The 72,089-nt window shown below is 40.5% G+C and overlaps 4 protein-coding genes across 10 annotated transcripts in view; 1 reads left to right on the top strand and 3 right to left on the bottom strand.

Moving 5' to 3' along the window:
• Window positions 1-2,482, bottom strand: part of cip2a (cellular inhibitor of PP2A) — a 41,086-nt gene extending 38,604 nt beyond the window's left edge. The window contains exon 1 of the mRNA XM_061964957.1: window positions 2,162-2,482. Within this exon, the coding sequence (XP_061820941.1) occupies window positions 2,162-2,263 (102 nt within the window). The 5' untranslated portion in view covers window positions 2,264-2,482. The remainder of the gene's footprint in view (window positions 1-2,161) is intronic.
• Window positions 2,483-5,844: 3,362 nt separating this feature from the next.
• Window positions 5,845-16,358, top strand: lipib (lipase, member Ib). Its single transcript, XM_061964958.1, has 10 exons — window positions 5,845-5,966; window positions 9,840-10,225; window positions 10,287-10,395; window positions 12,134-12,235; window positions 13,874-13,963; window positions 14,032-14,199; window positions 14,316-14,405; window positions 14,482-14,590; window positions 16,005-16,178; window positions 16,256-16,358. The coding sequence occupies exons 1-10, from the start codon at window positions 5,915-5,917 to the stop codon at window positions 16,338-16,340; spliced, it is 1,365 nt and encodes a 454-aa protein (XP_061820942.1). The 5' UTR covers window positions 5,845-5,914; the 3' UTR covers window positions 16,341-16,358.
• Window positions 16,359-19,064: 2,706 nt separating this feature from the next.
• LOC133609403 (uncharacterized) lies at window positions 19,065-30,646 on the bottom strand. 2 transcript variants are annotated; one of them, XM_061964959.1, is made up of 10 exons: window positions 30,437-30,646; window positions 30,133-30,172; window positions 27,550-28,164; window positions 26,623-27,399; window positions 23,322-23,503; window positions 23,120-23,243; window positions 23,003-23,042; window positions 22,757-22,939; window positions 22,599-22,698; window positions 19,065-19,297 (listed from the first exon to the last, which is right to left on the bottom strand). In XM_061964959.1, exons 2-10 carry the CDS (start codon window positions 30,165-30,167, stop codon window positions 19,284-19,286), a joined length of 2,070 nt encoding a protein of 689 aa, XP_061820943.1. In that variant the 5' UTR covers window positions 30,168-30,172; window positions 30,437-30,646; the 3' UTR covers window positions 19,065-19,283. The 2 variants fall into 2 exon arrangements, with proteins under 2 accessions (XP_061820943.1, XP_061820944.1); XM_061964960.1 differs by having other exon boundaries at window positions 23,322-23,500.
• An 8,376-nt stretch (window positions 30,647-39,022) lies between these two features.
• On the bottom strand, window positions 39,023-70,708 carry LOC133609404 (uncharacterized). Of its 6 annotated transcripts, XM_061964963.1 has the most exons (19): window positions 70,603-70,688; window positions 70,298-70,361; window positions 65,845-65,931; window positions 65,723-65,782; window positions 61,347-61,498; window positions 52,209-52,344; window positions 50,247-50,342; window positions 49,573-49,668; window positions 49,385-49,482; window positions 46,437-46,510; window positions 46,139-46,344; window positions 45,920-46,058; window positions 43,761-43,941; window positions 43,594-43,698; window positions 42,229-42,292; window positions 41,984-42,113; window positions 41,647-41,903; window positions 40,031-40,076; window positions 39,023-39,933 (listed from the first exon to the last, which is right to left on the bottom strand). In XM_061964963.1, the coding sequence occupies exons 1-17, from the start codon at window positions 70,615-70,617 to the stop codon at window positions 41,648-41,650; spliced, it is 1,959 nt and encodes a 652-aa protein (XP_061820947.1). In that variant the 5' UTR covers window positions 70,618-70,688; the 3' UTR covers window positions 39,023-39,933; window positions 40,031-40,076; window position 41,647. The 6 variants fall into 6 exon arrangements, with proteins under 6 accessions (XP_061820947.1, XP_061820950.1, XP_061820945.1 ...); XM_061964966.1 differs by lacking the exon at window positions 40,031-40,076 and having other exon boundaries at window positions 70,680-70,708; XM_061964961.2 differs by lacking the exon at window positions 40,031-40,076 and having other exon boundaries at window positions 70,603-70,686.
• Window positions 70,709-72,089: the final 1,381 nt, after the last annotated feature.

Here is a 72,089-nt window from a genome sequence, read left to right as displayed (position 1 = left end):
CACCATTGCCTATGCACTCGATTATTACCGTATTTTGGGGACTATAAGTCGCAGTTTTTTTCATAGTTTGGCCAGGGGTGCGACTTATACTCAGGAGCGACTTATGTGTGAAATTATTAACACATTACCGTAAAATATCAAATAATATTATTTAGCTCATTTACATAAGAGACTAGACGTATAAGATTTCATGGGATTTAGCGATTAGGAGTGACAGATTGTTTGGTAAACGTATAGCATGTTCTATATGTTATAGTTATTTGAATGACTCTTACCATAATATGTTACGTTAACATACTAGTTGGTTATTTATGCCTCATATAACGTACACTTATTCAGCCTGTTGTTCACTATTCTTTATTTATTTTAAATTGCCTTTCAAATGTCTATTCTTGGTGTTGGCTTTTATCAAATACATTTCCCCAAAAAATGCGACTTATACTCCAGTGCGACTTATATATGTTTTTTTCCCTTCTTTATTATGCATTTTCAACAGGTGCGACTTATACTCCGGTGCGACTTATACTCCGAAAAATACGGTAGATTTTATTAGATCTTTATTAACATATTTGTGTAATACACTATATAATAATGTAATATTTGGCATGATTAGATAACGTTTAAAATATTAGCATTTTTCCCCTGTCAAAATCCAAATACCGTATTTTTCGGAGTATAAATCGCTCCGGAGTATAAGTCGCACCGGCCAAAAATGCATAATAAAGAAGGGGAAAAAAACATATATAAGTCGCACTGGAGTATAAGTCGCATTTTTGGGGGAAATGTATTTGATAAAAGCCAACACCAAGAATAGACATTTGTAAGGCAATTTAAAATAAATAAAGAATAGTGAACAACAGGCTGAATAAGTGTACGTTATATGAGGCATAAATAACCAACTGGTATGTTAACGTAACATATTATGGTAAGAGTCATTCAAATAACTATAACATATAGAACATGCTATACGTTTACCAAACAATCTGTCACTCCTAATCGCTAAATCCCAAGAAATCTTATACGTCTAGTCCAGTGGTTCTTAACTTGGGTTCGATCGAACCCTAGGGATTCGGTGAGTCTGGAGGTCAAAACACACCCGACTCATCGTGTAAATAAAAACTTCTCCCTATCGGCGTATTACGGATACGGCAACAGCAGAAGTCAGACTGATTTGCAGGTGTGTAATTTGTTGTGAGTTTATGCACTGTGTTAGTTTTGTTCTTTGAACAAGGTGATGTTCATGCACGCTTCATTTTGTGCACCAGTAAAAAAACATGGTAACACTTTAGTATGGGGAACATATTCACCATTAATTAGTTGCTTATTAAAATGCAAATTAGTAACATATTGGCTCTTAACTAGTCATTATTAAGTGCTTATTAATGCCTTATTTGGCATGGCCTTATTTTAACCCTAACCCTAACCAAATAACTCTAAATTCTAGTGTCCAAATAATTCTAAATTAAGTCTTTGTTACTTAGAATATGTTCTCCATACTAAAGTGTTACCAAAAACAAAAAACGTTGTCTTGAATTTGAAAAAAAAAAAAACATTTTTTTTTCACTAAAGGGTTCGGTGAATGCGCATATGAAACTGGTGGGGTTCGGTACCTCCAACAAGGTTAAGAACCACTGGTCTAGTCTCTTACGTGAATGAGCTAAATGATATTATTTGATATTTTACGCTAATGTGTTAATCATTTCACACATAAGTTGCTCCTGAGTATAAGCCGCACCCCCGGCCAAACTATGAAAAATACTGCGACTTATAGTCCGAAAAATACGGTAAGTATTTTATTAACACACTTTCCCAGGCTTTTGCAGGCCCCATAAAATGATGTGGTGGGCCAGATCTGGCCCCCGGGCCTTGAGTTTGACACACGTGTAATAAAGTAATATTTATTTAAATGATTCTGATCTAGATGTTATCATATAAAGTTATTTAAAAAAAACGATATTAACGAGACAGATTGTTGAAGGGCTCTCACAATTGATTAACGTGGACCCCGACTTAAACAAGTTGAAAAACTTATTGGGGTGTTACCATTTAGTGGTCAATTGTACGGAATATGTACTGTACTGTGCAATCTACTAATACAAGTTTCAATCAATCAATCAATCAATCAGAAAGGAGCGGTCCTTCACAGTGAGCAAATGTTTACCTCCACTTGTTTGAGGAGCTGTGCAGTGTTGTGAGCGCTCCTGTCGCCTCCATATTGCTGCAAGGCGAGAAGAAGCGACTTTAAACATGTCGTCACGTCCATTCCCAACAACTTCGCCCACCTATGTCGCTATTAATACGTTAAACGTGTCTCAAATGGCCGACGTCAAAGTAAAAAATAAGGTAAAAAAATAAGTCCGTTCAATGTCACATGGGGTGTTTAAAACTCCCGGCGCTATTCGACGACGAGCCCAAATAAAAACAAGAAATATTTATTACAGTTTGCTAGTTTTTCACTGCTTTTGAAAATGCATCTACTTCCGGCAACACGGCGGCGACTTCCTCCCGCGCAGTTTTAAACGGAAAAATGGAACAAACCAAGTCAGAGGGGAAGAGGGGTCAACGGTTGTCGTAATATGTGCTAGTTGACTAAAGGGTCCATAACTGTTAGTTTTAGGACAGTATAGCCATATTTATTTCATACAAAAGTAATATCCTATCTTTTAATCGGTTTTAAGGTGATAGTCATGAGTTTGTTTTATAATACTTGGATGAGTTAAAAAATGAGTTAACCCACTCCCCTTTTTAGATGGACTGAGCGAGGTGACGCCATAAAATGCACGCGCAATAAATGACACTTAAATTAAAATGTCAACTTTTGACCCATAAATAATAGTTTAAAAGATATACTTTATGATTTGTGACTTTAACTTTAGACCTTATTGAGAAAACACGCGTGGAAAAACCGTCTTCCGGTCTGTTCCGCTAAGACGTCTGGGTAATGGAGTTACACAACAATGACCACCACATCGTTAAAAAGTCAATAACATCGTAAAGCATGACGTTGTTTTTATTACCCCACCTTCAAATTATATTAATTTCAATTTCGAGCAAGGACGTCAAGAATATTACCAACTGAAAGTGAAACTATCAACACCGGGGTACGTTTAGTAAGCAGTAATGTTGACATACAACTTATTCGGATTTATTGTGGAGCGCATGTGTTGGGTTCCTGTTTTGTTTTGTTTCATAAAAAACTTTATTTATAAACATACATGGCACTACAGTTTTCAAAAACAGTGCCGATGCAGAATTAAGAGATTTCAATTAGTTTTAATAGCAAGTATGTTAAAGTTAAAGTACCCATGATTGTCACACACACACACTAGGTGTGGCGAAATTATTCTGTGCACTTGACCCATCCCCCTTGATCCCCCCCTGGGAGGTGAGGGGAGCAGTGAGCAGCAGCGGTGGCCACGTCCGGGAATCATTTTTGGTGATTTAACCCCCAATTCCAACCCTTGATGCTGAGTGCCAAGCAGGGAGGTAATGGGTCCCATTTTTATAGTCTTTGGTATGACTTGGCCGGGGTTTGAACTCACAACCTACCGATCTCAGGGCGGACACTCTAATGTTTGGGCTCCTGTCGATGTAAGATAACTCATATGTTGCCATGGGGGCGTGGCCATGTTGCTAAGCAAGAAATAAGAGCAAAACTTTGTCGTTTTTCTGTTCCGGGGAATCAATGCCAGCCAGGAGGAACAAAATTGGCATTTTGGGTTGGTATTTGTCAGTTTTCTAGAAATTAGTGAAGTGCAGGGAGGCGGACGTGCGGCCCGCTGGGGTTTTGGAACTCTTGTTGACGTTTCTGTCTTTGGCATGTATCCTCCTCACGTTCCCTGTCAGTGCATGGATGTGCGGCAAGGTGGTATCGCACCAAAACATGTTTTAAACAGAGTTAGTTAAAATTGATGAATTATTTAAACAAAAACATCCGCTTTGTGTTTCAGGTGGTTCAACATTATGAGCGTGCCGTCATTTTCAGGGTGGGTCGTGTCGTTACCAAACCAGCCAGAGGACCCGGTAGCATTTGTAGCTAAAGGGCAATATCCTATCATTCCGCTTGACCTTTGCCCTGCAGGCGTCTTCTGGTTCATCCCCTGGCTGGACATCACCCACAAAGTAGACCTGAGGATCATGTCAGGGGACGGCGTGGCGCAGTGGAAGAATGGCCGTGCGTGACCCGAGGGTCCCTGGTTCAATCCCCATCTAGTACCAACCTCGTCATGTCCGTTGTGTCCTGAGCAAGACACTTCACCCTTGCTCCTGATGGGTGCTGGTTAGCGCCTTGCATGGCAGCTCCCTCCATCAGTGTGTGAATGTGTGTGTGAATGGGTAAATGTGGAAGTAGTGTCAAAGCGCTTTGAGTACCTTGAAGGTAGAAAAGCACTATACAAGTACAACCCATTTATCATTTATTATTTATTTATTCTCTTTGTGTTTCTTCCCCGCCTTGTTGATTGGGTCTTGTGTCCCCCTTGTCAGCAGCAAACCTTTGTTCCCGCGTGACGAGCTGTGTGTCTCGTCTCCCTGTGTTCCCCTCTTGTTCTCTGGCTGCCCCATTTGGATCTCGACCTCCCCTCGACCTCACGTCTGTCTCACGGATCTCCGAGCTTGTGTTGCCCCCCCTTGGACTTCTGCACCTTTCGCTCAACACTCCCGGTAACACTCTCCAGTTAATTCACACACATTTTGGATTAGTACACACACTTCATTTATTATTTATATATACCGTATTTTTCGGAGTATAAGTCGCACCGGCCGAAAATGCATAATAATGAAGGGAAAAAAACATATAAGTCGCACTGGAGTATAAGTCGCATTTTTGGGGGAAATGTATTTGATAAAAGCCAACAGCAAGAATAGACATTTGAAAGGCAATTTAAAATAAGTAAAGAATAGTGAACAACAGGCTGAATAAGTGTACGTTATATGAGGCATAAATAACCAACTGGTATGTTAACGTAACATATTATGGTAAGAGTCATTCAAATAACTATAACATATAGAACATGCTATACGTTTACCAAACAATCTGTCACTCCTAATCGCTAAATCCCATGAAATCTTATACGTCTAGTCTCTTACGTGAATGAGCTAAATAATATTATTTGATATTTGACGGTAATTTCACACATAAGTCACACAAAAAAACTACGACTTATAGTCCGAAAAATACGGTATAGTGTAAATATATAAATAAATAGAGCTTATACGACGTCACTCCTGTCTGTGCCGTCTGCCTCCTGTACACATAATAGTTTCTTGCCTTTATTTTGAAAAGGACCAGTTTTTTTAAGCGTGTCAGTCGTCAATAAAGCTTCCGTTCAAAACAAGCTCAGACGTGGCTCCTGTGTTCTAATCTTCCACGCTGCTCTGCCATCTTTGCCAAGTCATGTGACTGGAGGGGGGGCGTGGCTTGCACAAATAAGCTCTTAGGCAGAACATTGTGACCCTTCACTGACCAGTTACCTGGCTCTCCACAAGTTTTGCACAAACGCGTCAATCATCAGGAAGAGCTGAAGACTGTTGACTTCCTGGTGCCGTGCGTGCAAACGCTTTGATGAAGTCACAGCAGGCGGCGGGCTAAATTACATGTGTCGCTGCCGGTTCCAGAAGGGCGAGGCCGCGTTTGGAAGCTATTAATAACCCTCACAGCCACTAATCAGGACCACCAGGCCCGTTCTCCTGAGTCCTACTTCCCTATCAGGACTCCAGTTTGGCACTTTTGTGGCCCCACAAGCCACAAAACCCTGGCGTGTCATACCTACATCTACCACCTGGGGCGTGCAGGGCCTCGGGGTGCAAGTGGCTGCCTTCCACTGGGACTTCCCAAGTTAGCTCCTCCCACAAGGATCCTGCCTTGCCTCCCGCCCGGCGCCGCTCGCCGTCACTCCCTGGGAGACTCTGAAGGATGCTGTCCTGCAGACACTTGGGTCTGCTGGCACTCCTGGCGCTCGGCCAAGGTAAGACGCGCCAAGATGACACTTCTCAACTCCTCATCCTCGCTAAAAACACGCAAGATATTATCAGAATGACGTCACAATGTATAGTGTCCCGCCCTCCTGCGTTGATTGACAGCGGTAATCACCTCTCAGGTTGAGGGCGGAGTCCGAGGAGACGGCATGCGGTGTTTTTTATAGCAGTCTGATCCGATTGAGGGCAGTGTCGTAACCGAGGTCCTCCTGTGTCCCATTGAACGTACTTTGCACTGGAACTTTGCCTTTTTGTTCCTTCGTTAGCATATCCACATGTGGAGGAAAACAAGTTTTAAAAAATTCAGTATTATTCAGTCCCCATAGGAATTTCAAAATAATATAACTGTGTGAAGTTGGGTCCTCCCTGAAAAATTGTCCAAATCTTCCCAAACTTGTTCCAATCGTTTGTGCTGAAAAATGTTTTTGTTTGTGCCATTATACAGTTTTTAGGTTATTCCCAAAGTAAATTTTCAGATTAGTGACGCCCTAACTAGTATTTTTTTAAGTTATTAACATTTTAAGATTTATAACCAGCCCCAAATGGAGGAGTTCAAGTACCTGGGAGTCTTGTTCACGAGTGAGGGAAGAGTGGATGGTGAGATCGACAGGCGGATCGGTGCGGCGTCTTCAGTAATGTGGACGCTGTGTCGATCCGTTGTGGTGAAGAAGGAGCTGAGCCGGAAGGCAAAGCTCTCAATTTACCGGTCGATCTACGTTCCCATCCTCACCTATGGTCATGAGCTTTGGGTTATGACTGAAAGGACAAGATCACGGGTACAAGCGGCCGAAATGAGTTTCCTCCGCCGGGTGGCGGGGCTCTCCCTTATAGATAGGGTGAGAAGCTCTGCCATCCGGGGGGAGCTCAAAGTAAAGCCGCTGCTCCTCCACATGGAGAGGAGCCAGATGAGGTGGTTCAGGCATCCGGTCAGGATGTCACCCCAACGCCTCCCTAGGGAGGTGTTTAGGGCACATCCAACCGGTAGAAGGCTACGGGGAAGACCCAGGACACTTTGGGAAGACTGTCTCCCGGCTGGCCTGGGAACGCCTCGGGATTCCCCCGAGAAGAGCTGGACGAAGTGGCTGGGGAGAGGAAAGTCTGGGCTTCCCTGCTTAGGCTGCTGCCCCCGCCACCCGACCTCGGATGAGCGGAAGAAGATGGATGGATGGATGGATGGATGGATAACCAGCCCCTCCACCTTGTCAAAACCTCCCCAAACAATTCCCAGTCGTTTGTGCTGCAACCATTTTTGGTCAAACTATTGTAATATTTGTTGTTTTTATATTTGTACTATCAACACTAAATTGGCCCTAGTGTGTGAATGTGAGTGTGAATGTTGTCTATCTGTGTTGGCCTTGCGATGAGGTGGCGACTTGTCCAGGGTGTACCCCGCCTTCCGCCCGATTGTAGCTGAGATAGGCTCCAGCGCCCCCCGCCACCCCGAAGGGAACAAGCGGTAGAAAATGGATGGATGGATATTGTATTATATCGTAATTAACGTGGTATTAATCACAACTAGACCCTCAACTGTGTCAAAATCTCCAAAAACTTGTGCCAATTATTTGCGTTGTAAACATTTTGGTTTGTGCTATTACGGTTTAAGTTAACATTTTATGTTTTTTATGTTAACGTGTTATTATTCAAAACCATGCCTAAATCCCACCAAACTTGTCCCCATCGATTGTGTTGCAAACATGTTTTGTCTATTATAGATTTGAACATTTTATAGTTTTATGTTATTGTGTGATTAATTAATCATATCGAGACCCCATGCATGTCCAAATGTTCCCAAACTTGTCGCATTCGTTTGTGCCGCCTAAATCTTTGGTCTAACTCAGGGGCCCCGCAGGGAGACTGAATTAATTTTAATTGTCTGACAATTTTGACGCTGTCAATATCTAGTGGCCAACATAGGTAGTACAATTTAATTATACTCTGAACGGAAGTATGCACAGCCTTTACTTATATGACCCAATGCAAACAACCTTCCCCAGGCATGTTGCAAAAAAAAAAAAAGTCCAACTAACACAAAATGTAAACAGACATGGTCTCACATAACACAACCTGCTCACGGAACTTTGTGGACATTATTATCCTTTCTGTCTTGCCTCTGGTGAGGGCGGTCGCATTGTTTGCGCTCCATTCTTCTCCCTGCTTGCTCTCTTTGTTTTGTCTTGTCTACACTTTTTTGAAGCCTCTTTCTTTGTGCTGTCCTCCAAATCTAAACATCAGACATGGACGAATAGAACAGACAAGCGATTGTAATGTCTGCTCGCGGAAAAACAAAAATCCTAATCTACGATTTGACTCCCTTGAATGGCCTTGACGCTGCAACAACAGGAGCAGGCTGTTCTGGCAACATCCCCCGAGGACCCCTCAATGATGGACGCTTTTGAGCTCCCTCCCTCCTCAACGACACCTGGAGTCAAACTTTTGGTTGCATGCAGAACAGCCCCAGGCCTATGGACACTACCTCAACACACCTAAGACAATGGGCGCGCGCACACACACGCACACACACACACACACACACACACACACACACACACACACACACACACACACACACACACACACACACACACACACACACACACACACACACACACACACACACACACCTTCCCGACCGCTTGATTCCCCTTCAGGGTGATGGACAGCTGGCAGCGCTTCATAGCAGCAGTCGAGTTCAGTGATGCATTTGCATCACTGAACTCTGCTAAGCAATGTGGTCTACAGACAACACACAAAGACAAATATATGTTTCAAAGGGCCAATTTGTTTCAGGCCAGAACAAATTGACAAAACTATTTTAAATAGCTGCAACATAACATACATAAGTAACAAACAGCATAACAACATAGCTGTAAACCAAGGAAGGCACACACTACATACACAAAGCCTAACCAGGTGTTTCTTTCTCTCAAGGAATTCTGAAATAAAATAATGTCTGAAGCCCAGAAAACTCTACACATTTCCCCAGGTTTAGTTTAGAGATAAGGAAAGATTGGCCTGGCCCACTAGCATCCCTCTTTATGTTTGTGAACTTTATAGTCTATACATTTAGAGTGATGTGACAATCAAACACTCTAGAAGTCTAAAATGAAAGAGTATATAAGAGAATTGACAGAGTGTGTACTTTCAGTGCTGCAATGGCTCTATCAATGTTGTCCTGGCTAGCAGTGCCTCGTTAAAATCCAGCCGCTGTTGCTTAGGAGGTGAAGTGTGTCTCTCTTTACTAGCTTCGTCGAAGCATGTTGCTTTTGTAGATGTTTCAGCAGATTTGAATTGCTAGGATAGGATCTTTGATCCAAGACACAACTTACATTTAACTAAAATGTTCTTTTCTTTGTGCTCGACAAAAGAAAAGTAGTGAGAATATCTCCATGTTAAGAAACTCGGCTTCGGGCTTCGCCATGTCTTGTTAGTAAACACAGACACGCCCCCTCCCACACACACACATACACACACACAAAGCGCGCCTCATCTCTGTCGCCTCTTCTGCAGCTCTCCAATAAAACACACTCTGATCTTCTCCGTTTCTAGCCGATACTACATAAAAAAATAACGTAAAATAACGCAGCAACGCATCATGTAGTAACGGTAACTGAGTTACTGAATATAAAAAATAACGCGTTAGATTACTAGTTACCGCCGAAAGCAACGGCGTTACAGTAACGCGTTACTTTGTAATGCATTAGTCCCAACACTGGTTATAATGAATTGAAACAGAGTAATTTGACAATTAGCTTTGAGTATGTGCTTTTTCTGCCATAGTGTCTACTTTTAGTTATGTTCGGTATAAAAGGAGTAAAACATCAAGACTATTTGTTTTTGAATTTTTGTTGAAATTCCTGGTCTAGGCTGGGAGGACGCGGGCGACCACTGCGACAACTTCACCGACCTGAACCTGTCCCACTGCTTCATGGGCACCAGCTTGTACGTGCGCCTGCTCCTCTACACGCGCTCCAACCTGGGCTGCGGCCGCGAGCTCCACCACCACCTCTTCCCCTCGCAGCCGCTCTTCAACCTCTCCCGCCCCACCGCCTTCGTCATCCACGGCTACCGCCCCACCGGGGCGCCGCCCATCTGGATCGACCACCTCGTGCGCCTGCTGGTCGAGCAGGAGGACATGAACGTGATCGTGGTGGACTGGAACCGGGGGGCCGCCAACCTCAACTACATAGCCGCCGTGGCCTACACCAGGGACGCGGCCTCCAACCTGACAGGGTTCATCAGGAACATGCAGGTGCGTGCTGACTTGTCAGCGAGGGGGAGCTCGTAGGAGTAAAGACGAAATGTGTCCTCAGGAGGAAGGAGCCTCGCTGAGCTCACTTCACCTCATCGGGGTCAGTTTGGGGGCTCACCTGGCCGGCTATGTTGGCGCCAACCTGAAGGGAAAGATTGGACGGATCACAGGTAACAAAAAAAGAAAAAAAGAAATCGACCAGAAATAATCCACCTGATCAGTGGAGTGTAAGAAAACACTCTGACGAAAATCAGTATTACTCCTCCAGCTGTGCTTTCTGTTTAAGTCCAGACTTCCTGTTTTATTGTTGACAGCTGGCCACAGGTTCATTTGATTTTTTTTAAATAAATATTAAATATTCATATTGTTAAATAAATATTTAAAACATAAAATAATTAAATTAAAAAATACATGTTTCATGAAAAAAATGTAACTAATAATAAATCATGAAATAATAAAACATGAAATAATTTAATCGTGAAATATGTGGTTCATCAAAATAAATAAATAGGGAAAGAAACAATTAAATCATGAATTAAATGGTTCATCAAAATAATTACATATATAATTATATTGTCAAAGAATTACTTAAAAGATAAAATAATTCAATGGTAAAATAAATGTTACATGAAAATAATTAATCTAATAATTAACAATTAAATCATAAAATAATAAAACATGAAATAATTTAATCATGAAATATGTGGTTCATCAAAATAAATAAATAGTGAAATAGTGAAAAAAATAATGAGATCATGAATTAAATGGTTCATGAAAATAATTTAATATATAATTATATTGTCAAAGAATTACTTAAAACAAACTAATTAAATAAAAAAATACATGTTTCATGAAAATAATTAAACTAATGATTAAACCATGAAATAATAAAACATGAAATAATTTAATCGTGAAATATGTGGTTCATCAAAATAAATAAATAGTGAAAAAAAATTATTAAATTATGAATTAAATGGTTCATGAAAATAATTAAATATATAATTATATTGTCAAATAATAACTTAAAAGATAAAATAATTCAATGGTAAAATAAATGTTTCATGAAAATAATTAATCTAATTAACAATTAAATAATAAAACATGAAATAATTTAATCATGAAATATGTGGTTCATCAAAATAAATAGTGAAAAAAATAATTAAATCATGAATTAAATGGTTCATCAAAATAATTAAATATATAATTATATTGTCGAACAATTAAAAGATAGAATAATTCAATCGTAAAATAAATGTTTCATGAAAATAATTAATCTAATAATTAACAATTAAATCATAAAATAATAAAACATGAAATAATTTAATCGTGAAATTTGCGGTTCATGAAAATAATTGAACTAATAATTAACAATTCAAACATAAAATAATAAAACATGAAATAATTCAATAGTGGAATATGTGGTTCATCAAAATAGTGAATACAATTATTAAATCATGAATTAAATGGTTCATGAAAATAATAAAATATATCATTAAATTGCAAAATAATTAAAACATGAAATAATGAAATACATGTTCATGAAAACAGTTAAGTATATCATTAAATTGTAAAAAAAAATCAATAAATAATCAATCATATTTGGAACTAATTATTTACATAGTGAAATAAATCAGTTAAAAATAAATGAATGGCACATTGATTTATTTAATTCCAATTTTTATCAATGAGTGACCCATTTAAGTAATTATTTAAAGATGTATCTATTTCATTCTGACCCTTTAAACTCACGTGACAAACGTTAGAATAATTGAATAGTTTGCATTGTTGTCATGCTAACAGCTGTCAGTGTATTAAATGTGCTACTCGTTTAGTGAAAAGCATTAACTCGTAATTTTGGAAGTAACTTGCGCCAACTCTGTAGGATTATCTCCTCTGTTTGTGGTCCAGGTTTGGACCCGGCAGGGCCCCTCTTCAACAGCGCCACCCCAGACGACAGGCTGGACCCCTCGGACGCCATGTTTGTTGACGTGCTGCACACCGACATGAACTGTGAGTTGTGAACGCACATCTGTTAGCACATGCTAATCACACACAACGAGGGGTGTTCCGATCTTTCTCTTCCGATACGATATTGGAGCCTTGGCTATTGACCGATACCGATGTTAATATGATACAATATCAGCCCAAATCCTCGTGCATCATTTTATTTTGTCGTGTGGAATGTTCTAAAAAAGAATGAAAATACTATTAATACCTATAATAATAATTAGAGAGGTCCGATAGTATCGGCCGATAAATGCTTTAAAATGTAATATCGAAAATTATCGGTATCGGTTTCAAAAAGTCAAATGTATGACTTTTTTAAAACGCCGCTGTGTACACTGACGTACAGAGAAGAACAGAGCGCCAATAAACCTTAAAGGCACTGCCTTTGCGTGCTGGCCCAGTCACATAATATCTACGGCTTCTCACACACATTGCATTCACTTGGTCAACATCCATACAGGTCACACTGAGGGTGGCCGTATAAACAACTTTAACACTGTTACAAATATGCGTCACACTGTGAACCCACACCAAACAAGAATGACAAACACATTTCAGGAGAACATCCGCACCGTAACACAACATAAACACAACAGAACAAATACCCAGAACCCCTTGCAGCACTAACTACCATGAATTGATTAACGTGGACCCCGACTTAAACAAGTTGAAAAACGTATTCGGGTGTTACCATTTAGTGGTCAATTGTACAGAATATGTACTGTACTGTGCAATCTACTAATAAAAGTCTCAATCAATCAATCAACTCTTCCGGGACGCTACAATATACACCCCCCGATATCCCCTACGAAACCCCCCCCCCCCAACCCGGCCCACCTCAACCTCCTCATGCTCTCTCAGGGAAAGCATGTCCCAAATTCCAAGCTGCTGTTTTGAGGCATGTTAAAAAAAAGAATGCACTTTGTGACTTCAATAATAAATATGGCAGTGCCATGTTGGCATTTTTTTTCCATAACTTGAGTGGATTTATTTTGGAAAACCTTGTTACATTGTTTAATGCATCCAGCGGGGCACCACAACAAAATTAGGCATAATAATGTGTTAATTCCACGACAGTATTTATTGGTATCGGTTGATATCGGAATCGGTAATTAAGAGTTGGACAATATCGGCAAAAAAGCCATTATCGGACATCTCTACTAATAATGGTAGGTGTGAAAAGCATAAACCAGATTTATGCTTTTGAAGTTGAATGATGCGGACACATTCGTTACTGGATACTTTCTAATACACTTCTGCCTTGGAGACTTTGTATGTGTGAGTAATATGCAACAATAATATTTGATACTTGTTTATATTGACAAATGTCCTGCAATATTGTTCAATAGAGGACACTTAATACGTACGTCTAGCTTGTGTGCTTAGCTGTTGTGTAGCTGCAAGTAGCCTATACCCTTCTATCGTCACCTTTTGTAAATGACTTGACTAAAATGACTGGAGGAAATTTAGATATTAACTTGCTGTGCAGCTTTGCAGAAATAAACACGCTGCAGGACTGCTTGTATTGGATATTTGACATGCAAGCTGATATCATTCGATACTTGCTCGGATCAGACACCCCTACATAGACAACACTGTTCAGTGTGATTATTTACACACACTCTAATTCATGTGATGCAGCTTTCGGCCTAAGAGGCGCTCACGGTCACATCGACTTCTACGCTAACGGTGGCGCAGATCAACCAGGATGCCCCAAAACCATATTTGCAGGTAAACACTGGCACACTAATTCTTGTTTGGTGTTGACGGAAGCGTGAACCTTCTTCTCCACCCGACAGGAAAGTCTTACTTCGTGTGCGACCACCAGCGTTCTATGCTTTTGTACCTGTGCGCACTCAACCACACCTGCAGCCTGACCGCCTACCCGTGCTCGTCCTATGCCGACTTCCTGGACGGGCGCTGCATGCAGTGCGAGGCCTTTAGGCCCGCCCCCTGCCCCCAGCTCGGTGAGGCCTTGACCGGAAGTATAATCCCAATCAGAATTAGAAGTACTTTATTAATCCCCGAGGGGAAATTAAGAAATGCTTAGTTTCGTACCTTATGGGTTGATCCTTTCCCTCAGGTTATGACATCAGCCAATGGCGAGAAAGCCTCCTGCGTTTGGGGCAGACCAAAGTCTTCTTCAGCACCACGGCCACCCTTCCCTATAGGAGTGAGTCACATGACCTCGACTTGAACTCATATTAAAGTGTCTTTTAAATATAGTTTGTGTTCTACATGTGTGCCAGAGCTCAACTACAGGGTGGACATGGTGACATGGAACCAGTACCTCCGTTGGGGGGTGGTGTACATCCGCCTCCACAGTGGCAGGACCTTCTCGGAGGCCCGGATAGACCAGTGAGTCTCCATTTTGGAATTATCTCCATTTCCTTCTTCTCTCCAGGACTAATGAATGTATCCCAGTTAAATATGGAGAGAAATGTGTCTATTTATGCAACCAAACAAAAAATGTACTTTCAACTCCAAAAAATATTTACAAATGGATTTGAAATGACATTTTTTATCCATTTTCAAACAAAAAAAAAGTAAGGTTGAAAATTATTTTTTTTATTTATATATATATATATTTTTTTTTTTTATTTTTTTTTTAATTTAAATATATATACATACACATATATACAAACATATACATATTTACATACATATACATGCATATGCATATACATACATACATATGCATATATATATATATATACATACATATGCATATACGTGTATATATATATACATACATATGCATATACGTGTATATATATATATATACATACATATGCATATATATACATACATATGCATTTAAAAAAAAATATGTATACATACATATATACATATACATACATATGCATATACGTATATATATATATATATATATACATACATATGCATATATACATACACATACATATATACCTACATATGCATATATATACATATGCATATATATATACATACATATGCATATATATACACGCACACACACATATATATATATATATACACACACGTTTTTTGGTTAAATTTTTTTTATTTTAGTTATAAAATGTTTATGTTGGTTAACATTTTTAATTTTGGTTGAAAATTGTTCGCTATACTTATCTTTTTTTATGGTGGCTATTCGTTTTTGGCTGAAAATCTTTTTTTGTTTGCAAATTGTTAGGTTTACAAATAGTTTTTTATGGTTGCAAATAGTGTTTTTTTGGTTACAAATTGTTTTTGGTTGCAAACTGTTTTTGGTTGCAAATTGCTTTTTGGATTGCAAATCGTTTTTTGAATTGCAAATCGTTTGAGTTGCAAGTCTTTTTTGATCATAAATCATTTTTGGTGCAAATCATTTTAATGGTTATCAATAACTTTTTTGGTTAAAAAACTTTTTTGGTTGCTACTCTTTAGTTGCCCATTTTTTGGCAGCAAATCGTTTTTGACAAAAAAATATTTTCAGGGTTAAAAATCTAATTTGTTGTTTGAAAACATGTCTTTTGGGTTGCAAATGGTTTATTGAAATTATCTTTTTTATGGTTATAAATCTTTTTTTTGGTTGCAAATTGTTATTTTTGTTTACAAATCGTTTTTCTCACAAATCACTTTTTGTTGCAAATCATTTTGCACCTTCAACTTTCGTTTGAAAACAATTTTTTGGGTTGCAAATTTTTTTTTATGGGTTGCATAAAAAGACTTAAGGAACATAACGTAAATGTTGTCATCTTAACAGAAGTGCTGACACTTTTAACTGACATCCCTCCTCCCTCGCCAGTCAGCTCCTGCGCTTCGAGCAGTACACGTCCACGCGTCTCCTGGCCCAGTTCGACGAGGACCTGCCGCACGTGCACAAGATCTCCCTGCGCATCAACACCGGCAACGTGATCGGCCCGCGCTACAAAATCAGACTGCTGCGGATACGACTGACGCCGCTGGAGCACCCGGAAAGGTCGGCACGGCACAGTGTCACTCTTTTATTGTGAAAGGCGGCCAAATGTGAAGCTCACGTTTCGGGTTTTCCTTTAGGCCGCTGATGTGTCGCTTTGACATTATCATGGAGGAGAACACGGAGGTGGCGTTCAGGCCGTTGTCATGCGACTCCCGCCTCTAACTGCACGCCCCTGGCTGCCTTGCCATCCCTCACGAGAGACTTCTATGGAAACAGGAAGTCACGTCACATTGTGGATCACATCAGTGGACCAAACAATCTACACAGTAGGGCTGGGCGATACGGCTGTAAAACAGAATCACGCTATCAGTCAATAATTTATATTTTTAGGACCTATCAAAATTAAGGACCAGGGATATATAAAATGTAAATATTTGTATTTAAAATGTAACTTCCTGCTATTAAGGCAGAAAGAAAATGTCAACACAAGCATGGAAAACAATTTAAACAACATTCTAAAATTACACAGAACACTTAATAACCTCCTAAAACGAAGGTGCAAAAATAAGGAATATGTAAGAAATGCCGAAAGGGGAACATCAACTTTTTTATAATGTTGTCTATCATTCACAATCCTTATGCAAGACAAAAAGAAATAGGATTTTCTTTCTTTTATGCATTCTAACTAGTAAATAAATGCGATCGAAAGTCTGCTTACAATGGAGCCTATTAGAGTCGCCCTATTCTGCGTATAAAGCCCTTAAAAAGCATCTAAACACTTACATGAAGGTTTTATATACATGATGTAAGTATATATGTGATGCAACAGTCAAGCGGTAGAAAATGGATGGATGGATGGGTGGAAATAAGTATTTTCATCAATTTAAGCATACAGCGCATTTATAAAACGCATCACGTTCGCTTTTTTCCGACATCAATGATTATTACTCACTGCAGACCTCACAAAAGCCAACAAACATAAAACATCACTTACAGTGCAATGTCTGCTGTCATTAGATGCCGACTGCTAGTTCATATATTCCTGTTTAGATGAAGAATGACTCTTAATTCTTGCCTTAACTGGCTGTCAAAGTGTCTCAACTTGTCGGAATAAGTCTTCATCCTTGTACTATCCAGATGAGAAGCATGATTTATGATCTACAATAAACTTTCATAATCATGGCGCTGCTATAATAGTTGGTCTGCGTAAGCACTTATAATCACAATATCACTAATATTCAAGTCACAAACTGTTATTGAAGTATTGTTGGCGCTTTTTGGATGTTTGTTTATTGGCTCCATTGTAAGCTGACTTTTATTTACGAGTTAGAATGTACCGGTATTAAAAAAAATACATCCGCTGTCATGATCGTAAACAATTTACAGAATTACAAAAAAGTGCATTTCCACTTTAATAAAGTGTAACAATACAGTGCAAAGTGTGAAAATGTAAACATAGAAAAATCTGAGGGGAACTTTTTCTGCATGTTACGTGCCAAGAAGTTACAACTGTGCTCTAAGGTGGTGTGGGGACGAGCACCTTGCATCATTTACAGACCACATTGGTCTGACTACAACACGTTTAAAAAAAAAATCAAAAAACCACCCCACTGTCGAGGTGACTTCCTGCTTTATCCACAATTTATTCGCTCTCTGCAGCGCTCATTTTTAATTTCACTTCTCACTCCAAGCAAAGAATCCACCGAAAGACAAGATGGTGTGACCAAACTTTATAGTTGATACTGTTACCTGATTGGTGATCACTTCCTGCGTTACATGGTTACCAGAGAGCGAGTGCCTTCATTAATGCCACCAACATTGCTTCGCAACTTCCACTTTCTTCCGACGAAGGAAAAAAAAAAAGTTATCGATGCATTTTCTTACAGATATCCATTACGTGTCTATCATGATTTATATACCGTATTTTTCGGATTATAAGTCGCCGTTTTTTTCATAGTTTGGCCGGGGGTGCAACTTATACTCAGGAGCGATTTATGTGTGAAATTATTAACACGTTACCGTAAAATATCAAATAATATTATTTATCTCATTCACGTAAGAGGCTAGGCGTATATCAGCAATCGTCACACACACGTCAACCAATAAAAATTTGGCGGGGGATGCTACCTGCTACTACTTCCTACGACACGACACCGAGGCAGAAGATTTCATGGGATTTAGCGATTAGGAGTGACAGATTGTTTGGTAAACGTATAGCATGTTCTATATGTTATAGTTATTTGAATGACTCTTACCATAATATGTTACGTTAACATACCAGTTGGTTATTTATGCCTCATATAATGTACACTTATTCAGCCTGTTCACTATTCTTTATTTATTTTAAATTGCCTTTCAAATGTCTATTCTTGGTGTTGGATTTTATCAAATATATTTCCCAAAAAAATGCGACTTATACTCCATTGCGACATATGTTTTTTTCCTTCTTTATTATGCATTTTCGGCCGGTGCGACTTATACTTCGGAGCGACTTATACTCCATAAAATACGGTATATGGATATGGTTTTATCGCCCAGCCCTACTACACAGTCTTAGTTCAATAAGTACACACTGTGCACAGTGGACTCAGTTGCAATAATTACCCAGTTAGTCCCTCCCCTTGATGGCAAATACCAAAGTGAGGCTCCATTGTTGCACACTCAGCATTTTGGGTGAGTTGAGTGCAAGGTCCTCATTCCTTCATTAATGCACTCAGTGTGAAATTAACACAGCCAATGACTTTTTATCTCATGGACATTTGAGTAGAAACAAACGGATCCATTCTTGCCAACTAGTCTGGATTTAGGTTTTCCATCAAATGACCTCACTCAGGTTCTCTTTTGTATTTTGTTGTGCCTTTTGTCATCACTTCCTGTATGTTACTATAACGCGTGCGTGTTCCGAAAATGTTTCATTGTTATCGTTTACAAACACCACACAAAAGCTGAGGTGATTACTTTTGTTTTTATTACTATAACAAGGTTTTAATGTGACGGATCTAAATAAAGTACAGTAGATCTGCAAACGACTTCAGCGTTACCTTGCCACAAATATGAAGGAGCTAGGAAAAGGAAACCAGAACAAAAAGAGACAACCAAGAAAATGTGGTGCTTGTCGTCTTCAGTGGGTGGGCAGGCGGCGTTGAGAGCAATCGGTGGGCGCCATCACCAGCTGGGACCTGCGGGTGGAGGCGACACGAGCACACAGCAGAAAGATGGGGGAAAAAAAAAAATTCAGGTTAAGAGGCGGCGACTAATGCGGATCAGCCCTAGAACGCAACAGCGGCGGAGGATTTTTTTGCCTTGTGGGCGGCAACGGGCGAGTGGAGGAAATGGGATTGGACCAGCTCCACTTTGCAGGTAACCAGTAATGGTTCAAAGGTCAAAGCCTCTGCTAAAGCTGTTACACAACAAAGAAGGAGGCAGAATAAGAATTCTAAAAGCGACTCGCTGAGCCGCACCAATCTGGGTGTGGGATCAAGTAGGACTGATCAAGGGCAGACGGTCCTGCAAGGAGCCACTAGGGGGCAGTAACAACATGTAAGCAGAAATTGCTTATATACTCTGACTTCTTCCCGAAAGTGAAAAACTGTGGTGGTCAACCAAGCCAAGATTGCTGTTGTACAGCAAGCAAGCTGATTATACAAGCGGCCTAGATCTTCCTGCAAAAAGCAGATATGGGCAAAAAATCAAACTGTGCAATGGAATAGATCCCTATATTTGATCTAAAAATGATTTGTCGAGTGATATAAAAGGATTATCCGTTGGTCACGTTCCCAGACATATCCAACTACCTAGTGCTCCAGGCATCATTCTACATGACAAAACAGATGGAAACTTGAAAAAGCATGGAGGTCTACATCTTCTTTGTGTGTGGCTGGGTCAAGGAAATTGCTATCAATACTCTCCCGGATAAATATGCCTTGTTTTTGCTCGGGTAAGCTTGTATTTCATGATTTAACTTCATGTTTGCTGCTGTTGCACGCGCCATTTACTAGTAGCGTGTTTTTCCCCGTCGTTATCAAAATATAATTAAGGTTGTCAACATTGTGTATGTGCTGAAAGATTCATTTCTGAAAACTTCACTCTTTTACATTTTGCTGACATTTGTTTTCTTTTAGACTCACCGGGTTGGTGCTTTTCAAAACACTCGTAGCAAAAATGTGCATAAGAAATAAAAATAATATAAAGATGATACTTGAATGGGAAACACTAAAGGTTGAAGGTACCGTATTTTTCGGACTATAAGTCGCAGTTTTTTTTCATAGTTTGGCCGGGGGGTGCGACTTATACTCAGGAGCGACTTATGTGTGAAATTATTAACACATTACCGTAAAATATCAAATAATATTATTTAGCTCATTCACGTAAGAGACTAGACGTATAAGATTTCATGGGATTTAGCGATAAGGAGTGACAGATTGTTTGGTAAATGTATAGCATGTTCTATATGTTATAGTTATTTGAATGACTCTTACCATAATATGTTACGTTAACATACCAGGCACCTTCTCAGTTGGTTATTTATGCCTCATATAACGTACACTTATTCAGCCTGTTGTTCACTATTCTTCATTTAATTTAAATTGCCTTTCAAATGTCTATTCTTGGTGTTGGCTTTTATCAAATACATTTCCCCCAAATATGCGACTTAGATATGTTTTTTTCCTTCTTAATTATGCATTTTCGGCCGGTGCGACTTATACTCTGGAGTGACTTATACTCCGAAAAATACGGTATATCAAACAAACCTTTAACGGAGTGATCACTGCAAACTCGTGCATTCTTCGACTCTGCTGTCTTGGACTGGAGTGCGTTGTACTTTTCCCGTGTCGTTTTGTAAAATCTCGCACTCTTCCACCATTCTTGATTACTTCTCGAGGAACTCTGAAAAAACGTTTATCCTTTTTGCGATTTTAACGCTTCGTACAGCCGAAAACGACATAAGGATAGGGCATGTTTTTGAGGAAGGCTAAATGGCACCCAGTACCCATTGAGAACAAACACTGGCTTGACCACCACGCATATTTAATGAGCTGGACGTGACGGCATTTAAATTCAAGCAGTAGTGGGGATTAGAAGACGCAAGTGATGAGAAGTTCATTTTCTATCTTCAATAATGGTTTGGAGCAGTGGTCCCCAACCACCGGGCCACGGCCCGATACTGGTCCGTGTATCGATTGGTACCGGGCCGCACAAGAAGTTAAAATAAAATAAAATACATTAAAAAAACGTTTTCTTTTAATTAAATCAACATAAAAAACACAAAATACACTTACAATTAGTGCACCAACCCAAAAAACCTCCCTCCCTCATTTACACTCATTCACACAAAAGGGTTGTTTCTTTCTGTTATTAATATTTCTGGTTCCTACATTATATATCAATATAGATCAATACAGTCTGCAGGGATACAGTCCGTAAGCACACGATTGTATTTTTTTATGACAAAAAAACAACAACAACAAAAAAGGGGTCCGTGGGACAAATTTTCAAGCGTTGACCGTACCGCAGTTACAAAAAGGTTGGGGACCAATGGTTTGGAGTACATGAGAAAGTGGAAGAGAAAAACATATGTCTCGTAGAGTTGTGCGATATAATCGATTTTATTAATAAAAATTTGGGCAATGATAGAGCTGTTCAGGCTGGGATATACTCCAGCATCTTGGTTGGTTTTAGCTCTTCCATTGGTACTGACTTGTGAATTGCAATTCTACTCCAAATCACTAAGAGGCAGTGTCTCCAGAAAGAGCAACCCAACTGTCGTTGACTAGATATTAACCTTCTGGTGAAAACCAAAAGACAACCGCAACATCGCCATCTTTGTTGGCACTGTAACTATCCATCCATCAATCCATCTTCTTCCGCTTATCCGAGGTCGGGTCGCGGGGGCAGCAGCCTAAGCAGGGAAGCCCAGACTTCCCTCTCCCCAGCCACTTCGTCCAGCTCTTCCTGTGGGACCCCGAGGCGTTCCCAGGCCAGCCGGGAGACAGTCTTCCCAACGTGTCCTGGGTCTTCCCCGCGGCCTCCTACCGGTCGGACGTGCCCTAAACACCTCCCTAGGGAGGCGTTCGGGTAACTAATCATTCAGAATCTTCAGTTTACTTTTCATGGACGTTTTACTTATAAACCAGAGGAAAAGACCTTGGTGAAGATGGACTGTGCCACTCCTAAATGGGTCGTGGCAGATATGGCCGATTTTTCAACTTTATCGGACCGTTCGTGTAGATAGAAACATGTTACAACACAAAGTAAGCAGATATTAACAGTAAATTAACAAGGTGTTGCCAAATAATTACTCCACTTCAACTTAAAGTCCATTCCTGACAGTTAATAATAAATACAATAAATAATAAATTCCTTTGCTAAAATAGGAGTTATTTGTTTTTGTAAACAGGCAACTATAGGAGTCTAGCACTAAATCGAGTATAGGCGTTGACTGTAGACTTTAATGTGTTGATTGTTTGAGTATTTAGTTACCTGCGTGGTTGGAGTGGTTCTGGCCCTGCATATGATGATGGTTCTTGAACCTTTGAGGCGGGCCGGAGTTCATTCTGTTAGGTGCTCCTCTCCTGGAACCCTAAAGACAGGTCAAAGGTTGGTGGACCATGTGACAGCCAGTCGGTTTTCAGACTTACCCAGTTGGCGTCCCATCCACAGTCCTGCACTTCCGGAACCATCACGCCATCGCCGCCGAACTGGACCGTGCTGGCCGCGCCTTGCTGGCCGCCTCCCGGTATCGTTATGGTCACGCCGTCCACACGCTCCTGTCGCCGGCGCTCCAGGTCGTGTCTCAGGTCACCCAGGGGGGCGTGCGCGGGCTGGACACACACGGCGGCGTCATGTCTACACGAGTCAGAGAAGACAGAAGGACGGTCGCTTACCTGGGAAAAGAGGTTGTCCTGAAGATCTTTCGGGTTGAAGCTGCAGAAAGAGGACAGCTGACAGTCATAGTGGATGAAATCACAAAAAGTAGGCAGACGTGACGGTCGGCAGCGTACTGTTTGGATGAAAACCTCTGGTCCAACGTCATTTTACCCGCCTCTACGCTATGGACGGGGACGGCTTTTTGGGGCGCGGAGAAGCGTTTGTTCAGCGTGATCCCTTGGCCTTTGAAGTAGAGCTCTGCGGGAAACACAAAAGTAAGTGGATTGGGACTCCTGCTCACGCGATGTAAAGCTGCGCCACGAGACCTGCGCCGACCTTTGACATGGTGCACCAGCGTGATGATTTCCTGCGCGAACTTCGCCATCTTCACGCCGCCGCCCTCCTGGCGGCTCTCGGACGACTCCGCCGAGGAGGGTAGAGAGTCCAGACGCTGACGGCCCACGTTGACCAGGTCTAGCGAGAGCTGGCGGTCTGCGGAGTAACACAGCGTGCTGCTGCTGAAGGGGGGGAGGAAGGGTGAGAGGGGGGGGGGGGAAGCATGGCGGCGTTTTCAAACTCTTAACTTTTAAGAAAAGATTTTGAAGGCGGTTCAGCGCACCGGGTTGCAAAAAAACCCCAAAAACTGTTGTCTGGAGCCGCAAAAGAAAAAACTTAACCGACTTACCGTACATGACCAAAGTCACAACCTCGTGACCCAAGTGCTCCAAGCTTACCCACACACGTTCGTTTATAACAAAGGTTCGTTCACACTTCTTGTTCTTCTGGTTTAACGACATAAGCACACATCTTATTGTCGTCGCAAGCTCGCCTCTGGTTTTCCACCATTTTGCTTCTTGGCAGCTTGATGGCGTTCCCTGCCCAGATTTCTGATGTTCAACAACTTCCACCTTTACTTTCACACTGGGATGTTTCATTCCACCAGACGCTGCAAACAGAACATCCTTGGAGGTATGTGGTGGTGCAAAGTCAGGATCCCTCGCAACAACTTTATCTTGAATTGCTGTGATGTCACTTCCTCTTGTCCCGCCTCTTCTGGTGCGTTCCATCTGTACTGGGAAGTCGGAATTTTCTGAGTTCCTAGTCGGAAGTTTCAAATAGAAGATCATGGTCGAATTTCCAACTTGGAAAGTCGGAGCACTTTCACCAACGCGGTGCGGGTTGGCTTCAAAGATGGCTGCTCAGATCGTAAACAATACAAGCTTCTATAATACCCATTATTAGCACTTTATATAAGGTAGTCTAAACTACATTTTTTCATGTGATTTATACATTCTACATCGCTAGCAATAGCGTTTGTTTCCTCTTCGCCATCGTGTTCGAAGGTTGCAGGAGGAGTGAATATTTTCTCATAAGTTGTTTATGTTCAGACAAAGCAAACGCAGTAACAGCTTTCTTGAATACGGCCATCTTGATTTCCGACCTCGTAAGTGGAACCGTCACAACTCGGCTGTGACGTCATTCCCAAATTCCAACTTCAGAGGTAAATGGAACGCAGCATTTTTCCTTGTTTTTTTATTCTGGGTGCATAAGGAAAAGAAAGGTGGTACATCAGGAGGTGCTCTTCTTCTGAGTGACCTTTAACCCAGCACCGTTACATCTTCATATGCTTCATGCAGACTTTCAGAGTGTCCTCTGACCTGTGAAAGAGTAATCCTGGTGGTCCCATCAATCACGGACATGTGAAAAAATGTTTTCATCCTGGTTCTCCTCACGTGCTCCGAAGACACTTTCATGCTGATGGCCTTCGCATGATGTCTTGCAGGAGTTATAAATGATAAATGGGTTGTACTTGTATAGCGCTTTTCTACCTTCAAGGTACTCAAAGCGCTTTGACACTACTTCCACATTTACCCATTCACACACACATTCACACACTGATGGAGGGAGCTGCCATGCAAGGCGCTAACCAGCACCCATCAGGAGCAAGGTTGAAGTGTCTTGCTCAGGACACAACGGACATGACGAGGTTGGTACTAGGTGGGGATTGAACCAGGGACCCTCGGGTCGCGCACGGCCATTCTTCCACTGACTTTAAACCAGACATCAGTGTTTCCATAGAAGGCCCTTGAGTGCATTTTTTTGAAGATGTGGTCGCTGTAGTGGCTGCTGGTTGCAGGAGCTCCGTGCTCTTGTGTAACCTCCTTTTGTGTTTTTGAAGTTTCTCTCGTTTTAATGTGCCTTTTGGCTCTGGCCCCTTAGGGACTGCGCAACAAGAGGATGACATTTTCCTGATTCATGCTGTACTTTTTGGCAAACTTTTGGATCTGCCTCATGGGAGCCTTTTGGTCATGGCCATGTTTGCACTGGAGACCCGCTCCTGGCTCTGTGTCACACCGGAGTCCCTGTGGAGAGACCGAAAGAAAATTTCTCTGCGGAGCTATCGTTGAGCGTCGGGATAGATGGGCTTCACTGAGCGTGTATCGGACACTTCGGTCTCCCAGGACGGATTCTCACTCATCCGTGCGGACCAAACATTAGCAAAGAGCTAGTGGGCAGCCTGGGACGGAATCGGCTCTCCTGGTGGCTTTGTTGGTTCTGTTCCTGACTCTGGCAGTGCGGGCCCCCAGCCCAGCACACGATGGCACCGCGATGGACAGTGTGTGGGGGTAAAATGGTTCTGTTGTTTTTCTATGCATTCTGCAATCCTATATGCGCAATTTTTATTACTTATTGCTCATTTTTTGTGATTTACTTTTGAAGATGTTTGAAGAAATGGCGCTGCAGCAGTGGCAGCTGGTTGCATCAGGTCTATGCTCTTTTATGTTCTTTAATGTTTCCCTCTTGTTTCATGTGTTATTTTGTTTTTGTGGACTTTGTGTATCTGCACTCCAATCACACAATCTATCCGTTGTGGGACAAAAAAAAAAAAAAGTATATCCTATCCTATTACTGTGTACTGTTCCTTTAAGATGAAGCTCCACCTCCATAACGGCCTTGCTCAACTTCCTTTGTGAAATGTCATGAACAAGACACTTCCAGCACCACCTGTCACTGATAAGATGGTTTCCAGGCAGTCAAAGGTATCCTATCAGAGCACCTCCATCCTGTTTGGTTGTTCATTCCAAGCAAAAGGTTGCACATTATGGAACTTACTGTTGAGTAAAAGTGCATTGCAACATTCCTTTGACAATTCCCACGCCTTCTTCAGCGGCTCCTGGTGTTCCGTGAATGTTTACTTCCTCCTTGGAGATTCTTTGACTACTCCTACAAAAGACAATGTCTCCTCTTCTTCCTCCTCCTCCTCCTCACCTTCCATGTGAGTCCATATCCTCTTCAGCCTCTGGTCATTCAGGTGGTTCTAGGACAAGCAACGTTCTGGTGCAGGATTCCTCCTCGAATGCAGTTCCTCACATGTGTGGAATTGCCGTCAATGCAGCAGCATGTCTCCGTGATCCGTGTTGGCAATAGGAAGCCTCCGTGTGTTCCATCACTTGGTGTGATTCAATCATGAGACATCAGACGTACATACAGGTGCTAAGCGTTCCAGTCTTGCCACATCCTGTCCTCGCAATGTTTCATTGCTGACGCCACATAACTCGCTAACTCTTCCCTTTCCTCTTCCTGCGTTGTTTTTTATGGAGAACAAGAAAAGTTGAATTGAAACTAAATACGTTACCTTGTGTGCGCTGGCCGGCTCATGTCCACCTTAATGGTTAGCGTCTCCTCCGTTACCACTGTCATGTTTTTGGGCTTCTTCTCCTCCCACTCGTCACCCGGCCACTTCTGCGCCATTACTCGTGTGTGCTTCTGCAAGCGGGGGTCTAGACTCGCAGGCCTGTTCTTCCCCAGGTGGCCGTCTTCTTCACTCCAGCTTTGCTCCTCCTCTTCCACGGCATTTGTGTAATAAGCTTCCTTTTGGGGTCTGAATCCTGCTTTCTTATTCTCACGAGCAGCACCGTGGAATCCCCGAGAGGACGGCTGAAAGTTCTGCCGGTACTTGTGGGGTCCGAGGTTTCTTCCCTGGTTGTGGCTGAGCCTACCTCTCGCATGATGAGGACCACCTCTCCCTCTTTGACCATCTTGTCTGGAAACTTTGGTGACTTTTCCCCACTCTTGTGACGGTGGGCTCCTCTTACTCTCATAGTTGTCCCTCGAATTATCTGCAAAGGGGCGTCTTCTGGAATCTTCGCGGACATCAGGCTTGTTATTTGACGTCCTGAATCGCTCCTGCGAGGAGCTAGATGGACCAGACTGTCTGTGCAGGTTAAAGTCATGGTCTCCATGGTCCATATGCTCCCATTTGGGTGGCCTCCAGTTGCCTGGGCTGTTGTGATCGTAGTCAAAGGTATGTGGTCCTGATCCATGAGCATCTGTAAGAGGAGGACCCCCGCTGTGGACTCCTTCAAATGCGGGTGAGTTGCGACGTTCGCCAAAGTCCTTGTCCCGCTTGAACCTGCGACAGCAAGAGGAGGCGACACATTAGCGCTTGTATTCATGAAATCAGATTAACATTTATCTTAAGGACAGGAAAAGAAGATGACAAGTTTGATGAAAGAGCACAAAACGAAGAAGTCCGGTTCTTCGCGGTTAGCTTCAGATTTACCCGCTGTGATGCTGAGGGTCCATGTCTCTTCTTGGCTTCTTCCAGGGGGGGCTCCTCTCTAGGTGCAGATCCTCTCTTGGTCTGCTTCTGTACAAGCCCTCAATGTAATTCTCTCTTCTGCTTCCTCTTAGCTCATCTGACCTCAAGTTGGGACTGGCGTCTCTGAACCGCCCATCGCCCTGCCCCCGTTCATCCCGCCTCCAGCCCGCCGTCGCTGGTGAGTGATCCAAACGTGAATTCGGGGCCATGCGCTCTTTCTGGAACCTCAAAAGGGAAGATGGTGAACAATCCCTCTTATCAAAATCTTGCATATCTTCTCTAAAGCCTTTTCTTTGTCTTTCTGCACTTGATCCTCGATCACGCTGGGAAAAATGACTCCGGACATGGCGGCTCATTGTATTGCGAGGTGACGCCCTCCGACTGTAAGACCCATCTTGATCCTGGTGACGCCAAAATATATCCAGCGGAGAAGGGGAGCCTCTTCTAAGGTCTTCTGGCATCATACCATCACGGAACCTGTGATTTTCATCTCTGGACGTGGGACTACAGTCGGATCGACTCATATCGTGTACCGCAAAGGGTTTGTAAGGTCCTCGGCCGTTCCATGGTAGCTTCCTGGAGAGGAAATATGGGAAAAGCGCACATTAGCACAATTGTCGAACATGTCAAGTGACGTTAGGTAGGTGGTCAGTAGGGCTGGGCGATATATCGAATGTACTCGATATATATCGCGGGTTTGTCTCTGTGGGATGTAGAAAAAATTACTATTTCATGAGTATTTGAGTATACGTTCTCACGCAGTTGCTTTTAGCTGCGGGCATTACACTACAGACTCTTCTCACTCTTTCTTTTCTCTCCTCACAGAAAGATAAAACAAGCGCACCTTGTTACATACGTCACATACTGTCGCGCGTGCAACCTCATACGCTCTCGCCGAGCAGAGAGGCAGCGGCTTGGATAACGTTATCAGTGGCAGGTGCAAGCGGAGCGATGCGAGTGGTAATACGAGAGAGAGAATGTGAGAATCTGGTAACAAATGGAAGAAGAAGAATTAATTCCCAAGAAAAACAGCACGGGGTCCATCATCTAGCGGTGGTTTGGCTTCAAGCGGGAAGATGTTGAACAGATAACGGTAATATGTGGTAGTATGCGGCAAATAAGTTGCTACAAAAAGTAGCAGCACTACTCATTTTTACCATCATTTGAAAAGTCACCCCGTAGAAAATGAAGAGCTTGAAACTCCGCATTTCAACATCTTTCCAACAAAATGCCAAAGCAACCAGCACTGACCCAATTGAGCCTGGCGTCTTCCATTTCCAGATCAACACCGTATAAAAAAAAACAGGAGATAACGTCTGCAGTAAACTACCACATAGCGAAGGACATACCGTATTTTTCAGACTATAAGTCCCAGTTTTTTTCATAGTTTGGTCGGGGGTGCGACTTATATGTGAAATTACTAACACATTACCGTAAAATATCAAATAATATTATTTAGCTCATTCACTTAAGAAACGAGACGTATAAGATTTCATGGGATTTCACTGTTTAATAAATACAGTTATGGTAAATTGACGTAGTTGTGCATGAAAGTTTAAAATGAGCATATATTAATGCAGCATGAAGAAGAATGTTTTAATGTAGACACATAGAATCATCATACTGCTATGATTATATGCATCAAGTGTTCATTCAAGGCTGAGGCAAAATATCGAGATATATATCGTGTAGGGCTGCGAATCTTTGGGTGTCCCACGATTCGATTCAATATCGATTCTTGGGGTCACGATTCGATTCAGAATCGATTTTTTTCCCCGATTCAACGCGATTCTTGATTCAAAAACGATATTCTCTATTCATTCAATACATAGGATTTCAGCAGGATCTACCCCAGTCTGCTGACATGCAAGCAGAGTACTAGATTTTTGTAAAAAGCTTTTATAATTGTAAAGGACAATGTTTTATCAACTGATTGCAATAATGTAAATTTGTTTTAACTATTAAATAAACCAAAAATATGACTTATTTTATCTTTGTGAAAATATTGGACAGGGTGTGTTGTCAAGCTTATGAGATGCGATGCAAGTGTAAGCCACTGTGACACTATTGTTCATTTATTTTTATATATGTCTAATGATAATGTCAGTGAAGGATTTTTAATCACTGCTATGTTGAAATTGTTACTAATATTGATACTGTTTTTGATAATATTCATTTTTGTTTCACTACTTTTGGTTTGTTCTGTGTCTCCTCTCAATTGCTCTGTTTATTGCAGTTCTGAGTGTTGCTGGGTCGGGTTTGGTTTTGGAATTGGATTGCATTGTTATGGTATTGCTGTGTATTGTTTTGTTGGATTGATTAAATAAATACATAAATGTAAAAAAATGGGGAGAAAAAAGAAGAAAAAAATAGATTAAAAAAAAATAGAATTGATTCTGAATCGCACAACGTGAGAATCGCGATTCGAATTCGAATCGATTCCCCCCCCACATCCCTAATATCGTGTATCGTGACATGGCCTAAAGATATCGAGATATTAATAAAAATGCCATATCGCCCAGCCCTAGTGGTCAGTGTATTCACCTGCTTTGTGGCGACGAAGACCTTGGTCTTGACATTTCATCTAAGATAAGGAAAAAGGGGTGAAATGTTACAAAGAAACATCCATTCGTAGCTCAAAGTCCTGACTAGAGTTAGCATCAATGCACGCACACATACATGATGTTAGCATTTGAGCTAACGTTAGCACTACCACAACAATGACCTTATTTCGCACATTCTAGGTAGTTTTAACCTGAATAATATTGGCTTCAACAAAGTTACCAATGACAACGCAACTACAAAACCGTGTTATTTGAGAAGCTAACAATGCTAACTAGCATCTTACCTGCGTCTTCGAGGCAGCGTAATGTAGCGCACGCTGCTCAAGTAACGATATATATATATATATAGTTGCACACACACACAAATATCACACTAAATAAGTTGAGTTAATATCCCTATTTATTGACACACGCAGAAAATTTACAGCCAAAATTGGTGGTTTTATCGCTACGTAGCGAAGAAAATGGCCGCTTTATGCTTGCTGGCGAGCTAATGAACCACTTCCGGTGCTGACTCCGGGTGGGCGGGGTCAATCCAAACATTGACAGCATCGGTATCGAAGGTATTGGACCGATACTAGCGTGTTAAGATGGTAGCTTTTCAGTTATTTTCCATGTTTATTTGCATAAGTAAAGCTTTGTGGGGTAAAATGTAAAATAGCCCAAAGGATTTTATTAAATGCTTTTGTTCATATTTTCTTTAAAAAAATATATTGGTATCCGTATCGGTTTTACTTATTGGATTTTTTATTTACCAGGAAGGAGCAGCATTTTATTTGGAAAAAAAAAAGTCATACTCAGCATATATTGTTTCTTTGTTCTTGCCGACATCCACACTTGCGTCTGACCCGAGTGGGTGAGTAGAGCAATCCAAATATCGGTAGCATCGATACCAAAAGCGATATCAATATTGGACCGATACTAGCGTGATAAGATCGTAACTTTTCAGTTATTTTGCATGTTTATTTACATAAGTAAAGCTTCATCCATCCATCCATCTACCTCCGCTTATCCGAGGTCGGGTCGCGGGGGCAGCAGCCTAAGCAGGGAAGCCCAGACTTCCCTCTCCCCAGCCACTTCGTCCAGCTCTTCCTGTGGGACCCCGAGGCGTTCCCAGGCCAGCCGGGAGACATAGTCTTCCCAACGTGTCCTGGGTCTTCCCCGCGGCCTCCTACCGGTCGGACGTGCCCTAAACACCTCCCTAGGGAGGCGTTCGGGTGGCATCCTGACCAGATGCCCGAACCACCTCATCTGGCTCCTCTCGATGTGGAGGAGCAGCGGCTTTACTTTGAGCTCCCCCCGGATGGCAGAGCTTCTCACCCTATCTCTAAGGGAGAGCCCCGCCACCCGGCGGAGGAAACTCATTTCGGCCGCTTGTACCCGTGATCTTGTCCTTTCGGTCATAACCCAAAGCTCATGACCATAGGTGAGGATGGGAACGTAGATCGACCGGTAAATTGAGAGCTTTGCCTTCCGGCTCAGCTCCTTCTTCACCACAACGGATCGATACAGCGTCCGCATTACTGAAGACGCCGCACCGATCCGCCTGTCGATCTCACGATCCACTCTTCCCTCACTCGTGAACAAGACTCCGAGGTACTTGAACTCCTCCACGTGTAAGTAAAGCTTTGTGGGGTAAAACAAACAAAACAATAAACCAATGGATTTTAATGAATAAAAAAATACATTTTCTTCAAAAAAAAAATTGTATCCGTATCAGTTATCCCCCCCAGGTACAGTAAAACACTTATCTGACCTGAGTGGGTGAGTAGAGCAATGCAAATATCGGTAGCATCGATAGCGATGTCACTATTGGACCGATACTAGCGTGATAAGATCGTAACTTTTCAGTTATTTTCCATGTTTATTTGCATAAGTAAAGCTTAGTGGGGTAAAAAAAATAAAAATAAAATAAAATCCAAAATAATATTTTTCTTCCAAAAAAAAAAGGTTTCCGTATCGGTTTTCCAAACAATCACGTGATGGAGGAGGTACTGATATAAAAATAGTCACTTTTACAGTTACACAACATATTGAGCCTGTTTTCTCTCCAGTTTTACTTATTGGATTTTTTTACTTACCAGGAGCAGCATTTTATTTTGGAAAAAAAAGTCATACTTAGCATTTATTGTTTCTTTGTTCTTGCCGACATCCACACTTGCGTGTTTTAGGATTTTTTTTTCCACACCCCCCAGGTACAGTAAAACACTAATCTGACCCGTGTGGGTGAGTAGAGCAATCCAAATATCGGTAGCATCGATACCAAAAGCGATATCAATATTGGACCGATACTAGCGTGATAAGATCGTAAGTTTTCAGTTATTTCCCATGTTTATTTGCATAAGTAAAGCTTTGTGGGGTAAAAAAATAAAAATAAAAATAAAATAACCCAAAGGATTTTAATAAATGCTTTTGTTCATATTTTCTTCCAAAAAACTTGGTATCCGTATCGGTTTTCCAAACAGTCACGTGATGGAGGAGGTACTGATATAAAAATAGTCACTTTTACAGTTACACAACATATTGAGCCTATTTTTTCTCCAATTTTACATATTGGATTTTTTTACTTACCGAAGCAGCATTTTATTTTGAAAAAAAAAAAAGTCATACTCAGCATATATTGTTTCTTTGTTCTTGCCGACATCCACACTTGCGAGTTTTAGGAATTTTTTTTTCACACCCCCAGGTACAGTAAAACACTAATCTGACCCGAGTGGGTGAGTAGAGCAATGCAAATATCGGTAGCGTCGATACCCAAAGCAATATCACTATTGGACCGATACTAGCTTGATAAGATCGTAACTTTTCAGTTATTTTCCATGTTTATTTGCATAAGTAAAGCTTTGTGAGGTAAAAAATTGGTATCCGTATCGGTTTTCCAAACAGTCACATGAGATAGGGTGAGGTACTGATATAAAAATAGTTAATTTTACAGTTACGCAACATATTGAGCGTGTTTTCTCTCCAGTTTTACTTATTGGATTTTTTAATTTACCAGGAGCAGCGTTTTATTTGGAAAAAAAGTCCATCCATCCATCCATTTTCTACCGCTTATTCCCTTTGGGGTCGCGGGGGGCGCTGGAGCCTATCTCAGCTACAATCGGGCGAAAGGCGGGGTACACCCTGGACAAATCGCCACCTCATCGCAGGGCTAACACAGATAGACAGACAACATTCACACTCACATTCACACACTAGGGCCAATTTAGTGTTGCCAATCAACTTATCCCCAGGTGCATGTCTTTGGAAGTGGGAGGAAGCCGGAGTACCCGGAGGGAACCCACGCAGTCACGGGGAGAACATGCAAACTCCACACAGAAAGATCCCGAGCCCGGGATTGAACCCAAGACTACTCAGGACCTTCGTATTGTGAGGCAGATGCACTAACCCCTCTGCCACCGTGAAGCCCGGAAAAAAAAAAAAGTCATACTCAGCATATATTGTTTCTTTGTTCTTGCCGACATCCACACTTGCGTGTTTTAGGATTTTTTGGGGTTATAAGGGTATTATTTTAAATCGATTTCTGGGTTTCCAAAACTATGAACCATTTTTGGGTTGCTTTTCAATGAGTAACGCATTTTTGGATAAAAGGCTTTTTTTAAATTAAAAACTTACTTTTTTTCTTGAAGGGAATTTTATTAAGGATTCATCTCATTAACATTATTTACAATCACACATCTTATGTACATGAAAATATTTGAGCATGCTGTGGAGGTGGTTCGGGCATCTGGTCAGGATGCCACCCGAACGCCTCCCTAGGGAGGTGTTTAGGGCACGTCCGACCGGTAGGAGGCCGCGGGGAAGACCCAGGACACGTTGGGAAGACTATGTCTCCCGGCTGGCCTGGGAACGCCTCGGGGTTCCACAGGAAGAGCTGGACAAAGTGGCTGGGGAGAGGGAAGTCTGGGCTTCCCTGCTTAGGTTGCTGCCCCCGCGACCCGACCTCGGATAAGCGGAAGAAGATGGATGGATGGATGGATGGTGTCGAACTACTATGACCATACACGGCAATTCTTGTGAAAGAAAGTCACTCATATCTTGCTTTTGAGTGTTTTTTAATGGAATAAAAATAACTTTGATTGGTAGTTGGGAAGGAGTAGGACAAACCAGCAGTAAAATGTATAATTTTTAACCAACTATTGGGTCAAGGAGCGTTAAAATGCGCAACCCAATAGTTGGGTTTGGAATAACCCAACATTGTAGTGAGCATAACTCAGCTTTTGTGTTAAATAAATTCAACCCAATAGTTGGGTTATGAATCAACCAACACTGAGTTAGAATAACTCAACTTTTGGGTTAAATAATTCCACCCAATAGTTTGGTTGGGAATAACCTAACATTCAGTTATCGTAACTCAACTTTTTGGTTAAATAATAAAAAAAACAACCCAAAATGTTGAGTTAAAATAACTCAAATAAGGGGTTCGTCCTTTTCTGAACCAGCAGTTGGGTTAAAATTGGGTAATTTTTTTAACCCAACATTTTTTACTGTGTGGTGTGAATCTTTGGGCACCTCGCCATTCCATTCCGATTCTTGGGAGTGAGGATTTGAATCATAATCGATACTCGATTCAACACGATTCTCGATTCAAACTAATTTTTGCAATGTATTATTTGGTATAATACTAACAACACCTTCACAAAACAGCTTACAGCTTACACAACCTCCTTCTAGTTGCTGACCTATGACCGATACGTGCACCAAGTAAGCATAGAGATCGCCTAAAAATAGGGGTGTAACAGTACGCGTATTTGTATTGAACCGTTTTGGTACGGGGGTTTCGGTTCCGTTCGGAGGTGTACCGAACAAGTTTCCACATGAACATATTAAGTAGCCGCCGAAGCTAAAGTCTTAACAAGCTGCTCCGCTTTCTGCCTCTGTCTCTGTCAGTCCTCTACACAGCACCCAGCATTGTACTGATTGGTTACAAACAGAGCGGTAACAGCCAATCAGCAGTGCGTATTCAGAGCGCATGTCGTTGTAATGAGCAGGTAGGTGTTTAGCAGGTGAGCATAAGGCAGCGGGCTCTCCCCAAATTATAATAAAGACCTCCCAGTCAACTACTAGTAACATCACTATGAGCCCGTTGAACGGCAGCTCAGCTCGCTCGCAGTCCTGGCTTGAAGTGAAGGCTAATTGTCTTTTAGCGTAGGGTTAGCTCATTTTGCGGTGTTTGTGTGTGTGTTACGGACATACTTGCCAACCCTCCCGGATTTTCCGGGAGTCTCCCGAAATTCAGCGCCTCTCCCGAAAACCTCCCGGGACAAATTTTCTCCCGAAAATCTACCAAAATTCAGGCGGAGCTGGAGGGGGCGTGGCCTCCAGCTCCATGCGAACCTGAGTGACGTGTTGACAGCCTGTTCACACGTCCGCTTTCCCACAATATAAACAGCTAATGATGGAGGGCGAGTTCTTGGTTTCTTATGTGGGTTTATTGTTAGGCAGTTTCATTAACATCCTCCCAGCGCGGTAACAACACACAACAACAGCAGTCAAGTTTTCGTCTACCGTAAAGCAGTTCGTCTGCCTTAAACAGCAATGTTGTGACACTTTTAAACAGGACAATACTGCCATCTACTGTACATGCATATGTGACCCACCCATAATGTGTCACATTTTTGTGTTGATTTATTTATTTTATTTTGTGGTTTGAATTCGTTTTTGGAGCTGTCATTACACATTTATCAGTATTCACATTGTTCAGTAGGTGGCAGTAGGGCGTTTCTTCCCAATTGAATGCTATCACCACGACATAGTGAATTTGCAAACAGCTAAAATTATACACAAAGCAAACTATAACCTGCTACCCAAGAATATACAACAATTCTTCTCAAAAAAAGAGGAGAAATATAATCTTAGAGAGAAATGTAATTTAAAACATTTGTATGCACGTACAACACTTAAGACCTTCAGTATATCAGTATGTGGAATTAAATTATGGAATGGATTAAGCAAAGCAATCAAACAATGTACTAATATGATCCACTTCAAGAAACTCTTCAAACTTAAAGTGTTTACAAAGTACAAAGAAGAAGAACCATGATAAACATTCTGAATTTATTTAACTCATCCATTCTTTCATTCTTTCACTCACAAAATAATCTTACTTATCTCAACATATGAAATGTAACTTACTTCACCAATTATTATTTATTTACTTATTTTATTGTGATTACTTATGGAGTATATTGTGAATAAATTGAGAACAGGAAGTGAACAAAAGTTTTAGCAACTGTCATGTAAAAGAAAAGGGGTAGGATTAAATAAGCTTTGCTTCTTCCTACTCCTTTTCGAACATGTTGAAAAGAGAAACTGGAGATTGTGATGTATCATGTTGTATACTTGCATGTTCGAAATAAACTCAAACTCAAACTCAAACCTGCAGACCGGAAGTGCCTTGTCATTCTGATGAGCGCGACCAGTCTGTGAACAATTGAAACGTCCTGTGTGCTTTTTCCTCCTGTATAACAGGTTAGTTTTGGTGAATCAACTCACTGAATAATATCCATGTGATCTTTATAAGTTTAAGTACACATTCTGATAGTGGAGCCTAACTCTAAAGTGTTTGTGAGTTGTAGTTTGTATTTGTGAATGAATCCAGTGTACAGCTGCAGTAATCAATACAAAAAGGCGACGTGAGTGCGCAATATTTATATAGGAACTTCTGATCCTAATTCAGACTCCCAAATTAGAGCTCCCGTTTTCTTATTGATTTTATAATGTATATTTGTATAATGTGTGTGTTCTGAAATAGTGACAGAGAATAGAACAAGGATGGACAATTCAACCCTTAACTCAACAATGAGTAGATGAGTGTTATGTGTGTGTATATGTGTAAATAAATGAACACTGAAATTCAAGTATTTTTTGTATTTATTTATATATATTATATATATATATATATATATAGCTAGAATTCACTGAAAGTCAAGTATTTCTTATTTATGTATATATATATATATATATATCTATATATATATATATATATATATATATATATATATATATATATCTATATATATATATATATCTTAACCACGCCCCCCGCCCCACCCCCGACCACGCCCCCCAACCCCCACCCCTCGAAATCGGAGGTCTCAAGGTTGGCAAGTATGGTTACGGACAGCAAAGCCGTCTGTCTGTTATTTCACTTTACCTTTTTTTGTGTTGATTGAGCTGTGTTGAAGCAGCAAAAAAGGACATTATGTTAAATGAAGAGTTTCTGTCTCTGATAGTTGATATAATAATGTAAGTGCATCATTAAGCCTACATGAACTCCATGGTGTTCAGGGATGAATGGTCTCTCCTATTGCTATTGTATTATTTTTTCAGCTATAGTTAAATTAATCATTAGTAATGGAGCAGCCTAGTTTTGAATGGCAGGGTCCCTGCTATCACATGTTGATAGAAATATAACATTTACATAATAAAAATCAACTACAGGCTTCCCAAATGCTGTAATAAATTAAGCATGATGAGTTGGCCTGGGAACGCCTCGGGATCCCCCGGGAGGAGCTGGACGAAGTGGCTGAGGAGAGGGAAGTCTGGGCTTCCCTGCTTAGGCTGCTGCCCCCGCGACCCGACCTCGGATAAGCGGAAGAAGATGGATGGATGGATGGAGTTGACTTGAAACTGTTTAATGTTGCACTTTTTATATGTAGAAGAAAAGTTTTGTCATCGTATTTAATCTGAGCAACAACTTGAGGCAGTTTAATGTTGATTAACGTGGGCAGAATTATTATAGTGTTCCCAATGTTAAAAGGATAAAGCCATTGTTTACACATTTGGTAAATAAGTAACCAAAACATTTATATTTTGTTGTTTTCTTACTGTACTGTTTAATGTTGCACTTTGTATATGTAGAAGAAAAGTTTTGTCATTTTATTTAATCTGAGCAACAACTTGAGGCAGTTTAATGTTGATTAACGTGGGCAGAATTCTTACAGTGTTCCCAGTGTTAAAAGGATAAAGCCATTGTTTACAATTTTGGTAAATAAATAACCAAAAAATTTATATTTTGTTGTTTTCTTAATGTACCGAAAATGAACCGAACCGTGACCTCTAAACCAAGGTATGTACCGAACCGAAATTTTTGTGTACCGTTACACACCGACCTAAAAAAAAGTAGTTTTTTTAATTAAATTGTCAAAAAAAAAAAATTTAAATTTGATTTTTGAAAATTACTAAAAAAATCTGGATTCGAATGTGATAAAAAATATTTTTTAGCACCCCTGATTATTATATACCATATGATAGTTTGTAAAAATAACACTAAATTCTTAAATGTCACCTTGACTTACGATTTCAAAGCAAGTTATCCATCAATTTGTACGTACAAAAATCAAATAACCAAATGCGTAGGCAATTATATAATGAGGCGATTATACTTTTATATTCTTACATTCACTGTGGCAGCGCGGTGGAAGAGGGGTCAGTGCGTCTGCCTCACAATACGAAGGTCCTGGGTTCGATCCTGCGCTCGGGATCTTTCTGTGTGGAGTTTGCATGTTCTCCCCGTGACTGCGTGGGTTCCCTCCGGGTACTCCGGCTTCCTCCCACCTCCAAAGACATGCACCTGGGGATAGGTTGATTAGCAACACTAAATGGGCCCTTGTGTGTGAATGTGAATGTTGTCTATCTGTGTTGGCCCTGCGATGAGGTGGCGACTTGTCCAGGGTGTACACCGCCTTCCGCCCAAATGCAGCGGAGATAGGCTCCAGCACCAACCGCGACCCTGAACGGGACAAGCGGTAGAAAATGGATGGATGAACATTCACTGTTACAAGCGGCCATGCGGCGATACTGGCCCTGTACTTGTTGACTTGATATCCGATTGATACCAAAATGTGAGCCAAATCTGTTGACACAGGTGGTTTTGATGACGTTTATTGGTGATTTTCAGCAGTAATCCATGCATTACATTTACAATGATATATTCAACCAGGCTGCAGGTACTAGTAGTAGTAATAGTTGTAGTACTAGTAGTAGTAGTAGTAGTAGTAGTACAGTAGAAGACATGAAGTGGCCATTATGTTTGACTCCCTTATGAGTGTCAAGACAAGTTTAATTTTAGTCCCGCTTTCCTCGTGGGACATCTTTGTGGCTTTTGCGATGCGGCTGAGGACTTCCACTTCCTGGAGTGAGAAGGTGAAGCGCGGAGGTTGAAGGCCTCCAGAGGTGACGAGCAGAGTGTTCTCCATAGGTGAGGAGACTAGTGGTAAGGGTAACGGTGCACACTGCAGCTAGCGTGGTCAGTCGGTGCCTCACAACAACACAACATACACTTCCTGGCCCCGCCGACCAATCACAGGCCAGGCGACGTTTCTCGGCCCCTCCCCCCGCAGACATGTCCGCAAAGCGTCCGGGGACGAGCAGCGGAGGAGGCAAAAGCTACAGGCTACCAAACTACGAGGAGCCACCGGGGGAACGAAGCTACGAGCACCGCAACGAGCCACAATATGTCATTTTTTTTGTCCAACGCCCGGTCACATGTCCAGTATTTACACTTATGAGCAGCAATCCGATTAAAGATGTGGAGGCCTTCATCTCGCACTGATGGGAGAACTGAACCTTTCCCCCCCGCCCCAGAGGCTCTCACATGCAAAATGTGTCAATAACCAATCGATCAATAAATAAACAAGAAGGCCTTGCTCGCCGGTCCTTGGTTAGAAGCGCTTTGGACTCTACTGTGTGTGGTGTGTGTGTGCTAGTGGAGGATGCTGGTCAGGTGGGATGAAGAGCGGCTGATCCAGGAGGAGAAGAAGCTGCTGAAGAAGGTCTCCTGAGGAGCAAGAAAGGATGGGGGTCTCACTGGGCGGTCACATGACCAGACAATGCAGGGGGTGCCCAAAGCCGAATGTAACACAATTCATACTGACCTTCTTTTAGGCTCAAAAGGGATGTCTCAAACCGATGTTGATATCACTGCGATACCAGCAAAACAGATTATATCAGTTTGCGTCTAAACCATGAGTGTCAAACTCTGGCCCACCGTGTAATTTCACTTGGCCCTTGAGGCGAGATCAAATTTACACTAGAGCTGGCCCGCCGATTATATACAGCGGCGGTGCCGCGGTAACACCGCAATCACCGCTAATTCTCATACTTGCCAACCCCCCGGGGAGACTTCCCAAATTTCAGTGCCCCTCCCGAAAATCGTCACGTCCGCTTTTCATCCAGTCCAACGAGTGCTGGCCCAGTCACAAGATATGTGCGGCTTCTGCACGCACACACAAGTGAATGCAATGCATTCTTTATCAACAGCGATACAGGTCACACTGAGGGTGGCCGTATAAACAACTTTAACACTGTTACAAATATACGCCACACTGTGAACCCACACCAAACAAGAATGACAAACACATTTTGGGAGAACATCTGCACCGTAACACAACATAAACACAACAGAACAAATACCCAGAACTCTTTGCAGCTCTTACGGGACGCTACAAGGTGTGTGTGTGTGTGTGGGGGGGTGCGGGGTTTGGTGGTAGCAAGGGGTGTATTTTGTAGCGTCCCGGAAGAGTTAATGCTGCAAAGGGTTCTGGGTATTTGCTCTGTTGTGTTTATGTTGTGTTACGGTGCGGATGTTCTCCCGAAATGTGTTTGTCATTCTTGTTTGGTGTGGATTCACGGTGTGGCGCATATTTCTAACAGTGTTAAAGTTGTTTATACGGCCACCCTCAGTGTAACCTGTATCGCTGTTGATCAAGTATGCATTGCATTCACGTGTGTGTGCGTACAGAAGCCGCACATATCTTGTGACTGGGCCGGCACGTTGTTAGAATGGATGAAAAGCGGACGTGACGACAACTCGTAGAGGACGTTAAAGGCAGTGCCTTTAAGGCACGCCCCCAAGACTGTGGTCCGGGTGGACTACGAGATATAATGATTGATGAACACTTTCGTTCGATAATGAAGGTTGCCTCAGCTCAGAGCCTGAGCCCCGACATTAATGAACTAGCATCCAAGAAAAGATGGCAGGTATCTGGCTTGGGCACATCAGATTAGATTAGCGTGTTGCAAACTGAGCAGTTTAAAGTCCTGAATGGTTGGTTTATTCATTGTTATTGTATTTTCTAATTTATTAGCCTGTGGAAAAAGTTAATGTTGATATTTACCTCAGAATGCTGCAAATAGAAAAGAGGCATTGCATTTTTATTTAAATTGTATTTGATATGCCATTGATATTTTTTAATTATTATTATTATTATTTGGAACTCGATTTTGCATGTCACTATAAAGTTATATAAGCCTTGCTTGTTCAATATTCAATGCAAAACTTGTTTGGGTCCCTATTAAAAGGTTCATTTGTTCAACCTTTGTTCAGTTTTAAATTGTGGCCCACTCTGTATTTGAGTTTGACACCCCTGCTCTAGAACTCTGGAGTGATGAATCCCACTTATCCATCTGGCAATCTGAAGGTTATTTGTGTTTCACACTTCAAATTGCTGGTTTGGGCACCCCTGGTCTAAGGTGTGTTCAGATCTTCTACCTCACACGTCCACCTCGCTGGGACCGACGCTGCGGATGAGCTGCGAGGACTCGGAGGCGGTGCCGCACGCTTGGATCAGAAGGTTCTTGTTAAGGTCGCCCACGCTGCTGTCGGCCTGTAGTTTGGGGTAAGGGCGTCCCGGCGCGCTGTCCAGGTCCATCATGTGCTCCAGGGGAGTCTCTTCTGCCACCGGCGAGAACTCCTGGGCGCTGGCCGGCTCGTCCCTGGACACTGGGCTGACGGACACAGATGGAGAACTTACAGAAACGACAGAAAAGGATCAGTTTTTGCGGATGGCCTGGACGGAGTGTTGTCGCGGTAACCCAGACGCCCTCACCTCACGTCCATGGACTGGACTCCGTCCGACAGCTCGTCCACAAAGCTCCTGCTCTCCAGGGGTCCCAGCAGGATGACGGGGGCCTCGGCGGGAGTGGGGATGTCGTCCAGGGTGAGCGGCGTCTCGCATGCTGCGGACACATGACAGGAGGCAGGCCTGAGGACAAGGTCTTGACCTGGTTTCCATCCAGCCTGAGCCTGCTGAGTCACACTGCAGCTGCCCAGGACTCCAACGTCAGATTGTACCTGCAGCTCCAGGCGGAGCATCCACGTCACTCTTCCTCGTTCTCTTCATGATTTCTTCAATTCTCTTTAGAGGGAGACAGAAGACTTGGTCGTGAACCTTCTTTAGACACACACACACACACACGCGCACACACAACAAACACACACACACACACACACACACACACACACACACACGCACGCACGCACGCACGCACACACACATTCTTGTATTTGTTACCGTCTTGAGACCTACGAAAAATGCCTACCTCTTTAGGACCACCCTTTCTAGATATATGAAGATGTGTATTTACAACATTAATAATATATACATACTATGCAAATATAAAAAAGCTTGTTGTGAAAAATGAGTTGGAATTTCACAAGAAAAAGGTCACAATTTCACAAGAAAAACCGAGAATTTTGGCAGTATTATAATAAAAGTTGTCATTTTACTCAACGCGAGTCAAACTTTTACAAGAAGAACTAAACATTTTATTTGGGCAATTTTATGAGAAGAGTCGTAATTTTACTCGACAAAAGTCACAATTTTATAAGAACACTTTTAAAATGTTGTAAATATAATAATGGGAATTTTATTTGGCAAAATGATGACAAAAGTCATAATTTTACTCAATAAATGTCACTATTTTACAAGAACAACAAAAAAATTGACAATATTGTGATAAAAGTCAGAATTTTATATGACAAATTTGACCATTTTGCATTAAAAAGTAATAATTTTACATAAAAAAGTTACAATTTTACGAGAAAACATTGCAGTATTCCAAAAACAGAAAGAATATGAGAAACTGTTCCCAATTTTATAAGAAAAAAGTCGACACATTGTGAGAAAAGACTGCTTTTAGTCAATTTATTTATTTTTTTGAAGTTTTTGTTTGTAATTGGTTTTTAATCTTCTTTATTTACTTCATTATTACAGTATGTCTCTATATACATATGTATTTTATTTTTTTATAAATGTTGGCCAAAGGGGGCGAATTTCAATATCTTACACACACTTGCTATTACATATGTTGACCAAAGGGGGAGCACTTAAAATTTTTACACACATTTGTTGTCTCATATGTTGACCAGAAGGGGAGCACTTTTAGAACCGACACAGTTTTTTGGGGGGGACCATCCTAATTTTGATAGATTTCACCACCAGGGGTGCAAATTAGACATTCTCTATTAAATGCAATGGTTTTCCTTATTGGGACCATGATTTATGTCATCACTTGTTCAGCGGTCTTCATATGGAAGGTACTTTTCCTTGTTGATGTCTCAAGAAGGATATAAATACAAGAACACACACACACACACACACACACACACACACACACACACACACACGCACACGCACACGCACGCACACACACACACCTTTTTCCTCTGCAGCCTCTCCTGCTCCTCCTGGATGTGAAGCTGCTCTCGCTCCCTTCTCTTCCTTTCTGCTTCTTTCTGGGCTCGCTGGAAGGCTTCTTCTCGCTGAGGAACAAGAACAAGGTGTCCATCAAGATGGTCCACTGGTTTCTGGGATGAATGCAGACCTCTTTGTCCAGCTGCTCCTGCATGTTTTTCCACCGCTGCTCCTTCTGCCGCCGCTCCTCCTCCTCTCTGTTCCTCCTCTCCTCCTCCCTTTGGACCCGGTCTTCTTCCGCCTGCAGCGCGGCTCTCTCCTGCAGCTCCCGGGCTTCCTGCTGCCTCCTGCGCTCCTCCTCTGCTCTCAGCCTGGTGGAACATTGGAGGTCTAAGCTGATGGAGTCTAACCCCAACCCAACCCCAACCCTCTAACCCCAACCTCAACACCAACCCTAACCCTAACCTGCTAGCACATGGGTGTTCAAAATAAGGCCCGAGGGTCATTTGCGGTCCACATCTCCTTTTTTACGGCCCGTGGCACATTTTGAAAATACTATTACAAAATAAAAACATACAAGTTTTTTTTTTGTTTTTTTTTTACACAGTTTGTATACTATTATATTTTAAAAATACTGGTACAATAAAAACATAAAAAGTGGAAAAAAAAATCATACAGGTAAAATGTAGCAAGAAAATATTAACACTGATACCAAAAAGCTGCATGCAGGCTGTTGTTTTTTTTTTAACTTTAAAACTGTCATTGCTCAATAAATAATAATAAAGAAAATGGATGGATGGATGGATAAAATCCATTGTTTAAAAAGTCATTAACATTAATGTTATGAATTATTACACATAATTTTTCTGCAACAATGTTTTTTACACATTTTTTCTGCACTGATTTTTTCCACACGAAATGTTTCTATTTCAAAAATACTATTACAAATAAAACATCAAAACATTTTGACACTGAATTTTTCTGCACTGAATTGTTTTTATATTATTACAATTTAAAAAATATTAATAAAAAAACCCATAAAAAGTACAATAAATTGGCAAATGTAAAATAACAGGAAAATGTTGCAATGTTTTCGGACACACACCATGTTCTTTTCTTTTTTTATTTATCTTGTTAAAATTGTATAGATATGGAGTATTTTTAGTTGTTGTGATCGAAATAAAGGTTTAAGTCAAATATTGACACTAATAACACAAAGCTTCCATGCAGACAGTTTTTACTTCAAAGATTGCTCAAAAAATAATAATACATAAAAATTATTGTTGTTATGAATTATTGTATACATTTTTACACTGAATTTTTCTGAACCATTTTTTATATTAGCATGTTTTAAAAATACTTTCACAAAACGAAAAACACAAAACATTTTTACACTGAATTCCTCTGCTCTGTATTTTGTACAATTATTTTTTTAAATTATATTTTTAAAATACTGTTCCAAATAAACATAAAAAATGGAATAAAAGAGCGTACAGCTGAAATGTAGCGAGAAATGTTGCAATATTGACACTAACAACACAAAACGGCCATGCAGACAGTTTTTTACTTTAAAACTGTCATTGCTCACAAAATGATAATTAAAATCAATGTTAGGAATTATTGTATGAAATATTACATTGACATTTTGTGAACTGAATTTTTTTAACACAGAATTCTTATAATGGTATATTTTAGAAATTGTATTACAAACAAAAGATAAAAAGTGAAATAAAAGAGAAAACAGGTGTAATGTAACAAGAGCAACACACACCATGGTGTTTTTTTTAATTTACCTTGTTAAAATTGTAAAGATATGCAGTATTTTTGATCTAGACATTTTAGCGTTGAAAGTAAAAAATATATATATATATTGATGTATGACTTTTATGAGTGGGGCCCTTTTGGATACCCGAGATCCTTACGCTGATTTTTTTAAGCTGTCATTGTTAAAAAAAAACATAATGAACCAAAAGCAATGTTGTTATGAATTATTTACCTATTTAAGTCTCCAATTACTTGACATTAAATATTCCATTTTCAAAATTTTGGGGGGAATCACATTTTTTTTTTACAAAAAAGACATGAAACATAAGACTTTTGTTTACTTAATGTCAACGGATAGATCCAAAGTGGATCTATAGATATTTAAGTGTTAAAAGTAAATAAACATTAATATATGACTTATTTTTAACACTTTAATGACTGAGACCCCTTTGGGTTCCCGGGGCATTTACCAAATTAGAGGGGCGCCCTTTCATTGGTTTTTAAAATGAAAAGTATCAAAATGGCCCCTAAATGATTTCATTTTCAGTGTGTGAGTGGAAAAGTGTGAGCAGATGGTCCACTCACTGCTCCTCCTCCAGACGCTGTCTCTCCTCCTGCTCCTTCTGTATTCGGGCTTGGCGGCGCCTCTCGGCCAGCAGTCTGGACGCCTCTTCGGCATCCATGGTGCCGCCCACGCTCCGGCCTGTGGGCGTTCCCGGAGACTCTACCATAAAAAAATGTAAAAAAACACGGCTCAAATAAAGACACGGTACTCGGAAAGGCGGACATCGTTTTCGTCTTCACCTGCGCAAAGTTCTCTGCTGGTGGATTTGGGGATTTTCTTCTCTGAGGTCTCAGATTTGGCAGACTTCCTGTCTAGCGTGCCGTGACCTTTGGCTTCGGCGTGGCCCCTGTCGTCGCCAGGAGTTGGGGCCCTCTGTCGGTGAGGGGAGGGCGGGTACTGGCCGGGGGAGCAGGGTGACTGGGCCCGGCTCCTGTTCGACCGCATCCTGAAGGAAAAAACAACCGTGTCAGCATTTGATTCTGTGTGTGTGTGTGTGTGTGTGTGTGTGTGTGTGTGTGTATAGAACACGTGTGTTACCTTTTTGGTGTAGCAGGACCTTTCTTATTGGCTCTGAAGGATGAGCTACGAACTGGTGCGTTAGGAAACTCCCCCTGTAGTCAGAAATCAAGCATGATGTCAGTAGAGTTGGGCACCGAATGCGGTACTTTCCTTGGAACAGACTAAACACCGTCGGTTACCATGAATTGATTAACGTAGACCCCGACTTAAACAAGTTGAAAAACTTATTCGGGTGTTACCATTGAGTGGTCAATTGTACGGAATATGTACTTCACTGTGCAATCTACAAATAAAAGTTTCAATCAATCACGGAAAGTCCAATGGTGCCATATTTCACTACCTGGGTGGCGCCTAACGTCACGCCCGGTTGCCAGTTTCTGGCAATCACCCCAGCAGCACTGAGAGCGGATTCAAACAAACTACCTCGAGGTAATGTTGCAATTTTCAACGCCAACAATGAATTGACGCAGAAAACGCTCCAACGTTAAGTAAAGTAAGACTCCACTTTTCCAAAAATGTGCTAGTTTGATGCTAATATACATTGGCTTAGCTACTGACATGCTACTGATTAGCATTAGCAATTTTACATGGCGGTTTCATATTTGGTAAAGAAAACTGCAACTTGTTTTACACAGCAGGTCAGTTCTTATTTTGATGCCAATATATGACCTGCTTTGTATTTATTCATGTCAACGTGAACGGTGCAATTGCACATTTTCAAAATACAACACAGGCCTCTTTGGTATGTGGATATTAGAGATGCGCGGATAGGCAATTATTTCATCCGCAACCGCATCACAAAAGTCGTCAACCATCCGCCATCCACGTGATCTAACATTTAATCAAACCGCATCCGCCCGCACCCGCCCGTTGTTATATATCTAATATAGACGATGCAAGGCATTAGTGAGGTTATAAAGCTTTTGCCTGTTAAAGAAAGGAGACTGATCCAATGCAGCAGAGACATTCGCGTGCCACGCTGTCACGGCCCAGACGCACACCAGTTCGCAATCATCTGGGAGCCGCGCTGAGCGCACCTCCAAGCGCGTGGAGGTGCGATGTCCCTCGCACCCGCGGCGGCTCCACCCGGGCTCGCGCCCGAGGCTTCAGCGCGCACCGCGGCGGCCATCCTACTCGTCGCGGCAGGTAAGCTGCGCGGGCGGAGCGCGCGGAGTGACCCCTGTGACGAGCCCCCGGCCACGGGGGTGGCGGGCAGGTAAGCTGCTTACCTGCTGCGCGTGACGCCGGCCGCGGCGAAGGCGGACGAGGCGGGGTGTCGGTGCGGCGGGCGCAGTGGTGACCCTGGACGTGCGTCGGGCCCTTCTCGCGGATCACCTCAGCTACGGCTCCCGGTGGGGCCCTCTCGGGGGAAGGGGCCTCGGTCCCGGACCCCGGCGAGGCGTCCCTTCTCCACTCCGTAAAAGTGTCCATCTCTTTTTTTTTTCTTCTTCTGTTGTGGCATATGCTGCAGGTGCCTGCTCGTTTTTCGTATGTGGGTAACAACATTTAACTATGTATATATATTTCCGAATTGGTTTAACTGCCCCCCGCCTGAATCTATTTAAAATCTAATTTTTTTTTATTTCAACCGCCCGACCCGACCCGCGGATAAAACCTTTTTTTTTTTATTTCAACGCCCGATCCGAGGATAATCCGCGGACTCCGCGGTTGTGTCCGCAAACCGTGCATCTCTAGTGGATATACATACAGTGGGTACGGAAAGTATTCACGCTCCTTTTAATTTTACAGTTTTTCATTGAAGCCATTTGCTAAAATCATTTTAATTCTCATGATTGTACTCTCTGCATCTCATCTTGACAGAAAAAAACAGAAATGTTCTTTCTTGGGAATGATGCAACAAGTTTTTCCACACCTGGATTTGTGGATCATCTGCCATTCTTACTTGCAGATCCCCTCCAGCTCTGTCAGGTTGGATGGTGAACATTGGTGGGCAGCCATTTTCAGGCCTCTCCAGAGATGCTCAATTGGGTTTTGGTCAGGGCTCTGGCTGGGCCAGTCAAGATTGATCACAGAGTAGTTTCGAAGCCACTTCTTTGTTATTTTAGCTGTGTTTAGGGTTATTATCTTGTTGGAAGGCGAACATTGGGCCCAGTCTGAGGTCCTGAGAACCCCAGGATTTCTCTGTACTTGGCAGCCTTCATCTTTCCTTTAATTGCAACCAGTCGTCCTGTACCTGCAGCTGAAAAACACCCCCAGAGCATGATGCTGCCACCACCATGTGTCACTGTCGGGATTGTATTGGGCAGGTGATGAGTAGTGCCTGGTTTTCTCCACACATACCACTTAGAATGAACCCCGGTAATACTAGGGTTTTTTTCAGCAAAATTGTGTTAAAAATCGATACAATTTGATATGAAAGTTGCATTTTATTGTTAGTCGAGCAGATATTCACATATTTATTTTTATTCTAACATGTTTAAAAAAACAGATTACTTTTTTTTTTTATGTGTAATTTTTAAATTATGTTTTTGTACATTTTTGGGTAGAATTTTGTGAAGCAAAAAAAGTTTTCTTTTAAGTTGTTTCAAGAGTTATTTTAAGAGTTGTTGATCTATTTTATAGAGGAATGTAATTGATCATATGTAACCCAATGTTATTAAAAAAAAGTATTGATTTTTCCATCCATCCATTTTCTAGCGCTTGTCGATTTCAGGGTCGCGGGGGGTTGCTGGAGCCTATCTCAGCTGCATTCGGGCGGAAGGCGGGGTACACCCTGGACAAGTCACCATCTGAATCCAGAATCAATTCCGAATCGAATCGTTACCCCCAAAAATCGAATCGAAACGTGTGGTGCCCAAAGATTCCCAGCCCTAATAAATAATTATTACCACATACAAAAGTACCAAAAATTGGTGCCGTTGAGTACCGGTATCGATTTCCAGGTACTGGTTACAATGTGAACGGTACCCATCCCTATCCATCGGTGTGAGTGTGTGTGCACTGACCGTGGGCGTTCTGGCCTTAGACGTCTCGTCGGGGAACGCGGCGATGCTCCTGCGGTTAGAGGAACTTCTGTGAGGTCTGTGTTTGTTGTCGAGGGGAGCTGTTTGTGGCGACACACAACAAGACGCTCATTCGGAGCCCCGACGAGGAGACGTGAGGAAATGACGGGGACGTGCTTGCCGAGACTCACCCTCCGTCTCCGTCGAGTGCAGTGCACTTGACGAGTTGGACAGCTGCCTGCTCATTGGTGGTTCCGACGAGGTGGGCGGGGCCAAGAAATCACAGACTGCAAAGATAGCAGAAGGCATGTCAGAGGGACGTCGCTTGGATGTACCCACGTTGCCACGGTGACGTGGGATGGAGATGAAGGATCCGGGCTTCATCTTGGAACGAGGACACACGAGGACAATAAAACATCAAGTAATTAAGTATAAATGTGACACTTTATTATTGTAATAGAGCTATTTGTGCGTATTCAACAGTTTAACGGTCAATTCTCCCATCTTAGCCCTGGTAGGTTACGGATAAAAGGGCAGACTCAATGTGTGTGTTAGTCATAGCCAGGAGGACAGGAGGTGGCGCAGCCCTCCTTTGTTGGGTTGAAGGTGGGGGAGGGGAGCGCAGCCCTCCATGACAACATATATGAGAGGTCACGTAATGTGTGACAATAACACAGCTGCACGCATGATGAATAATACATGGAAATGTACATGAGCAGAACCAGACCAGGAACACACACACACACACACACACACACACCACACACACACACGAAAGCGAGAACCACCACATCAGGACAGCCATTGAAGACATGCACAGCTGGCGGTATGGGCGGGGCACACACACAAGTCATGTGATCTGTACCGTGACGGGATTGGTGGACACTGGGGGCTGAAGCGGCAGGAAGCTGACTAGGCTGAGCGGAGCCAACGGCGTGGCAGGGCGGGGTCTTAGGGTTACCTGGGCGACAGGTGAGGCAGAGCGGTCAAAGCAAAGCGTTACGCTCGCGCGCACGCACACGCACACACACACACACACACACACACACACGCACAAGCGTTCATACGGGATCCGGTAGGGAGTCCAGTCGCTCGCTAAGCAAGAGTTGTGCCTCAAATGCTGCATTCAATGAGACTGGGAAATAGGAAAGACACTTGATGCAGAATCTCTCAGTACAAAGAGATGTTGTGTGACGTCACACTCCATGAGGTGCAACCAGGAACTGCGTTCCTCACCTTTTCTTAGTCCAGGGGTCGGCAACCCGCGGCTCTTTGATCACTCTGAAGCGGCTCAGCTGCATACTTGCCGACCCTCCCGATTTTTCCGGGAGACTTCCGGATTTCAGTGCCTCTCCCGGGGCAAACATTCACCCGGACACAGTATTGAAGGCGTGCCGTGACGGTACTGCCTTTAGCGTACTCTACAACCGGTCGTCGCGTCCGCTTTTTCACCATACTATCTGCTTCCCGGCCCAGTCACATGTTGCTTCTGCTTACACACGTAAGTGACTGCAAGGCATACTTGATCAACAGCCATACAGGTCACACTGAGGGTGGCCTTATAAACAATTTTAACAGTCTTACTAATATGCGCCATACTGTGAACCCACACCAAACAAGAATGACGCACGGGGGGGGGGGGGGGGGGGGGGGGGGGGGCGCCGGAAGAGTTAGGGATGCATGGGATTCTGGGTATTTGTTCTGTTGTGTTTATGTTGTGTTATGGTGCGGATGTTCTCCCGAAATGTGTTTGTCATTCTTGTTTGGTGTGGGTTTACAGTGTGGCGCATATTTGTAACAGTGTTAAAGTTGTTTATACGGCCACCCTCAGTGTGACCTATATGGCTGTTGACCAAGTATGCCTTGCAGTCACCCATGTGTGTCTGCAGAAACCGCATACAACATGTAACTGGGCTGGCACGCTGTATGTACAGGTTGTAGAGGGCGCTAAAGGCAGTGCCATCATGGCACGCCCTTATTATTGTTGTTTGGGTGAAAATCAGCCGACATTCGAGAGAATAGTTGCCCTGAAATTCGGGAGTCTCCCGAAGAAATCGTAAGGGTTGGCAAGTATGACGCGGTCAAGCGCCATTCATATAAAACTCGCGGGCCACACTAACATTACATTTACATATTAAGGTGCGGGCCGCGTGTCTGGTTTATACATAGCACAAAGCAAAAAAAAACTTTGTATGCAGTGTTATTTCATTTTAAATTTCAAAAGAGTTTTGTGGCTCCCATTGTTTTCTTTAATTTGTGAAACGGGTCAAAATGGCTCTTTGAGTGGTAAAAGTTGCCGACCCGTGTCTTAGTCATTAAGCAGGCAGGAAATCCAATATGGCGTCCAAACAAGCATCAGAGCCACAAGCTAGCGCCGTCATGTAGGTCTACTTCCTCTCTGCTCCTTCCCATACATGCATACGGCGTCCGATGACATCATCTCTGGTTACGTCACGCCGTGACGGACACGTCACATAAAAAAACAGCGACCTGCACGCGTCCGTCCTTTGAAAGGCGGATGAGCTTGCGCTGCAATATTGATGCGCCACATGACGCCAGGTCACAGGACGCCAATAGAAATGTTTTTTTTCCTAGCAAGAGTGTTGTTGCTGTTCAAGGTTAGACGTGCGGCCCTACGTGACAGCATGGAACTACACACACACACACACACACACACACACACACACACACACACACACACACACTCACACACACACAACTACCTGTGGCACACTTCCAAGGCCACAAGCAGGAGGAGGCGGAGACAAAGCACTGCAGCCTCCACGCCCTTTCTCCCCACCATCCATCATCTTAGCGTCACACTCACCCTCCGCTGCGTCAGGCGGTCCCCCCCAGGTCCATCGCTTGGGCCGGTTGTCCAGGTGGTCCCGGGCCTCGCCGCCTCCTCCTCCTCTCCGCTCTGCACCCCCGGCTCTGCGGCGTACCAGGGCCTCCAGCCTCTCCTGCTCGTTGCGTTCAGACACGGGGAAGAAGAGACACTCCCTTACTGAGCCGTCGCTGCGGCGGCGGACGCCTGGCGATGCGTAGGGTGACGGCAGCGCCATGGTAACCGCATCCGAGCGCAGCATCAGCAGCAGCCTCGCCCCTTCGCCACCGTGCCGCCGGTCTGTTTTGGCTGCAGCTCGCTTGTTTGATACCCGAGGAGAGAGAGGACCGCAGCACACCTCTCATCCCCCTCCCCCTCTCTATAGCTCGCCGTCTCCCACCCCTCCCCCTCCTCCCTCCCTCCAGTCGGCACAATCAGCTGACAGGAAATTCAGCATCAGTTGATTGACTAATGATCGTAAAACACGGATGTCAGACTGGTTTTCATTGAGGGCCGCTTGAAACGGCGAATAATATATGAATTTGCCCTGCATTTGATTATTATAAATAGATTTTATTTACACGTGAAGAAAAAAACCCTGTAAATTTACTGTAAAATTTTTACAAAAACAGAACCACCATTTATTTACAATAAAAACTGGCAGCTTAGTCATCAGAATTTTCCTGCAGAGAATAATTTTGCCACACCTTGTGTGTGTGTGTGTGTGTGTGTGTGTGTGTGACAATCATTGGTACTATAACTTAAAACCTGTGAAATTTACTGTAAAGTGATTTATACAATAAAGGGAAAAACAGGACCATCATATATTTACAGCAAAAACTGGCAGCTTAGTCATCAGAATTTTACTGTAAAATTAATGGTGGATTTTACAACATATTACTGGAAATAGAAAAACAGTACGACTGTTTTTTTAATCTGGCAACTGACAGTTTTTTATCTTAAAAATACACCATAAACACAACAACCATAGATATTACAGTAAAAACTGTCAGCTCAGTAACCAGAATTTAACTGTAATATATACATAGTTTTTTACAACATGTATATTTTGTAAAAAAAATATATACATGTTACAAGGGAATAATATATGAATTTGCCCTGCATTTGATTATTATAAATATATTTTAATGCACACGTAAAGAAAAAAAAACTGTAAATTTACTGTAAAATATACAGTGTTTTTTAACAAAAACAGAACCAACATTTATTTACAATAAAAACTGGCAGCTTAGTCATCAGAATTTTACTGTAAAATTGATGGTGTTTTTTTACAACATATTACTAGAAATGGAAAAACGGTACCACTGTTTTTTTATTCTGGCAACAGCCAGATTTTTATCACAAAAAAAAACTGTGGTCCCGTTTTTTTTTTCATTTACTGTAATACACTGTAAACACAACAACCAGAGATATTACAGTAAAAACTGTCAGCTAAGTACTGTAAAATATACATTGTTTTTTACAACATGTATATTTTGTAAAAAAAAAAAAATACATTTTACATTTGCCCTGCATTTGATTAATATAAGTAACTTTTTATGTACACGTGAAGAATAAGATCGGTAGGTCGTGAGTTCAAACCCCGGCCGAGTCATACCAAAGACTATAAAAATGGGACCAATTACCTCCCTGCTTGACACTCAGGATCAAGGGTTGGAATTGGGGGTTAAATCACCAAAAATGATTCCCGGGCGCGGCCACTGCTGCTGCTCACTGCTCCCCTCACCTCCCAGGGGGTGATCAAGGGTGATGGGTCAAATGCAGAGAATAATTTCGCCACACCTAGTGCTTGTGAGACAATCATTGGTACTTTAACGTTAACTTAAAACCTGTACATTTACTGTAAAATATATAGTGATTTTTACAATAAAGGGACCATCATTTATTTACAGCAAAAATTGGCAGCTTAGTCATCAGAATTTTACTGTAAAATTGATGGTGGTTTTTACAACATATTACTGGAAATAGAAAAACAGAACCACTGTTCTTTTTTCTGGCAACTGCCGTTTTTTTTTCTTTAAAAAACTGTGGTAGATTTTTTTTTATTTACAGTAATACACCATAAACACAACAACCATACATTTTACAGTAAAAACTGTCAACTCGGTCACCAGAATTTTACTGTAAAATACACATAGTTTTTTACAACATGTATATTTTGTAAAAAAATATACATGTTACAAGGGAATAATATATTAATTTTCCCTGCATTTGATTATTATACATATATTTTAATGTACACGTGAAGAAAAAAAACCCTGTAAATTTACTGTAAAATATAAAGTGTTTTTTTTACAAAAACAGAACCACTATTTATTTACAGTAAAAACTGGCAGCTTAGTCATCAGAATTTTCCTGTAAAATATACATTGCTTTTAACAACATGTTACGGTAAATGGAAAAACAGTACCACTGTTTGTTTTTTTACAGTAAAAACTGGCAGCTTAGTCATCAGAATTTTCCTGTAAAATTGATGGTGGATTTTACAACATATTACTGGATATGGAAAAACAGTACCACTGTTTTTTTTTCTGGCAACTGCCGGTTTTTTATCGCAAAAAAACCCAATTGTGGTACCGTTTTTTTTCCATTTACAAATACACCATAAACACAAAAAACGTAGATATTACAGTAAAAACTGTCAGCTCAGTCACCAGAATTGTACTGTAATATATAAAAAAAACCTTTACGTGTGTATTTTGTAAAAAAATATACATGTTAGAAGGGCTGCTTGTAACAGCGAATAATATATTAATTTGCCCTGCATTTGATTGTTATAAATATATTTTTATTTACACGTGAACAAAAAAACAACTGTAAATTTACTGTAAAAAATACAGTGTTTTTAACAAAAACAGAACCACCATTTATTTACAGTAAAAACTCGCAGTGTAGTCATCAGAATTTTCCTGTAAAATTTGTGGTGGTTTTTACAACATATTACTGGAAATGGAAAAACAGTACCACTTTTTATTTTATTCTGGGAACTGAACTGCCAGTTTTTTTAAGGTAAGAAAATGTGATACTGTTTTTGCATTTGAATTTGAGTAAATAAAAATTTGTGAGCAAAATGTGTGTTTGTCAAAATACAGTGTAAAAAAATCAGTGTATAAAAAACTATGGTACTGTTTTTTTCATACACAGTAATACACGGTAAAAACAAACATTGTAGAATTTATGGTAAAAAAAAAAAACTGGCACCTCAGTCACCAAATTTTACTGTAAAAAACAGTGGTAGAGCTTTTTCAATTTACAGTAAAAACTACCATATATTTTACCGTAAAATCTATTGGTATTTTTACAATTTCATATATAACGTGCTTTGAAATTATAAGTCAAGCAGATATTTAAGTATTTGTTTATATTTTAACCAAAAATAATTTGCAAGGTATGGTAATATAATATTTGTTGCAATATTGGCTAATATTAAATAGAAAAATATGCAAATGAATGCAGCATATTGTCAAAATGGAAAGAACAAATACATTTAGTAAGAAAAGATAAAGTACTTTAGTGACGCATATTATATCCAGGTGTTTGCGGGCCATTTAAAATGATGTGGCGGGCCAGATCTGGCCCCCGGGTCTTAAGTTTTACACCTGTGAAGTAAACATCTCATGCCTTTAAATAATCATTTTGTTCATTATTGAAAACATTGAGGCTCTCCAAACATATTCCAGCAAAAATGAAAGAATTTGGTACATTGTGTACATTAAAGATGCTAAAAGCAGTTAAATGTATGTCATGCTAATTGCTAAGCTAACTGAGCAAAACATCTACATTTTATGTGTGTTGTAGGTGACAAAGCAAATGAGAGGAGTGTTTAATCCTTTGAAAAAAGACCACCCAGCCACAGATTTCAAACTGAAAACAAACAAACCAACAGTTATGGAGGTTAATTTGTGTTTTTATTATGGAAGCTTTTTTGGACACTAAATTTATGTACCTGAATTTTATGTGTTTTTTGTGAATGGAATTTTTAACATCAAACTATGCTGACAATTTGATTGAATAAAAGTTAGTGGGCAAAATGTGTGTGTTTGTTAGAATACAGTGTTTTAAAATTCATTGTAAAAAAAAATCAGTTAAAAAAAATTCAGTGCAGAAAGATTGTATAAGAAAAAAAATGTTGAGAAACATTCAGTGTAATAATATCCAGTGTAAATTTTGGTGTATGAAAAAATTGAGTGCAGAAAAATTGAGTGGAAAAAAAATCTGTTTGAAAAAAATAGAGTGCAGAAAAATACAGTGGAGAAAAATTCAGTGCAAAAAACAAATTCCGTGCAGAAAGATTCTGTGTGAAAAAAAATGGTGAGAAATATTCAGTGTAATAATATCCTGTGTAAATTTTGGTGTATGAAAAAATTGAGTGCAGAAAAATTCAGTGTAAAAAAATCGAGTGCAAAAAAATATAGTGGAGAAAAATTCAGTGCAAAAAAATTCAGTGTAAAAAAATTCTGTGCAGAAATATTCTAGGTGAAAAATAAATGGTGAGAAACATTTAGTGTAATAATATCCAGTGTAAATTTAGGCGTATGAACAAATTGAATGCAAAAAAAATCGAGTGCAGAAGGATATAGTAGAGAAAAATTCAGCGCAAAAAAATTCAGTGTAAAAAAAAAATCAGTTTAAAAAAAATTCCGTGCAGAAAGATTCTATGTGGAAAGAAAATGGTGAGAAACATTCAGTGTAATAATATCCAGTGTAAATGTTGGTATATGAAAAAATTGAGTGCAGAAAAATTCAGTGTAAAAAAATTGAGTGCAGAAAAATATAGTGGAGAAAAATTCAGTGCAAAAAAATTCAGTGTAAGAAAAATCAGTGCAGAAATATGCTTCAAAACTCAAGACCCACTTCCAATAAATTAAGAATATTTGAGTTTTGAAGCAAGAAAGATTTCTGCAGTGATTTTTTTACACTGAATTTTTATAAACTAGATTTTTTTTTTTACACCAAATTTTAAAACTGTAAATTAAAAAACAGATTTTTTTTAAATTAGCTCACAAATTTTTATTCAATCAATTTGTCAGCATCAGTTTTAAAATTCAGTTGCATGAATTCAGTGTCCAAAAAAAAGCTTTTGTTATAAAGACACAAATCAACCTCCATAAACGGTCGTTAAATGTTAGATCGTCTGTTGCTATCGACGGTGCGGCGTTCTTTTATGTAAGATGAAAAAATGTGCTTGTCACCACGGCGACTGTGCGTTCCCGTAAACGCCACGCGATACCTCGCCGCTGATGTCAGCCCTCACCACAGCCTGTGTCATGTCGGGGGAGGAAATAAGCGTGCAAACAGAGGCGATAAATCAATAGCGGCTAACTAGGCGCTCCACCGAGGACCAGACGGCCTCGGGGGCTCGTTAACCCTTTGTGCGCCGCTCAGCCCTTTAAAGGTGTTTTAATTGTAATTTTTTTTTAAATGTATTCATCAAAGGGCCTTGCTCATTGATTTGATTGCATATTAAATTAATACAATTTAAAAGATGAATTTAGAAACTACCCTGATCACTAAAAAAATAACATTTATTACTTTTTCCCGCTTTCTAAAATGATACTTTACTATGAAACATAGTCATATTCTTTAAATAAAATAAAATAGTATTTTACAAAAAAACAACAATACTGAAAAAGGGATAGATGATAATCCAACTCATAATAACTGCTAGATGATGTAAGCAAAAAAAAAAATGCATTTGGATTAGATAATAAGGAGTCATTTCTTGAAATATGGGATCATTTATAACAGAGGTCCCCAAACTACGGCCCGCGGGCCGGATCCGGCACCCCAGCATCCAAAATCCGGCCCACGGGAAGTCCCAAGTTTTTTTGTTTTTTTTAATCTTTCCTTCCTAATCCATTTTCTACCGCTTGTTACTCTCGGTGTCTCCTAGCCACTCAGGCAAATCCTATTGTCTAAAAATTAATTTTCCCATCGATAACGTGACAATGTTAAATGTCAAAACAGATTAAAAAGACAATGTATATATATATATATATATATATATATATATATATATATATATATATATATATATACAGCCTGGCCCCCGGCCAAATTTTTTTCAACCCAATGCGGCCCACGAGTCAAAAAGTTTGGGGACCCCTGATTTATACGAATGTGTTTTAAGTATGAAATGAACTTAAAATCTCTCTTTCTTGTGGTGAATAATGTGTCAAGATTATGACATGCAAAGCAAGTGTAAGCTTTGTTCTTATTCATAATGACTGTGATGGAAATTATTATAATAATAATAATGATATGTATTGTTTATGTTTTTGTAATCAATTGTGTGCTTTTGAATTTTTTTAATCACTATTATTGATATAATTTTTTCATCAATACTTTTGTTGCTATTATTATTTGTATTTTTTCCTTGTCTTAGTGATGTATTTATTATTAAAAGTACCGTATTTTTCGGACTATAAGTCGCTCCGGAGTATAAGTCGCACCGGCCGAAAATGCATAATAAAGACGGAAAAAAACATATATAAGTCGCACTGGAGTATAAGTCGCTTTTTGGGGGGAAATTTATTTGATAAAATCCAACACCAAGAATAGACATTTGAAAGGCAATTTAAAATAAATCAAGAATAGTGAACAACAGGCTGAATAAGTGTACGTTATATGAGGCATAAATAACCAACTGGTATGTTAACGTAACATATTATGGTAAGAGTCATTCAAATAACTATAACATATAGAACATGCTATACGTTTACCAAACAATCTGTCACTCCTAATCGCTAAATCCCATGAAAACTTATACGTCTAGTCTCTTACGTGAATGAGATAAATAATATTATTTGATATTTTACGCTACAGTGTTAATAATTTCACACATAAGTAGCTCCTGAGTATAAGTCGCACCCCCGGCCAAGCTATGAAAAAAACTGCGACTTATAGTCCAAAAAATACGGTATTGTGTTGGCATGTCTTCTTAATTGCATTGTAAACTAATGAAGTATTATAAAGCTGGGATTGGATTGGAGTTGCTCAATTTTCTTGTATTAGATTGATTAAAATTATGTGCAACTTTTGTAAATATTTATTTTTTTTAAATTAAAAAAAAAGTGAACATTTATTCTTACATATTTGCGTTACTTCTTATCTTAACGAAACCTTAGTCAAAATTCTCACTTTTATTGTGTTCCTGGGTTTTCACTCGGTCCTGTTACCCTAACCCATATTACAGACAGTGCCCTCCAAAAGTATTGGAACAGTGAGTCCAATTTGAACATTCTATTAGTCCCTAATGTGGAGACATCCTTGATTGTTGTACATGCTTGCCCTGATATTCCTGCACCGTCTCGGTCATCGTACGACCAAACACTGCACGTAACAAACTAGCCCGTTTGTCCGTGTATCGTTCTGCAGAATCGAGCGCCCAAACAAGGACACCCACGCTTTGGTGACTCAGTCCAACAGTACAACTGCAAAAGAACCCGCAATGAGGCCAAAAAAAGTTGTGAGTGACAGCACTTTGCTAGAGAAGGTGCGAAAGACTGCTAAATTCAAGAAAGTACAAAGTCAGCAAAGTCCAAAAGTGCGGTTCTCTCTCCACTCTTCTGCTCTTGAACAGGTTTGTGCTGAAAATTAAATGTCCTCGGTTCTGAGCAATTAAAATAAAATGTCTTCTTTTATTGCCGTCTTTGCCAACAAGAGTCTTCAATAAAAGTCGATGTTAAATATTAATTTATCCACTTTGTTGGTCATTAATATGATTTGACATACTTTCTCTGTATGTAAAAATATTATTACCGCATTTTTCGGACTATAAGGCGCACTTAAAATCCTTTCATTTTCTCAAAACTCGACAGTGCGCCTAATGCACGAAATAATTTTGGTTGTGCTTACCGACCTCGAAGCTATTTTATTTGGTACATGGTGAAATGATAAGTGTGAGCAGTAGATGGCAGTCACACATAAGCCATACGTGTGGACTGCAATATGACTCAAGTACGGTAAACAACACCAACATTTTATATGTTCCATTGAAAATATAGAACATTACACACGGTGCTCAAAATCTATCAAAATGTTTTAGTAGGACTTCGGTAAGCTATGAAGCCGCACCACTTGATGGATTGTACTGTGCTTCAACATATGAGTATTATTATGGTGTGTATTTAAGGTAAGACATATTATCTGCCGTTTTCTTCTGCAATATTATGCAAAGGCAACTTTTCTTACCTTCTGGTACCTGCTGATCTGTATTTGGGATCTGCATAAGTCCTGAAAATGTGCGCGGGTCCGCCTTTGTAGACCGGGACGACGACGTAGTTAATAAGCTTCTTCTTTTTCTCTATCTTTTTCTTATGGGACATTCATCTTCCGCTGTTGTCATTTCTAATATAAAGTAGTGTAAAGTTCTTACTTATATCTGTCAGTAAACTCGCCATGAAAGCACTAAAACATACCGGTGTAGTGAGTTTACATTATTCACCCAAGGAACTTTAGTTATTAGAGAGTTCCGGTCGGACGTTTTTTCACGGGACACATTTCCGGCTTTGTTGTTGCACTAGTGAGCCATGGATGAGGAGATGCTGCTCCGTTATTGATTGAAGTAAAGTCTGAATGTCATTAAAACAGTTAGCTCCATCTTTTGACACTTCTTCCACCCCCGTCCTTGCACGTTACACCGCTACAACAAAGATGACGGGGAGAAGACGCTGTCGAAGGTGAGCCACGTAAATAAGACCGCCCACAAAACGGCGCATCCTGAAGCGACTGTCAGAAAGCGGCTTGAAGATGATGTGTAAAACATCATCTATGCAACAATTTGACCAAAGAACCACCATTACATGTTATGTAGACCACAAGGAAGTCTTTTACATTTACAAAAAGAAAAAATAATATGACCCCTTTGATGCGCCTTATAATCCGATGCGCCTTTTGTATGAAAATAGACCTGAATAGACTCGCTCATCGGCAGTGCGCCCTATGGTGCGAACAATACGGTATTCTCTATAAAATGTGTTATTTTTAGGTGTCTGGAACGGATTAATTTGGATTTCCATTCATTTGATTGGGTTTCCCAGGTACCACTGCACACCTTGGTGTCAACTTCGCACACTGAGTCCAAACAATGATTAAAAGCCTGCCGTGACCTCTGACCTTGTCGGCTTCCTGCTGCTGTCGTCTCTTCTCCTCGGCCGCCAGATGTCGCTGCCCTTCCTTCCTCCTTTGCGCCGCCATCTTGCGCCCTCGCTGCTCGCCGCTGCGCTCCAGCTGCTGCAGAGCACGCCGCTCTTTGTCCTGCAGCACCTCTGACAGCACGCACGCACGCACGCACACACACACACACACACACACACACACACACACACACACACACACACACACACACACACACACACACACACACACACACACACACACACGTCAGCATTGTCGGTAACATTGACCAACATGGATCAGTAAGTACCATTACTGCATAACAGGGGTGTCCAAAGTGCGGCCCACAGCTAGTTTTTTAAGACATTCTAAAAATACTATAAAAAATTACACATAAAAAATGACGTTAAAAAGTGAAATAAAAGAGCAAACAGGCTAAATGTAACGAGAAAAAGTTGTACGGTAATGTTGACTCTAATAACACAAAGCTGCCATGCAGGCTCTTTTTTTCATTAAAACTGTCATTGTTCAAAAAATAATAATGAATTAAAATGAATATTGTTATGAATTCTTGACCTATTCAAGGCTCCAATTACTTCACATCAAATATCCCCCTTTAAAATATTTTATAAAGGGAAATATTTCATATTTTGTGTGTTTTTACATATAAATAACCTAAAGTTTTCTTTGACAGAAAAATCGCAAGTAAAAATAATATATTCATATTTGACTTATTTTTTTAACATGTTTATGAGTGGGGGCTTTTTAAATACCCAAGAGATTTAGTCAGACTTTATTTTTAAACTGTCATTGCTCAAAAAATAATAATGAATCAAAATCAATGTTGTTATGAATTATTGACATATTCAAGGCTCTAATTACTTCACATCAAATATCCCACATTAAAATATTTTTTAAGGGAAATGTTGCATATTTTGTGTGTTTTTACATATAAATAACCCAAAGTTTTCTTTGACAAAAAAGGGCAAAAAACATACGAATATAATAATTAAAAAAATATATATCATTGACGGATAAATCTGAAGTTGAGCTAGAGATTTAAACATTGAACATACAATATTTTTATTGATATTTGACTTGTTTTTTTTAACATTTGTATGAATGGGGCCTTTTTGGATACCCAAGAGATTTAGTCAGAATTAATTTTTAAACTGTCATTGCTCAAAAAATAATAATGAATCAAAATCAATGTTGTTATGAATTATTAACCTATTCAAGGCTCCAATTACTTCACATCAAATATTCCACTTCGTAATATTTTAAAAGGGAAATACTGCATATTTTGTGTGTGTTTTTTAATATAAATAACCCAACGTTTTCTTTAACAAAAAAGGGCAAAAATCATAAAAATATAATAATAAAAAAATATATATCATTGACGGATAAATCTGAAGTTGAGTTAGAGATTTAAACATTGAACATACAATATTTTTATTGATATTTGACTTGTTTTTTTTAACATTTGTATGAATGGGGCCTTTTTGGATACCCAAGAGATTTAGTCAGAATTTATTTTTAAACTGTCATTGCTCAAAAAATAATAATGAATCAAAATCAATGTTGTTATAAATTATTGACCTATTCAAGGCTCCAATTACTTCAAGTAATATTCCACTTTGTAATATTTTAAAAGGGAAATACTGCATATTTTGTGTGTTTTTTAATATAAATAACCCAAAGTTTTCTTTAACAAAAAAGGGCAAAAATCATAAAAATATAATAATAAAAAAATATATATCATTGACGGATAAATCTGAAGTTGAGTTAGAGATTTAAACATTGAACATACAATATTTTTATTGATATTTGACTTGTTTTTTTTAACATTTGTATGAATGGGGCCTTTTTGGATACCCAAGAGATTTAGTCAGAATTTATTTTTAAACTGTCATTGCTCAAAGAATAATAATGAATCAAAATCAATGTTGTTATAAATTATTGACCTATTCAAGGCTCCAATTACTTCAAGTAATATTCCACTTTGTAATATTTTAAAAGGGAAATACTGCATATTTTGTGTGTTTTTTTTAATATAAATAACCCAAAGTTTTCTTTAACAAAAAAGGGCAAAAATCATAAAAATATAATAATAAAAAAATATATATCATTGACAAATAAATCTGAAGTTGAGCTAGAGATTTAAACATTGAACATACAAATATTTTTGTGTTTTTGCCATATAAAACAAAAAAAAATGTAAACAAAAAGAGCATAAAACAAAAAAACAAAACATGAAAAAGTAATAAAAACGTATAATCGACAGATCGAAGTGCTGTAAGTTAAAAAAAAAAAAGAGCCTTATTTTTAAAAATGTTATGGGTGGGATCCTTTGGATCCCCAAGAACTTTAGTGAGATTATTGTTTAAACTGTCATTGCTCAAAAAATAATAATGAATCAAAATCAATGTTTTGAATCATTGACATATTTCAGGCTCCAATTACTTCACATCAAATATTACACTTCGACAATATTTTGGCGGAAAATATTGTATATTTTGTGTTTTTGCCATTTATAAACAAAAATGTTTTAAACAAAAAGAGCATAAAACAGGCCCTGCAATGAGGTGGCGAATCGTCCAGGGTGTACCCCGCCTTCCGCCCGATTGTAGTTGAGATAGGCTCCAGCGCCCCCCGCGACCCCAAAGGAAATAAGCGGTAGGAAATGGATGGATGGATGGAGCATAAAACAAACAAAAAAATATGAAAAAGTAATAAAAACGTATAATCGACAGATCGAAGTGTTGAAAGTAAAAAACAAGTATGACTTTTTTTCTTTTTTTTTAATTATGAGTGGGACCCTTTGGATACTCAAGAATTTTAGTGGGGTTTTTGTTTAAACTGTCATTGCTCAGAAAATAATAATGAATCAAAATCAATGTTGTTACGAATTATTGACCTATTTAAGGCTCCATTTACTAATATTTCTGAGGAAAATGTTGCTTATTTTGTGTTTTTGCCATATAAAAACACATTTTTTTAACCAAAAAGAGCATTAAACAAATACAAAGAAACATGAAAACACTTTTATGAATGGCACCCTTTTGATCCCCATGAACTTTAGTGAGATTTTTGTTTAAACTGTCATTGCTCAAAAAATAATAATGAATCAAAATCAATGTTATGAATTATTGACATATTTAAGGCTCCAATTATTTCACATCAAATATTACACTTTGACAATATTTTGGCGGAAAATATTGTATATTTTGTGTTTTTGCCATTTATAAACAACATTTTTTTAAACAAAAAGAGCATAAAACAGGCCCTGCGATGAGGTGGCGAATCGTCCAGGGTGTACCCCGCCTTCCGCCCGATTGTAGTTGAGATAGGCTCCAGCGCCCCCCGCGACCCCAAAGGGAATAAGCGGTAGGAAATGGATGGATGGATGGAACATAAAACAAACAAAAAAAACATGAAAAAGTAATAAAAACGTATAATCGACAGATCGAAGTGTTGAAAGTAAAAAACAAGTATGACTTTTTTTCTTTTTTTTTAATTATGAGTGGGACCCTTTGGATACTCAAGAATTTTAGTGGGGTTTTTGTTTAAACTGTCATTGCTCAGAAAATAATAACGAATCAAAATCAATGTTGTTATGAATTATTGACCTATTTAAGGCTCCATTTACTAATATTTCTGAGGAAAATGTTGCTTATTTTGTGTTTTTGCCATATAAAAACACATTTTTTTTTAACCAAAAAGAGCATTAAACAAATACAAAGAAACATGAAAACACTTTTATGAATGGCACCCTTTTGATCCCCATGAACTTTAGTGAGATTTTTGTTTAAACTGTCATTGCTCAAAAAATAATAATGAATCAAAATCAATGTTATGAATTATTGACATATTTAAGGCTCCAATTACTTCACATCAAATATTACACTTTGAACCATTTGAACCAACACGGTTTGGACAAAAAGGGCAAAAACATAAAAATGTCTTAAAATTATATCGACAGACCTGAAGTTGATCCACAGATTTAATCCATCCATCCATCCATCCATTTTCTACCGCTTATTCCCTTCGGGGTCGCGGGGGGCGCTGGAGCCTATCTCAGCTACAATCGGGCGGAAGGCGGGGTACACCCTGGACAAGTCGCCACCTCATCGCAGGGCACAGATTTAATCGTTAAATAAAATGTTTTATAAATAAATATGACTTATTTTTAATATTTTTATGAGTGAGACCCTTTCAGGTGCCCGCGACCAAACATGAGGAGAGCCCTAGAGGTTGAAAAATATATATATATTGTATTAGTTTTGAAAATGATTTTTAGTGTTTGGACACCCCTGCTGTATAGCATTCATGGTGTGGTTTGAGCAGATATAAAAAGTGCAGGGTAAGGTCCTCACCTTGTGTCTTTGCTGCATGCTCGTGTTTCTCTTTAGATACATTGTCTGCACGCCGCACACCTGGAGACAGAAGAGGATTTGACCTCAGTGTAAAAAGATGCCATCAAACATAACATACTTACCTGAGGGGCTCCTGTGACCGCATGGCGATCGCCGTGACGGAGAAGTATTTCTACTGGTCAGCATGGGTGAGGTAGGCGGGACTAGGGCTGTGTTTGGGGCGAGAGCAAACAGAACATGATTCACTGGCACAGATGTAAAAATAGACACACAAAAACGTGACTTCAAGCTTGTACGTGATGGAGCGTTAATGCTGAACATGGCGTCCCAATGCAATTACTTGCATGTCCGTGGCCTTAAAGCACGGGTGTCCAAACTTTTTCCACTGACAGTCCAACACTGAACAAAGAGAGCATGCGGGGACCATTTTGATATTTTTTGATTTTCAAAACCAATATGTTCACATTGGTTACATTTGTAGTTAGGTTACCTTGATTTTAGATACGGTGTTATTTTGATAATTGTTTTGTTTATATTATAATTGTAATAATTGAATGAAGACAATTGTATGTGTTGTGGCAGTTGCGGATGTCACCAATGTGGCGGTTTGACAAAACACTCCTTTGCTTTTCCAAACGTTTTTAATGAACTGCCAACATAAGAACGCTCAACAGGAAGCATTTCAAGTTTAATGGCTTTGGGATCCATTATCTAAATTTGTTTTAACTATTAAATGAACCTAAAATATGACTTATTTTATCTTTGTAGAAAATATTGGACATAATGTGTTGTCAAGCTTATGAGATGCAATGCAAGTGTTATTTTTTAAAATATCTTTATTCTATTTTTAATAAATGGCTGTGATGATAATGTAAATGAGGGATTTCTAGTCACTGCTATATTTAAATTCTTATTAATATTCATACTGTCGTTGATATTGTTCATTTTTGTTTGACTACTTTTGGATTGTTTTGTGTCATGTTTGTGCGTCTTCTCAATTGCTCTGTTGATTGCTATTCTGAATGTTGCTAGCTGGGTTTGGTTTTGGAATTGGAATTCTATTACTATTGTATTATTGTGTATTACTTTGTTGAACTGATTAATAAAAAATAAAAATAAAAATAAATAAATCCCACTGTTTATGCTGTGTCATGCTTCATTGATGAGAGTATTTGGCGAGTGTCGTTTTGTCTGACAAATTTCAGCGGTCCGTGAACTCACTGTAGTTTGCTTACATGTACGACTTTCTCGGACGCTGCCACAGAAAGACGTGTTTTATGCCAGTCCTTCTTTGTCTCATTTTGTCCACCAAACCTTTAATGCTGTGCGTGAATGCACAAAGGTGAGCGTTGTTGATGTTATTGACTTGTGTGCGGGTGCTAATCAGGCATATTTGGTCAGTGCTAATCCATGCTAACATGCTATTTAGGCTGGCTGTATGTACATAGGCCCTGCGATGAGGAGGCGACTTGTCCAGGGTGTACGCCGCCTTCCGCCCGATTGTAGCTGAGATAGGCTCCAGCGCCCCCCGCGACCCCGAAGGGAATAAGCGGTAGAAAATGGATGGATGGATGGATGTATGTACATATGGCATCATTATGCCTCGTTTTTAGGTATATTTGAGATAATTTAATTTCCTTTACATATGTTAATTCATATTTGCATGTCTCTCGACACATTATGTTTGTAATATTGGCTGCATTTCTCATAGTGATTTGTGTGCCATGTTGTTCCAGACCACAGCAAACATTACCCAGCTTGCAAAGATTGTAATAAATCCATTAGAAAAAAAAAGAAAAGTTAATGGCTTTGTAATTACACTGAAACAAAGTCTAAGTTCATTGTGTTCTACAGTGGGTTTTTGAAACTACAACAATTTTTTTCGTAGAATTTTCAACTATCTTGAGGTGTTTGCCAAGAGGATTATTTGTCATATGTACATTTTCAGAATGTGCTTGTTCTATTTTTGGCCAAAATAAGACAAAGAAAACAATCCAAAGTTGTCTTTATTTTTAAGTTATTATGCCATGATTTTACCAGTCCGGCCTGTTTGGGAATAGATTTTCCTCCAAAATAAATTTGACACCACTGCACTAAGGCAGAGGTGTCAAACTCATTTTAGCTCAGTGGCCACATGGAGGAAAATCTATTCCCAAGTGGGCCGGACCATCACCCAACCATGCAAATTTTGCATTTCCTTTGGAAATCGAGGTCCCAGAGTCTGGAGGAAGACAGGAGAGGCACAGGATCCACGTTGCCTGAAGTCTAGTGTAAAGTTTCCACCATCAGTGATGGTTTGGGGTGCCATGTCATCTGCTGGTGTCGGTCCACTCTGTTTCCTGAGATCCAGGGTCAACGCAGCCGTCTACCAGCAAGTTTTAGAGCACTTCATGCTTCCTGCTGCTGACCTGCTCTATGGAGATGGAGATTTCAAGTTCCAACAGGACTTGGCGCCTGCACACAGCGCAAAATCTACCCGTGCCTGGTTTACGGACCATGGTATTTCTGTTCTAAATTGGCCCGCCAACTCCCCTGACCTTAGCCCCATAGAAAATCTGTGGGGTATTGTGAAAAGGAAGATGCAGAATGCCAGACCCAAAAACGCAGAAGAGTTGAAGGCCACTATCAGAGCAACCTGGGCTCTCATAACACCTGAGCAGTGCCAGAAACTCATCGACTCCATGCCACGCCGCATTAACGCAGTAATTGAGGCAAAAGGAGCTCCAACCAAGTATTGAGTATTGTACATGCTCATATTTGTCATTTTCATACTTTTCAGTTGGCCAACATTTCTAAAAATCCCTTTTTTGTATTAGCCTTAAGTAATATTCTAATTTTGTGACACACGGAATTTTGGATTTTCATTTGTTGCCACTTCAAATCATCAAAATTAAATGAAATAAACATTTGAATGCATCAGTCTGTGTGCAATGAATAAATATAATGTACAAGTTACACCTTTTGAATGCAATTACTGAAATAAATCAAGTTTTTCAAAATATTCTAATTTACTGGCTTTTACCTGTATATATATATATATATATATATATATATATATATATATGTATATATATATATATATATATATATATATATATATATATATTTTAGACCAGTTGATCTGCCGTTTCTTTTCATTTCTCCTCTGCTCCCCCTATCCCTTGTGGAAGGGGAGACACACAGGTCCGGTGGCCATGGATGGGGTGCTGGCTGTCCGGGGTCGGGACCCGGGGTGGACCGCTCGCCTGTGTATCGGTTGGGAACATCTCTGCGCTGCTGACCCGTCTCCGCTCGGGATGGTTTCCTGCTGACCCCACTGTGGACTGGACTCTTACTGTTGTGCTGGATCCACTATGGACTGTACTCTCACAATATTATGTTAGACCCACTCGGCATCCATTGCATTCGGTCTCCCTAGAGGGGGGGGGGGGGGGGGGTTACCCACATATGCGGTCCTCTCCAAGGTTTCTCATAGTCATTCACATCGACGCCCCACTGGGGTGAGTTTTTCCCTTGCCCTTATGTGGGCTTTGTACCGAGGAAGTCGTTGTGGCTTGTGCAGCCCTTTGAGACACTTGTGATTTAGGGCTATATAAATAAACATTGATTGATTGATTGATTGATTGATTGATGTTCGGTTTTGTTTTTGGACTTTTTGTGCACTTTTGTTTGTTTTGTCACCATAGCAACCATTAGTTTTCACCTGTCACGTCACGCACCTGTTTCACGTTTTGAGTCACGCCAGGCTGTTTGTCTGGCAACATCACACTCATTCCTGACACTTTGTTTCATGTCCATCGTTCATGCTGCTCCTTTAGTCCATGCCAAGTAAGTTTTTGTTTATTAATGCCACAGTTAGTGTTTTTGTTTCATTGTTCATCGTTTCTGCCTTTGTGCAAGTTCTGTGTTTATAGCCAAGTTTTGTACCTCCACTGTGAGCGCCTTTTGTTTTTTTGAGTGTTAATATTAAATCATGTCCCCACCTCCAAGCCATGTCCGGTCCAAATCATTTGCACCTTGGGAGAACAAACCACGCCATAGTCCAAGTCTTGACACTATGTAACTGTTTTTATATTGTTTTACTTTCTTTTTTTATTCAAGAAAATGTTTTCACTTTATTTATCTTAATTTATTATTTCCTTCTAAAAAAGGACCTTATCTTCACCATACCTGGTTGTCCAAATTAGGCATAATAATGTGTTCATTCCACGACTGTATATATCGGTATCGGTTGATATCGGTATCGGTTGATATCGGTAATTAAAGAGTTGGACAATATCGGATATCGGCAAAAAGCCATTATTGATATTATCAATATCATATTGATGTATATATATATATATATATAAGTTGATGTGAGACAATTCTACTTCCATACATTTAAAACACGCACTATTTCATATCAGCACATTGAAGTCTTCACAGTGTGCATTGTGGAGCACATTGCATGCCACGTAAAGCTATTTTAGCTTATTTAATTGTGCACAAAAATTGAGAAATGACGTCGACAAAGCCTGAAGTGCGGCTGTTGTTGGTTTTTTTTTTGTTATTGTGCATGTGAAATATGTAACTCACCTGTCAACGCCGCAGGACGACTCGGAACTACCTGGGTCATCGTGACTACCGAGCTGACAGGAACCTAGTAGGGGGTGAAAAACAACACTTGGGTCGGATGGAGGGAGCGGTGAGATGACTCAGGCTGTCGGGAGGAGAGAAGGATGCTGAGAGGGAGGGGAGGGGAGGGGAGGAGGGGAGCACTTCCTGTTTTCCTGGCTAGCTAGCGCCACTTTAAGCTAACATTCTCGCTAGCTTCGGTCGACAGTTAAAAGCCAAAATAAACAGTAAAACTACTAAAATGTGTAGAATATAACATCATTTACTCCGCCGCTTGGCATAAGCGCGCATTTCTCGTGATATTGTATGATTTGACGGTAATTTGACCGTTAATAATAGTCACCTCGCAGTCGACACACGTATGTCTCCCCCCCCCCCCCTCCTCACGTATGTCTCGTTTGGGAAGTGGGCGCACGTGCCGCACGCAGGCGAGGCCCGGCGGCGTGATGACGCCAGCGCCAGCTGATCCGGCCGCCTGGCTGGTGATGACGTCACCGACAGGCTCCGTCACCGTTTGCCGCCAGCCATAGAAAATGGATGGATGGATATTGGGTGATTAAATTTTTTTTTTTTTTAAATAATGTATTCTTTAACATACTGTTTTCACACATTCTAAAAATACTATTAAAAAAAAACACACAAAAAAACAAAGAAAGTGGAATTGTTATGTTTGTTGTCTTCTCCCTGCCTTCTCTATTGGTTTTTTCAGTTTCTTCCACAGTCTTTTGTCCCCAACGAGGCACACCTGCTGCTAATCATCTCCTGGTAGTATTTAAGCGCGTCTCCACCAGCTGGTCCCCGCCGGTTATTGTTCCTGAACTCCGCTCTGACATGTGCTACCTTGATTCTGCTTCCCTGGTATGTTGCCTTCGCATATTTCTGTTATATTGACCTTGTTGTGTTTTTGTTTTCCTAGCCACCTTGTTTTAGAGGACTAGTTTTTGCCACGCTGTGTGCGTCCTGACCTTTGCTACGCCAACCTCTGAAAGAGACTACTTTTGTTATATTTCCCATGGTGTGCACTTTGCCCCATCACCCTTAGTTACCATTTTGGACTTATTAAATATTTTCATTTGTTATCGCTTCCCTTGCCTCCATTCTGGGGTCCACCCTTGAACTCTATCTTAACAGGAATAAAAGAGCAAAGAGGGGTTAACGTAACGATGCTGTGTTGACAATAACACAAAGCTGCCATGCAGGCTGTTTTTTTCTTGAATAAAGGCTTAGGTGGCCACATGTGTGGACGGCTCCTTTTAGACTTAGACTTCCTTTTTATCGTCATTCAAATTTGAACTTTACAGTACAGATAAGAACGCAATGTCGTTACATAAGCTCATGGTAGTGCAGGATAAAAAAGCAATAAGGTGCATATATAAATAAATAAATAGGTTACTGTACAGATAAATATATTGCACTTTTGCATATGCATCCATGTTTATGGATGTATGTTATATTGTCTTTTTTATTTCAGCGAGTTAATCCATTTTGGGGGGAGTTGAGGGGTTAATTATGATGCGTTCAAGAGTCTTACGGCCTGAGGGAAGAAGCTGTTACAGAACCTGGAGGTTCTGCTTCGGAGGCTGCGGAACCTCTTTCTAGAGTCCAGCAGTGAAAACAGTCCTTGGTGGGGGTGGGAGGAGTCTTTGCAGATTATCTGAGCCCTGGTCAGGCAGCGGCTTTTTGCGATCTCCTGGATAGGAGGAAGAGGAGTCCCGATGATCTTTTCCGCCGTCCTCACCACTCTCCGGAGAGA

The sequence above is a fragment of the Nerophis lumbriciformis genome, linkage group LG07 (assembly GCF_033978685.3).
Source record: "Nerophis lumbriciformis linkage group LG07, RoL_Nlum_v2.1, whole genome shotgun sequence".
NCBI classification, from domain to species: domain Eukaryota; kingdom Metazoa; phylum Chordata; class Actinopteri; order Syngnathiformes; family Syngnathidae; genus Nerophis; species Nerophis lumbriciformis.
The sequence above is the reverse complement of the archived record's forward strand: the minus strand, read 5'-3'. Positions and strand labels throughout refer to the sequence as shown.

What these genes read in the sequence shown, in the direction of transcription:
- LOC133609404 (XM_061964963.1), bottom strand. An exon ending in CGGTCACAGGAGCCCCTCAG is followed by an intron (nt 65,783 to 65,844) that starts GTAAGTATGTTA and finishes TTCTGTCTCCAG; the next exon opens with GTGTGCGGCGTGCAGACAAT. An exon ending in ACCGCCTGACGCAGCGGAGG is followed by an intron (nt 50,343 to 52,208) that starts GTGAGTGTGACG and finishes CCTGTCGCCCAG; the next exon opens with GTAACCCTAAGACCCCGCCC.
- lipib (XM_061964958.1), top strand. Translation starts at nt 5,915, where the DNA reads ATGCTGTCCTGCAGACACTTGGGTCTGCTGGCACTCCTGGCGCTCGGC. An exon ending in GCTGCACACCGACATGAACT is followed by an intron (nt 12,236 to 13,873) that starts GTGAGTTGTGAA and finishes CATGTGATGCAG; the next exon opens with CTTTCGGCCTAAGAGGCGCT. An exon ending in TCGGAGGCCCGGATAGACCA is followed by an intron (nt 14,591 to 16,004) that starts GTGAGTCTCCAT and finishes CTCCCTCGCCAG; the next exon opens with TCAGCTCCTGCGCTTCGAGC.
- LOC133609403 (XM_061964959.1), bottom strand. Translation starts at nt 30,167, where the DNA reads ATGTCAAGACCAAGGTCTTCGTCGCCACAAAGCAG. An exon ending in GCTGGTGCACCATGTCAAAG is followed by an intron (nt 23,244 to 23,321) that starts GTCGGCGCAGGT and finishes TGTTTCCCGCAG; the next exon opens with AGCTCTACTTCAAAGGCCAA. An exon ending in CAGAGGTTTTCATCCAAACA is followed by an intron (nt 23,043 to 23,119) that starts GTACGCTGCCGA and finishes CTCTTTCTGCAG; the next exon opens with CTTCAACCCGAAAGATCTTC.